Source organism: Coregonus lavaretus (assembly GCF_964263955.1).
Source record: "Coregonus lavaretus genome assembly, contig: HAP1_SCAFFOLD_600, whole genome shotgun sequence".
Classification (NCBI taxonomy): Eukaryota; Metazoa; Chordata; class Actinopteri; order Salmoniformes; family Salmonidae; genus Coregonus; species Coregonus lavaretus.
This window is the reverse complement of record NW_028159712.1, coordinates 210,413-266,031: the sequence shown is the minus strand read 5'-3', so window position 1 is coordinate 266,031 and position 55,619 is coordinate 210,413. Positions and strand designations below refer to the sequence as shown.

The window sequence follows — 55,619 nt, the reverse complement described above, 5'->3', positions numbered from 1 at the left end:
GACTACAAAAATACTTCTAGCGTTCTGGTGTTTAAACGTATGGCCAGAAGTCTCTCCTTAGAGGTGTGTTTGGTCATTGTTTTGGTAGTGGCCTTAAACTAAAATGGCTGTCAACTAATTAGAGATGTTTATTGTGGGCGGCATCGAGGGAGGGGGCACCTGCATAGACACATGCTGCCATGAACACACATGGAATAACCACAAGGGCTGAGCAGAGCAGCTATGGCCACTGACACGCCACACACACACACACACACACACACACACACACACACACACACACACACACACACACACACACACACACACACACACACACACACATAAACACATGCACATAAACACATGCACACACACATTAACACATGCACACACACATAAACACACGCACACACACATAAACACACACACATAAACACACACACACACACATAAACACACACACACACACATAAACACACGCACACACACATAAACACAGACACATAAACACACACACACACACATAAACACACAAACACACGCCCACACACATAAACACGTGCATATCGGCTGTTGTAGGGAAAAGTGTAAATACAAAAAGATCTTGGATGGTATCTAAATATCAGATGCTTCTGTTTATACATACCATGTAAAGTATGAAATACTCTCTCCCTCTCCCTCTCCCCCTCTCTCCCTCTCCCCCTCTCTCCCTCTCCCTCTCCCTCCTCTCTCCCTCTCCCCCTCTCCCCCTCTCTCCCTCTGCCTCCCTCTCCCTCTCCCCCTCTCTCCCTCTCCCTCTCCCCCTCTCTCCCTCTCCCTCTCCCTCTCTCTCCCTCTGCCTCCCTCTCCCTCTCCCCCTCTCTCCCTCTCCCTCTCTCTCCCTCTGCCTCCCTCTCCCTCTCCCCCTCTCTCCCTCTCCCTCTCTCTCTCGTCAGTGTTTCTCTGCTCTTTGAGGTCTTTTGGACTATTGATTACTTCAGAAGTTTGAATGTAAAATATTTTCTAAATGATTCCTGAAGCGTTGGGACCAAACTTTCCACACCTCTGTGTCTGTGATTCTGAGGAGGCATTCTACTAAACTAACCAGTATTGAACAGTTATACAGTAGTCGGTAACGTGCTAGAAAACTGTCCTGATTCAAGTAGTAAAATCAATCAATCTAACTAAAGTGAACTAGACACCCAGCCCCCTGTCTGAGACTGATGTCAGTCTTAGACAGGGGGTCAAAGTCATGCTTGCTTCCCGGTGTCAGAAGGGCTTGTATATGTTTTAGCACACTGTGTATCCCCTCTGGCCCTAGAGCTAGGAGGGCCAGAATGAGAATATTTACGAGATCCCGAGGAATTTAGCAAAAACGGATCCATTTCTGGCATAAGAATGTATGTGACTTTGTAGCAGGTTGGCATTTATTGTCATTAGTCTTGCTATGGAGGCAGCTCTGCAGAGTGGTCACTAGCTGGCATAGCCACAAGCAGGTTGACGTTTATTGTCATGTTTCTTGTCCTGGAGGCAGAACTGAGTGATTTCCTCTTAGGTATGCCAGCTGCAAAGTCAGGTTTAAAATCCAGAACAAGATTCATGACGAAAAACACTAACCTGCCAGCCACAAAGTCATAAAATCTGATTTCAAACCTAACCCTAACCTTAACCCTAACCTTAACAACACTGCTAACCCTAATGCATAACCCTAACATTAAATTATGACCAAAAAGCTATTTTTTGTTTTCATTAACTTTTACAATATTGCCAATTTTGACTGACCCTTCTAGCGGAAATCGCTCAGTTCTGCCTCCAGGGCAAGATTCATGACAATAAACGTAAGCCTGTGACATGGTTCCACTGCCCACTTACCCAGTGGCCAGTAGAGAGAACAGCTTCTCTCAGACATAGTGGTTCTGTACATAACAAGGGCATGCAATGACAGATCCTAAATTATGCCATTTACATATCAAAAAGGTAAAAAAAGGAAAAAATAGATTTACAAAAATAAATGTTTTTAAAATGATGATTATGTTATGGCATATACAGTACCAATATGGAGAAGAAAAAAGTGTTAGATTGAATGTGAGAGTGTATGTTACTATTCAAATGTCTAGTAATTCTATTACAAAAAAATCATTATACGTTATAAATACAAAAATACATTAAAAATATTATCGTGCCAAAGGGTGATGGCTTGGGAGGGAGGGTAGCTTGTTGGGAAATAAGTGGTTTCGTAAAAGTCAACTGTTTTTATTGTTTTGGATATTTTCTATATAAATATATTCCAGATTTTCAAACGTAAAGCAATACTACCCATACCCATTACATACACATACAGGACACATACATGACCCATACAGGACACACATCTGTACTGGGTGCAAGTCACGCTTTAGATGTTGTAGTCTGGAATCTGGAGTCTGACCTCAGTCTGTATCATAGCTATACACACCCCTCTCCCTTCTAAATAAAACCATCTAAGAAACCATTCATCCCAGAACAGTGCCATTGACCTATGACCTTTAAACAATGTTGAGATAGAGATAACTTTGTTGTGGCTATGGAGTGTAATTTACCTGTATTTATGATGAGATAGCACAGTAGTGTGAAGCAGCTTGTTCTGTGTGTGTGTGTGTGTGTGTGTGTGTGTGTGTGTGTGTGTGTGTGTGTGTGTGTGTGTGTGTGTGTGTGTGTGTGTGTGTGTGTGTGTGTGTGTGGTTAAGCCAGTGTATATCTATGTGATGACGGTATGTAGCAGCAGGTTGACTCAGCACTTTGACTCCATGTTGCCCCCCTGGGCTGCTCTGAGGTACTCTACCCTGCTGCCTTGGCAGAAACACAGGATCCACAGTAACGCCTCATATTCCATTCTATTGTTTATAGGGCTGTTTCCTATAAACAATACTACGATCAACCCTAGAAATGCTAAACTGATCTGAGAAAAACTGACCTGAGCTCATATTTGTGAAAGTAAAAAGGCACACACATCAGCTAGGGCTGGAGGTTTCCACAGTGAGACAGACAGAACACAGCTCTTCCTACAGGGCTGGAGGTTTCCACGGTGAGACAGACAGAACACAGCTCTTCCTACAGGGCTGGAGGTTTCCACAGTGAGACAGACAGAACACAGGTCCTCCTCCTACAGGGCTGGAGGTTTCCACGGTGAGACAGACAGAACACAGCTCGTCCTACAGGGCTGGAGGTTTCCACAGTGAGACAGACAGAACACAGCTCTTCCTACAGGGCTGGAGGTTTCCACAGTGAGACAGACAGAACACAGCTCGTCCTACAGGGCTGGAGGTTTCCACAGTGAGACAGACAGAACACAGCTCTTCCTACAGGGCTGGAGGTTTCCACGGTGAGACAGACAGAACACAGGTCCTCCTCCTACAGGGCTGGAGGTTTCCACGGTGAGACAGACAGAACACAGCTCGTCCTACAGGGCTGGAGGTTTCCACAGTGAGACAGACAGAACACAGCTCTTCCTACAGGGCTGGAGGTTTCCACAGTGAGACAGACAGAACACAGGTCCTCCTCCTACAGGGCTGGAGGTTTCCACAGTGAGACAGACAGAACACAGCTCTTCCTACAGGGCTGGAGGTTTCCACAGTGAGACAGACAGAACACAGCTCGTCCTACAGGGCTGGAGGTTTCCACAGTGAGACAGACAGAACACAGCTCTTCCTACAGGGCTGGAGGTTTCCACAGTGAGACAGACAGAACACAGGTCCTCCTCCTACAGGGCTGGAGGTTTCCACAGTGAGACAGACAGAACACAGCTTGTCCTACAGGGCTGGAGGTTTCCACAGTGAGACAGACAGAACACAGCTCTTCCTACAGGGCTGGAGGTTTCCACGGTGAGACAGACAGAACACAGGTCCTCCTCCTACGGGGCTGGAGGTTTCCACGGTGAGACAGACAGAACACAGGTCCTCCTCCTACAGGGCTGGAGGTTTCCACGGTGAGACAGACAGAACACAGCTCTTCCTACAGGGCTGGAGGTTTCCACGGTGAGACAGACAGAACACAGGTCCTCCTCCTACAGGGCTGGAGGTTTCCACGGTGAGACAGACAGAACACAGCTCGTCCTACAGGGCTGGAGGTTTCCACAGTGAGACAGACAGAACACAGCTCTTCCTACAGGGCTGGAGGTTTCCACAGTGAGACAGACAGAACACAGGTCCTCCTCCTACAGGGCTGGAGGTTTCCACAGTGAGACAGACAGAACACAGCTCTTCCTACAGGGCTGGAGGTTTCCACAGTGAGACAGACAGAACACAGCTCGTCCTACAGGGCTGGAGGTTTCCACAGTGAGACAGACAGAACACAGCTCTTCCTACAGGGCTGGAGGTTTCCACAGTGAGACAGACAGAACACAGGTCCTCCTCCTACAGGGCTGGAGGTTTCCACAGTGAGACAGACAGAACACAGCTTGTCCTACAGGGCTGGAGGTTTCCACAGTGAGACAGACAGAACACAGCTCTTCCTACAGGGCTGGAGGTTTCCACGGTGAGACAGACAGAACACAGGTCCTCCTCCTACGGGGCTGGAGGTTTCCACGGTGAGACAGACAGAACACAGGTCCTCCTCCTACAGGGCTGGAGGTTTCCACGGTGAGACAGACAGAACACAGCTCTTCCTACAGGGCTGGAGGTTTCCACGGTGAGACAGACAGAACACAGGTCCTCCTCCTACAGGGCTGGAGGTTTCCACGGTGAGACAGACAGAACACAGGTCCTCCTCCTACAGGGCTGGAGGTTTCCACGGTGAGACAGACAGAACACAGCTCGTCCTACAGGGCTGGAGGTTTCCACAGTGAGACAGACAGAACACAGCTTGTCCTACAGGGCTGGAGGTTTCCACGGTGAGACAGACAGAACACAGGTCCTCCTCCTACGGGGCTGGAGGTTTCCACGGTGAGACAGACAGAACACAGGTCCTCCTCCTACAGGGCTGGAGGTTTCCACGGTGAGACAGACAGAACACAGCTCGTCCTACAGGGCTGGAGGTTTCCACGGTGAGACAGACAGAACACAGCTCTTCCTACAGGGCTGGAGGTTTCCACGGTGAGACAGACAGAACACAGGTCCTCCTCCTACGGGGCTGGAGGTTTCCACGGTGAGACAGACAGAACACAGGTCCTCCTCCTACAGGGCTGGAGGTTTCCACGGTGAGACAGACAGAACACAGGTCCTCCTCCTACAGGGCTGGAGGTTTCCACAGTGAGACAGACAGAACACATGTCCTCCTCCTACAGGGCTGGAGGTTTCCACGGTGAGACAGACAGAACACAGGTCCTCCTCCTACAGGGCTGGAGGTTTCCACAGTGAGACAGACAGAACACAGCTCTTCCTACAGGGCTGGAGGTTTCCACGGTGAGACAGACAGAACACAGCTCTTCCTACAGGGCTGGAGGTTTCGACGGTGAGACAGACAGAACACAGGTCCTCGTCCTACAGGGCTGTGTCCTAACTTGTGATACTTGTGTCTTATTTGGACTTTTGCTCAAATCATCCGATGATTGGGAGCTTTGCATGACATATTGAGACTCTGGGAAGTTAGTATTCAGTCTGCTCTAGCTAAACACTGTTTAGATGAGTTTACCCAAACCATGTTTACTGTAAAACATAGAGAAACTGGAGGTTCATTCAAATATATGAGTTACAGAGAGCTGTTCTAGATGCTGGATATCTGAGAAATTGTCAACCCTATTTTTCTATGTATGTCGAAGCTGCTGAATTGAATGTTGATTTTGCATTAATTTTTTTCAGTACAGTGTCCATGTTTTGACATGTATATGATGTGGCTATGTGCTCAAGTTCACTCCATGGGCTGAAACTTGTGAACTAAATTGTATTTGAGCATGTTTTTTTTCTCTGTACGATAGCCTATTTAGAGAACAATCTTATCAGAGTCAACATCATTGTGCAATTTAAGCTACTTTTGGGACAAAATACTTGTTTAAGGTTTATGACATGGTACACTGTACTATTTATTCTTTAAATGAATACAAATCGAAGAATTTGAGAAACAATTTAAATTCCTAAATTCTTATACGTCTTTCTGCTCCCATAATCAAGACGAAGACGATGATTCTAATGAGATTCTATGTATGGGGAAAATACAGTCCTTTCATTGATGAGATTCTATTTTCATTAGAGATGTCAATAAGATGATGAATGTTGCCTAGAATTACAGTGATGTTTACATTCGTACTGCTCACTTGAGATTATCCAGTTTATGTTGTTGAATTACGTTGTGATGATTATTTAACAACCTTATCAGCATATGTTTGTGCTAGCTTTGTGATTTCATGAGAAATGGTGATGAACTATGTAGAATTCCAATAGATAAAGACAAGGCAGCTCAATAATTCATGTGTGTATATGGAATGCATGCGAGGGAATTGCTATCTGCAGTATTCCTAATTTGACAGCGCATTTTTTAAATGCAGCACTATGGTCTGTGCATTTCTACCCTGTCAAGATGTCACCCATAGTCGTTCACTGACAGAGAGCTAAGATGAGAGGAGAGATGCACACTGACACTGTCCACACTCCACAGACCGTTCTCATGGTTTCATTCATACCAACCAGAGCCATGTGCTTAGAGAGGTTTCTGCATTACGACGCATTGACATGACACTTCAACATTCTATGGCAGCCATGTTAGCTCCCCATTAACATTACATGGGGAACATTTAAATGTTGCTATGTAACTGTATGTCTAGAATTAGAACAATATTCAAAATTCTAAAAGTTGGCCCAACTTTCTAAATCTATGGCTCTGATACCAACCTCCTTCACTCAGTGCCAACTCTATAGAACTCTATAGAACTCTATAGCCAACTCTATAGAACCTCTACAGACCATGTTTACTGCTGATAACCAACCGTGTCTGTTGCTCTCCTAGCTTAGTGGGCTTTGGGTTCGGTTTCAGGTTTAGCTGCTTTCTCTGGCGTGAAGAAGCGTAGAATGTAACATGATGCTATCGATGTGATATTGGAGATGGTTTCTGTTGATATTTTATGAAATATTTAGTAGTTTCATTCAGCTTTGTAAAACGTGAGAATATATGGTAACAGCTGTTTAGAAACATGTTTACTTTTGGAGGAGTAGGAGTGTGGAGTCTAGCCTACAGAGCAGTGTTTCCCAAACTGTGCGTCGGGGCCCTCTGGTGGGTCGCAGCCAGTTACTCTTGGTCCCAGCTGGGCATAGGTGGGTCACAAAGGTTTGGGATCCACTGGCCTGTGGTATGTAAGGTAGGAAACGTGGTGAGTTTTTGCTTTCATTTTCTTGCCATTTCTGAATCATTGTGTAAACGTACTGCAGAATACCTTTTGAATCATTATTAAAAACCTGGAATGTACACCTACGCCTTTCATTGTAATGTCCTAATGCAAGACTCAACTGTTATTTCATAAGAAAAGGTATTTGGATTGGCTGAGATAGTAGGAGCTGTCGCCAATGATCAGCTCTCATATTTCAGCCACTCATTCAAACAGACTGATCTACAAACCCTCAGAATCAGTCACCATGACATCCCAGCCATTAAATGACTTTATTGGCCCACAATGAATCAGCCATAAATACATGAATTCAACTTAGGAGACACTATGGAAGGCAATGCCAATACTATGCTCTCTTCCTCTCTCCCTCCTCCCCCTTCCTCTCTCTTCCCTTCTCCTCCTCTCTCTCCTCCCTCATTCTTTAATCTCTCTCCCTCACTCTGTTTCTCTCTCTCCTCCCTCTTTCTCTCTCTCTCACACATGGAATCAGCATGAGGGAATTGTAGCAGGTGTTTAACTGGGCGGCAGGTTGCCTAACGGATAAGAGCGTTTGGCCAGTCGCTGGTTCAAATACCCGAGCCAACTAGGTGAGAAATCTGTTGATGGGCACTTAACCCTAATTGCTCCTGTAAATTGCTCTGGATAAGAGTGTCTGCTAAATTACCACCCCCACACAGAGAAATGCACACCTGGAAGCAAAGGTCATGACCTGAGGATCACATCCAGGTCAAACAGAGGGGGCTCTGACCTCTCTGGGGACAGACTGCCTGGGAACATCGCAGTACACTATAACAAAATAACATTATCTTATTTGTGGACATTACAGCAATGTGGACATTACAGCAATATTGGAGGACCTTAGGCTGGGATTCAATCCGATCACGCTTTGTCCGCAATGTACGCTTTAAAGGCAATTTTCACACATTCACAGTAAACGCTGCAAATAAATAACCTTTATTTATCCAAATCCGAGATCGGATTGAATCTTGTCCTTAATTTCCCACATGGCAATCAGAATAAACAACCCTTCATTTTACTGTTCTCATTGCTTGATTCTAGCTTTTGATTGATTCCAGCTATTGATTGATTCCAGCTATTGATTGTCTCCTGAGGATATTGTTGCTATGTACAGACAGTGGCATAGCGAATTCCAAGTCTAAACCACCTACAACATACTGCACATTATTCACATGTATCATATCTAAAAGTAGAGTGCTCTTATGTAAACAGCATGTATTGGAGGGTTTTGTGTTGTCAGATTGGGCTTATGTTGTAAATTGTATAGGCGAGATGTGTTGTAGCATGGGTTTGGGTCTGTATATGTGTGTGTGTGCATGTGTGTGTGTGTGTGTGTGTGTGTGTGTGTGTGTGTGTGTGTGTGTGTGTGTGTGTGCATGTGTGTGTGTGTGTATGTGCATGTGTGTGTGTGTCATATCTGCTTTGGGCACGCGTCATAAGGCTGGGTCTTATGCAGCAATCGATTTAATCTTATCTGGTTTCCATTTAGACTCACAATCAGACAGACATTTTGTGGAGCTGTGAGCAGCCAGAATTATCTGTTTCTGGGTTAAATCATGGCTACCGCCACCGACTGGCACATTTTGACAAATGACGTCGTAAATTAAATTGAAAGAGTTTTATGGAGGCAGGAGCCTAGTAGCCTTACAATGAACCGCAAGCAGGGGCACAATCTCACAATAACATAGATACATTCTCTATATATCTCTCACTCACATACACTGGGGAAAATATTTAAAACGATAACACAGAGGTAGGATCAGGTGTGTGTGTGTGTGTGTTTGTGTCTGTGTGTGGTATTAGGGTGATGGGTCTGTGGGTTTCATTGAAGCAGGAGTGAAACTAAAGTGAGTAGAGTTTTAATTTCCTCACCGTGCCAGACAGAGCGGTATCAAGATGACTCTCTTAAAGGGAACAGCAGCCCTCGTCAGTTAACATTCAGAACACCGCCCACCTCTCTCTCTCTCTCAATTCAATTCAAGGGGCTTTATTGGCATGGGAAATATATGTTAACATTGCCAAATCAAGTGAAATAGATAATAAACAAAAGTGAAATAAACAACATGTTAGTAAACATTACACGAAAGTTCCAAAAGAATAAAGACATTTCAAATGTCATATTATATCTATGTGTTGTAACGATGAGCAAATAGTTCAACTACAAAAGGGAAAATAAATAAATATGAGTTGTATTTATAATGGTGTTTGTTCTTCACTGCTTGCACTTTTCTTGTGGCAACAGGTCACAAATCCTGCTGCTGTGATTGCACACTGTGGTATTTCACCCAATAGATATGGGAGTTTATGAAAATTGGATTTCTTTTTTAATTATTTGTGGGTCTGTGTAATCTTGAGGGAAATATGTGTCTCTAATATGGTCATACATTTGGCAGGAGGTTTGGAAGTGCAGCTCAGTTTCTCCCTCATTTTGTGGGCAGTGTGCACATAGCCTGTCTTCTCTTGAGAGCCAGCTCTGCCTACAGTGGCCTTTCTCAATAGCAAGGTTATGCTCACTGAGTCTGTACATAGTCAAAGCTTTCCTTAAGTTTGGGTCAGTCACAGTGGTCAGGTATTCGGCCACTGTGTACTCTCTGTTTAGGGCCAAATAGCATTCTAGTTTGCGCATTTTTTTTGTTAATTCTTTCCAATGTGTGAAGTAATTATATTTTTGTTTTCTCATGATTTGTTTGGGTCTAATTGTGTTGCTGTCCTGGGGCTCTGTGGGGTCTGTTTGTGTTTGTGAACAGAGCCCCATGACCAGCTTGCTTAGGAGACTCTTCTCCAGGTTCATCTCTCTGTAGGTGATGGCTTTGTTATGGAAAGTTTGGGAATCGCTTCCTTTTAGGTGGTTGTAGAATTTAACAGCTTTTTTCTGGATTTTGATCATTAGCGGGTGTTGGCCTAATTCTCTCTCTCTCTCTGTAATTTATTTGTGAAATTTTTTATTTAGGTGGTAGATCAGCTTTAATATTGCGGCTAGATTGTGTCTTCCATCAACGTAATTGTCTGCATCATTTCCATGTAAAAATAGTAAAAAATAAAGAAAAACCCTTGAATGAGTAGGTGTGTCCAAACTTTTGACTGGTAGTGTGTATATATACACTGCTCAGCAAAATAAAGGGAACACTAAAATAACACATCCTAGATCTGAATGAATGAAATAATCTTATTAAATACTTTTTTCTTTACATAGTTGAATGTGCTGACAACAAAATCACGCAAAAATCATCAATGGAAATCAAATTTATCAACCCATGGAGGTCTGGATTTGGAGTCACCCTCAAAATTAAAGTGGAAAACCACACTACAGGCTGATCCAACTTTGATGTAATGTCCTTAAAACAAGTCAAAATGAGGCTCAGTAGTGTGTGTGGCCTCCACGTGCCTGTATAACCTCCCTACAACGCCTGGGCATGCTCCTGATGAGGTGGCGGATGGTCTCCTGAGGGATTTCCTCCCAGACCTGGACTAAAGCATCCGCCAACTCCTGGACAGTCTGTGGTGCAACGTGGCGTTGGTGGATGGAGCGAGACATGATGTCTCAGATGTGCTCAATTGGATTCAGGTCTGGGGAACGGGCGGGCCAGTCCATAGCATCAATGCCTTCCTCTTGCAGGAACTGCTGACACACTCCAGCCACTTGAGGTCTAGCATTGTCTTGCATTAGGAGGAACCCAGGGCCAACCGCACCAGCATATGGTCTCACAAGGGGTCTGAGGATCTCATCTCGGTACCTACTGGCAGTCAGGCTACCTCTGGCGAGCACATGGAGGGCTGTGTGGCCCCCCAAAGAAATGCCACCCCACACCATGACTGACCCACGCCAAACCGGTCATGCTGGAGGATGTTGCAGGCAGCAGAACGTTCTCCACGGCGTCTCCAGACTCTGTCACGTGCTCAGTGTGAACCTGCTTTCATCTGTGAAGAGCACAGGGCGCCAGTGGCGAATTTGCCAATCTTGGTGTTCTCTGGCAAATGCCAAACGTCCTGCACGGTGATGGGCTGTAAGCACAACCCCCACCTGTGGACGTCGGGCCCTCATACTACCCTCATGGAGTCTGTTTCTGACCGTTTGAGCAGACACATGCACATTTGTGGCCTGCTGGAGGTCATTTTGCAGGGCTCTGGCAGTGCTCCTCCTGCTCCTCCTTGCACAAAGGCGGAGGTAGCAGTCCTGCTGCTGGGTTGTTGCCCTCCTACGGCCTCCTCCACGTCTCCTGATGTACTGGCCTGTCTCCTGGTAGCGCCTCCATGCTCTGGACACTACGCTGACAGACACAGCAAACCTTCTTGCCACAGCTCGCATTGATGTGCCATCCTGGATGAGCTGCACTACCTGAGCCACTTGTGTGGGTTGTAGACTCCGTCTCATGCTACCACTAGAGTGAAAGCACCGCCAGCATTCAAAAGTGACCAAAACATCAGCCAGGAAGCATAGGAATTGAGAAGTGGTCTGTGGTCACCAACTGCAAAACCAGTCCTTTATTGGGGGTGTCTTGCTAATTGCCTATAATATCCACCTGTTGTCTATTCCATTTGCACAACAGCATGTGAAATGTATTGTCAATCAGTGTTGCTTCCTAAGTGGACAGTTTGATTTCACAGAAATGTGATTGACTTGGAGTTACATTGTGTTGTTTAAGTGTTCCCTTTATTTCTTTGAGCAGTGTATATATATATATATATATATATATATATATATATATATATATACACTACAAGTCAAAAGTTTGTACAAACCTACTCATTAAAGGGTTTTTCTTTATTTTTACTATTTTTTACATTGTAGAATAATAGTGAAGACATCAAAACTATGAAATAACACATATGGAATCATGTAGTAACCAAAACAGTGTTAAACAAATCAAAATATATTTTATATTTGACAGTCTTCAAATAGCCACCCTTTGCCTTGATGACAGCTTTGCACACTCTTGGCATTCTCTCAACCAGCATCATGAGGTAGTCACCTGGAATGCATTGCAATTAACAGGTGTGCCTTCTTAAAAGTTGATTTGTGGAATTTATTTCCTTCTTAATGCGTTTCAGCCAATCAGTTGTGTTGTCTCAAGGTGGGGGGGTATACAGAAGATCGTCCTATTTGGTAAAAGACCATGTCCATATTATGGCAAGAACAGCTCAAATAAGCAAAGAGAAACCACAGCCCATTATTACTTTAAGACATGAAGGTCAGTCAATACTGAACATTTCAAGAACTTTGAAAGTTTCTTCAAGTGCAGTCGCAAAATTAATCAAGCGCTATTATGATGACACTGGCTCTCATGAGGACCGCCACAGGAATGGAAGACCCAGAGTTACCTCTGCTTCAGAGGATAAGTTCATTAGAGTTACCAGCCTCAGAAATTTCATCCCAAATAAATGCTTCACAGAGTTCAAGTCACAGACACATCTCAACATCAACTGTTCAGAGGGGACTGTGTGAATACAGCCTACATGGTGGAATTGCTGCAAAGAAACCACTACTAAAGGTCACCAATAAGAAGAAAAGACCTGCTTGGGCCAAGAAACATGAGCAATGGACATTAGACTGATGGAAATTTGTCCTTTGGTCTGGAGTCCAAATTGGAGATTTTCGGTTCAAACCGCTGTGTGTTTGTGAGATGCGTTGTGGGTGAACGGATGATCTCTGCATGTGTAGTTCCCACCGTAAAGCATGGAGGAGGAGGTTTTGCGGTGTGGGGGTGCTTTGCTGGTGACACTGTCTGGGATTTATTTAGAATTCAAGGCACACTTAACCAGCATGGCTACCACAGCATTCTGCAGTGATACACCATCCCATCTGGTTTGTGCTTAGTGGGACTATCATTTGTTATTCAATAGGTCAATGACCCAACACACCTCCAGACTGTGAAAGGGATATTTACCAAGAAGGAGAGTGATGGAGTGCTGCATCAGATGACCTGGCCTCCACAATCCCGCGACCTCAACCCAATTGAGATGGTTTGGGATGAGTCGGACGGCAGAGTGAAGGAAAAAGAGCCAACCACTGCTCAGCATATGAGGGAACTCCTTCAAGACTGTTGGAAAAGCATTCCAGGTTAAGCTGGTTGAGAGAATGCCAAGAGTGTGTAAAGCTGTCATCAAGGCAAAGGGTGGTTATTTAAAGAATCTCAAATATAAAATATATTTTGATTTGTTTAACACTTTTTTGGTTACTACATGATTCCATATGCTATGATTCCATATGTGTTATTTCATATTTTTGATGTCTTCACTATTATTCTACAATGTAAAAAAGTATTCATCCCCCGTTGCATTACAACCTGTAATTTAAATGGATTTTTATTTGGATTTCATGTAATGGACATACACAAAATAGTCCAAATTGGTGAAGTGAAATGCAAAAAAATAACTTGTTTAAAAGAATTATAAAAAATAAATAACAGAAAAGTGTTGAGTGCATATGTATTCACCCACTTTGCTATGAAGCCCCTAAATAAGATATGGTGCAACCAATTACCTTCAGAAGTCACATAATTAGTTAAATAAAGTCCACCTGTGTGCAATCTAAGTGTCACATGATCTGTCACATGATTTCAGTATATATATATATATATACACCTGTTCTGAAAGGCCCCAGAGTCTGCAACACCACTAAGCAAGTGGCACCATGAAGACCAAGGAGCTCTCCAAACAGGTCAGGGACAAAGTTGTGGAGAAGTACAGATCAGGGTTGGGTTATAAAAAAATATCCGGAGCACCATTAAATCCGTTATAAAAAAATGGAAATAATATGGCACCACAACAAACCTGCCAAGAGAGGGCCGCCCACCAAACCTCATGGACCAGGCAAGGAGGGCATTAATCAGAGGCAACAAAGAGACCAAAGATAACCCTGAAGGAGCTGCAAAGCTCCACAGCGGAGATTGGAGTATCTGTCCATAGGACCACTTTAAGCCGTACACTCCACAGAGCTGGGCTTTATGGAAGAGTGGCCATTAAAAAGCTATTGCTTAAAGAAAAAAATAAGCAAACACGTTTGGTGTTCGCCAAAAGCCATGTGGGAGACTCCCCAAACATATGGAAGAAGGTACTCTGGTCAGATGAGACTAAAATTGAGCTTTTTGGCCATCAAGGAAAACGCTATGTCTGGCGCAAACCCAACACCTCTCATCACCCCGAGAACACCATCCCCACAGTGAAGCATGGTGGTGGCAGCATCATGCTGTGGGGATGTTTTTCCATCGGCAGGGACTGGGAAACTGGTCAGAATTGAAGGAATGATGGATGGCATTAAATACAGGGAAATTCTTGAGGGAAACCTGTTTCAGTCTTCCAGAGATTTGAGACTGGGACGGAGGTTCACCTTCCAGCAGGAAGCCCCTAAGCATACTGCTAAAGCAACACTTGAGTGGTTTAAGGGGAAATATTTAAATGTCTTGGAATGGCCTAGTCAAAGCTCAGACCTCAATCCAATTGAGAATCTGTGGTATGGCTTAAAGATTGCTGTACACCAGCGGAACCCATCCAACTTGAAGAAGCTGGAGCAGTTTTGCCTTGAAAAATTGGCAAAAATCCCAGTGTCTAGATGTGCCAAGCTTATAGAGACATACCCCAAGAGACTTGCAGCTGTAATTTCTGCAAAAGGTGGCTCTACAAAGTATTTACTTTGGGGGTGGTGAATAGTTATGCACGCTCAAGATTTCTGTTCTTTTGTCTTATTTCTTGTTTGTTTCACAATAAAAAATATTTTGCATCTTCAAAAGGGTTGGCATGTTGTCTAAATCAAATGATACAAACCCCCCAAAAATCCATTTTATTTCCAGGTTGTAAGGCAACAAAATAGGAAAAATGCCAAGGGGGGTGAATACTTTTGCAAGCCACTGTATATACAGTACCAGTATATATATAGCCTCCCTACTGTTATTTTAGTTTACTGCTGCTCTTTAATTATTATTATTACTTCTATTTTTTACTAATCTATTTCTTTACTTAACACTTATTTTTCTTAAAACTGCATTGTTGGTTAAGGGCTTATAAGTAATCATTTCACTGTAGGGTCTACACCTGTTGTATTCGGCACATGTGGCAAATAAAAATTGATTTGATTTGACCTGGCTTGCCGTTCCAAATAAAGTGGAATATTTTTTGATCATATAATTTCAAAAACAAGTTGTTAGGTGTAGGCAGGGTCATAAGTAAATAGGTCAACTGGGATATGACTAAAGAGTTAATCAGGGGAATTTTTCCATAAATAGACAGGTATTTTCCTTTCCATGGTAGCAAGATCTTATCTATTTTTGCTAACTTTCTATTAAAATGTATTGTAGTGAGATCATTTCTTTCTTTCGGGTATGAATACCGAGTATGCCCACTTCACCCTCAGACCATTTTATTCGTACACTACACGGTAATGTAAAAGTTGTATTTTTTTGCGATCCAATATGTAATATGGTGCACTTACCATAATTCGGTTGTAATCCAGAGAGGTTAGAACAATTATCTATGAGGCTGTGCAGGGATCCAAATTGCGGATTTAAAATAAAACATGAATTGTCAGCTTTGTTTTTAAGGCCTGGATTTCTAGGATTATTGTTTGATCTGATTTTAATATCTAACATTTCGATGGCCATAATAAATTAAAAATAAAAAATAAAATAAAATAATATATGCCAATTAGCAGATGCTTTTATCCAAAGCGACTTACAGTCGTGCGTGCATACATTTTTGTGTATGTGTGGTCCCGGGGATCGAACCCACTACCTTGGCGTTACAAGCGCCGTGCTCTACCAGCTGAGCTACAGAGGACCTATGCCAATAGTGGACAACCTTGTTTTACTCCTCTTGACAGTTTAATACTGTCTGAGAAGTAGCCATTATTTACTATTTTACACCTGGGGTTACTATACATAACTTTGACCCATTGTATAGTATAAGACATTCTCCAAAATTAAAATAGTCCAGGCATTTATATATAAATTCCAGTAATACTTTATCAAAGGTCTTTTCAAAATCAGCTATGAATACCAGGCCTGGTTTCACAGATTTTTCATAGTGTTCTAATGTTTCCAGTACTTGTCTTATATTATCTCCAATGTATCGTACATGTAAAAAAACCACTCTGATTAGGATTAATAATATCTGACAATACCTTTTTAATTCTATGCGCTATGCATTTTGCATCAAGACATTTTTTTTACAGCTGTTAATTTTAGATTATTAATAGAAGAAAAAAACGTACAATTAACTTTGGTTAGTGGAGATGGAGGAGACCGAAAAAAAATAATATAGATGCTTAAAGTACTTAGCTTCTTCTTTCAAAATATAGTTTGTTGACTCACTTTTAACAAGTTTCCGTAAATTATTTTTGGCATTCCTAAGCTGAAGATAAACACATAAACATTTTTATTCCCTCCAGTCCACTTCCTTTTTATTATACATTACACTTGATCTTCCTTGAATCATTTCCTACAGTTCTTTTTGTTTTTTCCACCAACTTATTCTGTGCCTCTATGGTACAGTTTTATTGCTATCTATCTGCACTGTTAGTCCCTCTATTTCCTTTGGTAAAATGAACTCTTTTGACCTAAATTGCTTTTGTTTTAAAGATGAGTGTCACGCCCTGGCTCTGGGGACACTTGTATGTTGAGCCAGGGTGTGAGTTTCCTTTGGGTATTCTAGTTTTTGTATATCTATGTTGGCCAGGGTGGCTCCCAATCAGAGACGGCTGTAGCTCGTTGTCTCTGATTGGGAGTCATACTTAGGTAGCCGTTAGGCATTCATTGGGTGTGGTTTCTTGTTCCGTGTTGGTTTGTGTATGTAACCAGGGACGTCACGTTTTCGTTTTGTTCGTGTGATCATTATATAAATAAATAAATAAATATGTTCGCATTCAACGCTGCGCCTTGGTCCTCTGTTCCCGACGATCGTGACAGAAGAAACCACCAAGACTGGACCAAGCAGCGTGTCCAGGAGCCATCGCCAGGGAGATCTCTAGCAGATCTCCTTCGCCTCCTCGACTGGGTCAAGCCGGGTGAGGAAGAGAAGGGCCGGACTTGGAAGCAGAAGGGCGAAAGTCTGGCGAGGGACTTGGAGACCTGGTCCACGGGTAGGAGAGACGGCCAGAAAATTTTTAGGGGGGGGCTCACGCCGTGGACGACGGGGCAGCAGGGGGCCGCGATGGAGCGGTTAGTAGAGGAGGCCGCCAGGTTACGGGGGCCACTGGTCACAAAAGGGGAGGAAAGTGTAGAGGCACGGCGAGAGGTACTGGGGTGTGTTACCAGTCCGGTCCGGCCCGTTCCTGATCCCCGCGTAGGGCCAGTGGTATGTGTCCCCAGTACGGTCCGGCCTGTTCCTGTCCCTCGCACCTAGCCTGTGGTGTGCGTCGCCAGCCCGGTTCGGCCTGTTCCTGCTCCCCGCACCAAGCCAATGGTACGCGTCGCCAGCCCGGCCCGGCCTGTTCCTGCTCCCCGCACCAAGCCAATGGTGCGTTTCGTCAGCCCAGCTCGGCCCGCTCCTGCTCCCCGCACCAAGTCAGTGGTGCGCTTCGTCAGCCCGGCTCGGCCCGTTCCTGCTCCCCGCACCAAGTCAGTGGTGCGCTTCGTCAGCCCGGCTCGGCCCGTTCCTGCTCCCCGCACCAAGTCAGTGGTGCGCTTCGTCAGCCCGGTCCGGCCCGCTCCTGCTCCCCGCACCAAGTCAGGGGTGCGTTTCGTCAGCCCGGCTCGGCCCGTTCCTGCTCCCCACACCAAGCCAGTGGTGTGCGTCGTCAGTCCGGCACAGCCCGTGCCTGTTCCACTGGTGCCTGGTTCAGCACCGGTCAGCTGCTTCACGCCGGACCTAGAGCAATCCGCTCCACCAGTGTGCAGTCCAGCTCCGGCCAGCGGGGCCAGACCGGACCAGGGGTACTTTGGGGGGTTGGAGAGGGAGTGGGGATCAGGCCCGGAGCCGGATCCGCCGCCAAGGTGGAGTGCCCACCCGGTCCCTCCCCTGTGGTGTTTGGTTGGCGCGGCCGGAGTCCGCGCCTTTAGGGGGGGGGTACTGTCACGCCCTGGCTCTGGGGACACTTGTATGTTGAGCCAGGGTGTGAGTTTCCTTTGGGTATTCTAGTTTTTGTATATCTATGTTGGCCAGGGTGGCTCCCAATCAGAGACGGCTGTAGCTCGTTGTCTCTGATTGGGAGTCATACTTAGGTAGCCGTTAGGCATTCATTGGGTGTGGTTTCTTGTTCCGTGTTGGTTTGTGTATGTAACCAGGGACGTCACGTTTTCGTTTTGTTCGTGTGATCATTATATAAATAAATAAATATGTTCGCATTCAACGCTGCGCCTTGGTCCTATGTTCCCGACGATCGTGACAATGAGTATTGAATTGCATGGCCTCTAAAGGTGTCGCATACAATAAGGGGATCTGCTGTACCTATGTTTGTTAGAAAAAGTCATTTATAAATAGTTTTGTCTTGGTTAAAAACAAGTTGTCATCCAATAGGCTTTGATAAAATGTCCAATACACTTGCCCACGTGGAAATTCTGTAAGAGTAATGTGTATGCCAATTATTTGATGGTCCAACCGCATTCTGTCCCCTATCAACACTTTTTAAACTTTTGGTTCCAGTGAGAATGACATAAGAAAGTACTCAAGACGACTAGCTTGATTGAGCCTCCGCCATGTACTGTATATCTCACTAGGTCAGGATATTTAAGCCTCCATATATCCACTAGTTTTAATATATCCATAATATTCTTGATTTCCTTAAGTGCATGAGGGTAATTATTTGTAATGGGATTTCCTTTACGGTCCATTGAGGTATTTAAAACCTTATAATCTCCCACCATAATAATCGAGTTGTGTATTGTTTGTAGGTTTGATGAATTATATATATTTTCAAAGAAGCGTGGATCATCATTATTTGGACTGTACACTTTTAGAAAAAAGGGTTCCAAAAGGGTTCTTCGGCTGTCCCCATAGGAGAACCCTTTCTGGTTCCAGGTGGCACCCTTTTGGGTTCCAGGTAGTAGAACCCTTTTAGGTTCCATGTAGAACCCTCTGTAGAAAGGTTCTACATGCAACTCAAAAGGGTTCTTCAAAGGGTTCTCCTATAGGACAGCCGAAGAACCCTTTAAGTTTCTAGATAGCACCTGTTTTTCTAAAAATGTATAGATTAATGAGCCAAATCTGTTTATGTTCCAATAACATATTTAAAAGGATCCATCTTGCTTTCCTTCTCCTGCTCTCTTTCTTCTTCCCCATCTTTGTTCTTTGCGCTCTCTCTACCCCCCCCCCCCCCACACACACACACACACTCATACACATAAACACACACACAGCAAAAATAACACACATGACTAATTCCTCTACTCTCCCCTCCATCAGATCAGTGCTTATTATGGTATGTTAAGCAGATGAGTCAGTCTCCTATGATGTAACCACAGTAATCACTGTGTCTGTCCCAGACTCAGACCCCATATTTTCAGTGTCCATCAGCTAAAATAAGCCTTTTAACGACTGGAGAGACACACACACAAACACAGACACACACACACACACATTCCCAAGTACACACACACAACCTTGCCAATGCAAGAGTAAAAGCTGTTGAGCGTTTAACGATGGCTATGTTTATGGCTTCATTATATTGATCAATAGCTGAGTGCATCAGACAATTCTGTTTTAATATTTGACAGTGTGTGTGTGTGTGGGAGGGTTTAGTTAGTGAGCACAGCAGAGTGTTGTCACAGTGTTGTCATCTAATAGCATTAAACACTGGTGGCCAGGCCAGACTGAGCTCTGAGATGTTGAGACATGCTTCTTCTCACTTGTGTGGATAATAGAAGTCTGGTACATACTGGCTGGTGTGTGTACAGTGACTTGCAAAAGTATTCACCCCCCCTTGGCATTTCCCCTATATTGTTGCCTTACAACCTGGAATTAAAATAGATTTTGGGGGGGGGGGTTTGTATCATTTGGTTTACACAACATGCCTACCACTTTGAAGATGCAAAATATTTTTTATTGTGAAACAAACAAGAAATAAGACATAAAAACAGAAAACTTGAGCGTGCATAACTATTCACCCCCCCAAAGTCAATACTTTGTAGAGCCACCTTTTGCAGAAATTCCAGCTGCAAGTCTCTTGGGGTATGTCTCTATAAGCTTGGCACATCTAGCCACTGGGATTTTTGCCAATTTTTCAAGGCAAAACTGCTCCAGCTCCTTCAAGTTGGATGGGTTCCGCTGGTGTACAGCAATCTTTAAGTCATACCACAGATTCTCAATTGGATTGAGGTCTGGGCTTTGACTAAGCCATTCCAAGACATTTAAATATTTCCCCTTAAACCACTCGAGTGTTGCTTTAGCAGTATGCTTAGAGTTATTGTCCTGCTGGAAGGTGAACCTCCGTCCCAGTCTCAAATCTCTGGAAGAGTGAAACAGGTTTCCCTCAAGAATTTCCCTGTATTTAGTGCCATCCATCATTCTTCAATTCTGACCAGTTTCCCAGTCCCTGCCGATGAAAAACATCCCCACAGCATGATGCTGCCACCACCATGCTTCACTGTGGGGATGGTGTTCTCGGGGTGATGAGAGGTGTTGGGTTTGCGCCAGACATAGCGTTTTCCTTGATGGCCAAAAAGCTCAATTTTAGTCTCATCTGACTGGAGTACCTTCTTCCATATGTTTGGGGAGTCTCCCACATGCCTTTTGGTGAACACCAAACGTGTTTGCTTATTTTTTTCTTTAAGCAATGACTTTTTTTCTGGCCACTCTTCTGTAAAGCCCAGCTCTGTGGAGTGTACGGCTTGAAGTGGTCCTATGGACAGATACTCCAATCTCCGCAGTGGAGCTTTGCAGCTTCTTCAGGGTTATCTTTGGTCTCTTTGTTGCCTCTATGATTAATGCCCTCCTTGCCTGGTCAGTGAGTTTTGGTGGGCGGCCCTCTCTTCCAGGTTTGTTGTGGTGCCATATTCTTTCCCTTTTTTAATAATGGATTTAATGGTGCTCCGTGGGATGTTCAAAGTTTCTGATATTTTTTTATAGCCCAAACTTCTCCACAACTTTGTCTCTGACCTGTTTGGAGAGCTCCTTGGTCTTCATGGTGCCTCTTGCTTGGTGGTGCCCCTTGCTTAGTGGTGTTGCAGACTCTGGGGCCTTTTAGAACAGGTGTATATATACTGAGATCATGTGACACTTAGATTGCACACAGTTGGAGTTTATTTAACTAATTATGTGACTTCTGAAGGTAATTGGTTGCACCAGATCTTATTTAGGCTCCCGAGTGGTTCAGCGGTCTAAGGCACTGCATCTCAGTGCTTGAGGCATCACTACAGACCCCCTGGTTTGATGCCAGGCTGTATCACAACCGGCCGTGATTGGGAGTCCCATAGGGTGGCACACAATTGGCCCAGCGTCGTCCGGGTTTGGCCGGGGTAGGTCGTCATTGTAAATAAGAATTTGTTCTTAACTGACTTGCCTAGTTAAATAAAGATAAAAAGAAATACAATAAAGGGGCTTCATAGCAAAGGGGGTGAATACATAAGCACGCACCACTTTTCCGTTATTTAGTTTTTACATTTTTTTGAAACAAGTTATTTTTTTCATTTCACTTCACCAATTTGGACTATTTTGTGTATGTCCATTACATGAACTCCAAATAAAAATCAATTTAAATTACAGGTTGTAATGCAACGGGGGATTAATACTTTTGCAAGGCACTGTTTTTATACAGTACCAGTCAAAGGCGGCAGGTAGCTTAGTGGTTAAGAGCGTTGTGCCAGTAACCGAAAGGTCGCTGGTTCTAATCCCCGAGCCCACTAGGTGAAAAATCTGTCGATGTGCCCTTGAGCAAGGCACTTAACCCTAATTGCTCCTGTAAGTCGCTCTGGATAAGAGCGTCTGCTAAATGACCAATTATTATTTATTATATCAAAGGTTTGGACACACCTACTCATTCAAGGGTTTTTCTTTATTTTTACATTGTAGAATAATAGTGAAGACATCAAAAATATGAAATAACACATATGGAATCATAACATATGAGACCAGTTTTCCGTTATTTATTTTTTTGAATTTTTTGAAACAAGTTATTTTTTTCATTTCACTTCACCAATTTTGACTATTTTGTGTATGTCCATTACATGAAATCCAAATAAAAATCCATTTAAATTACAGGTTTTAATGCAACAAAATAGCAAAAATGCCAAGGGGGATGAATACTTTTGCAAGGCACTGTATAACTGTGTGTAGGCCTAGGTGTGTGTGTGTGTGTGTGTGTGTGTGTGTGTGTGCAGATGAGGCCTAAAGCTTGTGCATCAATTTGTCACTAAGTGGTGGAGAATATGAGTGATGGGGTCTCATACTGTGGGTTGGTCTTTCCTGTGTGATTCAGATTAGAAGACAAACACCCAATTAAGATGTGTCAATGACTCCTCACTGTCTCAGAGGGGAGAGAGAGATTCTAATAATTTTTTGTTGATGTTGTTTTGTGTCTTATCACTTTTGTTTATCATTTATTTCACTTGTTTCCCATGCCAATAAAGCCCCTTTGAATTGAGAAGAGAGCGAGAGAGAGAGAGGGGTAGAGAGAGAGAGGGGGGGGGGGGACAGAGTGAGAACTAAAACAGCCTACTGTAACACAACAGTAATTATTATCTTCAGATATCTATGTAGGAAGTACTAAATAATATATGATCATAGCCTAATTTAGCCTCTGTAGAGCCCCACAGTGGAGGTGTCATAATACCCATAAACCCTAGCGGTCAAACAGGGAAATGGTTCCAATAGTTTTTCCACTATTCATTTTTTCCATAGGGAATTTTAGAAACACTTAAAATAAGAGCTGTGTTTCGTGTAGGCTTACCCTGGCGTGACGTTTTTATAATCATGTAAATCTCTGTCGGACAAGGTGACTTTTATCAATATATATTCGGCTCTATTTACTCTCAGATTCGAAAATGCTAATTAGAATCAACGTAGACATCGTGCAAGACTACAAATCCCTGCAAACTCCTGCACGTCATCTCTAGCTGACACATTTGCTAACAGGTATTGTGTCAATTTAAATATTGCACAAGACAGTTCACAGAATTGTCAATTTAAAGAAATGTTTCCAATTTATTCATTACACAATTTAGCTAACATTAAATAGTTAATCCAGAGATTCTTACCTTTGCCTCGATTCGGCAGTCTCGTCCAGATCATCATGGCATTTGTAGTTCTTTATGATAGCCACATTAGCAGCTAATTAGCCATACAATTTGTTTGGGTAAATACAGGCGACTATATTGATAAAAATCACCTTGTCCTAGAGAGATTCACACGGTTATCAAAATGTCCTGCCAGGGTAAGCCTACAAGAAACACAGCCCTTATTTTAAGTGTTTCTAAAATTCCCTATGGAAAAAATTAATGGTGGAGAAATTATTAGAACCATTTCCTTGTTTGACCGCTAGGTTTTATTGGTATTATGACCTATACTATGGTACTCTATACAGCCCTATCCTATTTAAAGCAAATTAGGCCTACATAGCCTAGGTAGGAAGCCTAGTGGTTAAGCACGTGTCGCCAGTAACTGAAGAGTTGCTGGTTTGAATCCCCGAACTGACTAGGTGAAAAATCTGTTGATGTGCCCTTGAGCAAGGCACTTAACCCCAGTGATCTGAAAGTCGTTTTTTGGGGTTATCTGTATATATTTTTGACAACTTTTACTTTTACTTCACTACATTCCTAAAGAAAATATTGTACTTTTACTCCATACATTTTCCCTGACAACCCAAAGTACTTGTTACATTTTGAATGCTTAGCAGGAAAGGAAAATTGTGAAATTCATGCACTTATCAAGAGAACACGTGGTCATCCCTACTGCCTATGGTCTGGCAGACTCACTAAACACAAATGCATCTTTTGTAAATAATGTCTGAGTGTTGGAGTGTGCCCCTGGCTATCCGTACATTTTCTAAACAAGAAAATGGTGCCGTCTGCTTTGCTTAATATAAGGAATTTGAAATGATTTATACTTTGACTTTTGATACTTAAGTATATTTGAGCAATTACATTTACTTTTGCTCCTTAAGTATATTTAAAACCAAATACTTTTAGACTTTTACTCAAGTAGTATTTTACTGGGTGACTTTCACTTTTACATGAGTAACTTTCTATTAAGGTATCTATACTTTTACTCAAGTATGACAATTGGGTACTTTTTCCACCACTGCTTAATCCTAATTGCTCTGGATAAGAGTGTCTGCTAAATGACTAAAAAGTTATGAACACTACTTCAATATTTTTTTAAAGGTTAATTGGAGGAACAGCACTGCAGTATCCTTTACACACACCTTTAAAAAAACATAAAAAAATGCAATTCATTTTCCAATAAAACACTGATCTTTCACTGATTAAATATTTCAAGATTTCAGCTACAAGTGAAGAACAGTGAAATTTGTGTTGTGTTCACAGCTGAAAGCCAATTGAATGTGATATGCCTTAACAAGGAACATCCCAAAGTGATTACCTACACTTGCTAAATGTGCCTTTCCAATTCGCTCCTCTCCTCCAGAGAGGAAGAGGCGAAGCGAGAGGATTTACTCCACGTGAGATAAGCTCTTTGTATGGAGATCTATGAGATAGTGTCAAGTTACGTGAGACTAATTTGATCAATTTAGTTTTGCCTGTTGTTCACACGCGTATCTGCCCTCTCATTGGATAGAATGGTCCCACCTGACCTCACTTGCCTTCGCTCATTGAGGACATGTATTTCAATTGTTAGATCGGTCACTCGGCTATCTTGCCAATATAATAGATCATCTTAGTCTCCGCTCATCTCTGGATATAAAAAGACCAGTGAGTCACGTGAGATACTGTAGTGGGTCATATGATCGAAGGGAACGCACAAGAGTGAAGAGGACACTACACAAACCGAAACCAGTCCAGCAGGTGCTTCGAAGTACGGGGAAATATAGCCTACCTTTTTCTACTTGGGGCGATACTTAGGCTATTGCTCCTGGTCACTCTAGTTATTATCGTAGACTCAAATCTCTGCGTAGTTCTGTAAACAGAAGCGTGGTGTGACGCGATGAAGGTGAGCGGTGTGTTGCTGTGTGTGTTGCTGCTCTGGGCGGAGGGCTCCCGGGCTGATACCCCGGCCAACTGCACCTATGAAGATCTGTTGGGCTCCTGGGTGTTCCAGGTATCGACGGGAGGGAAAGACAAAGGCATTAACTGCTCTCTGATGGGTAAGAAATGGAGTGACCCTAGCAGCGCGCAAACTTCTTGTTCCTAGAAACACGGAAGAACGAACCTACGTTTTAAGCAATCAAGCCGGCTATGTAACTTAATTGATTTTGATTGTTAACTTGACACAGTATCCAATTGCGTTTGTTTGTAGCCTATTGACTGCCTTTATTACTATCATTGATACAATGTTTGTTACAACTTATCCCGCTGCCCAATGTTACATCTCTATCCTGTTACTTTGCGATACAGAAGAACCCCAAAGTTGAATTGAGAATGAATTACCAAAATGTCTGCTGTTTGTTTGTGTTTTAAAAAGACACCGTTGATAAGTCGATAACGGTGCACCTGGAGAAGCTGTCTGTGGCGGTGGACGACCTGGGAAACACGGGCTTCTTCACCCTTATCTACAATCAGGGCTTCGAGGTGGTCCTCAACGACTACAAGTGGTTCGGCTTCTTCAAGGTAGTTTTAAGCTCTCGCTTATTCAAGTGTTTCATTCAGGGCTAAAGTTTATCCTATAATGATAACAAACTATGATCTGTCGAAGTCTAGAACCTTTTTGGCAGACGTGAAAATGCACTTGCCTTGCACACTAAGTTTCAGGCTCGTCAGACGCATGGCTGGTAACCTTCCCTGTAATTGCAGGGTTGCTGGGTGACGCTGTTAAAGCCAGATTACATCTCAATTACTACGTTATTGATACATTCAGGCTTGTGATTCAAAGGGTTCTTTTGTTTTGCATTCAGCCCATTTCTTTTCTTTTTCACATGACTGCCCGGTGATTGTATCAGGGGAAATGTTCAGTGTTCTCCCTCCTACATGATAGAGGTGACTTGCAGACATCAATTATACTTCCTTTATTGAAACCGTCTGGACTTGTCTTGGTACACAGTGACTCAATGTCACACCACACATGCTTTACTCTAAAAGCCCATTAGGTACTTGTTGCTGTTCACAAAGCCAAACTGTCTGCTCACTCTCTTATTGAAAGCCTTTATCAGGTTAATGGCCACATCCACTTGCATAAAACATCTGACTTGTTGCACTTCTGCTTTTAAAGAAGTGATATTTATTTTAATCTGGAACTCTGGCCGTAAAGATGAGGACATACAATATTTAATGTGATGTAATGTCTCCACACAACACACGGACGTGCACAAGCAGTGACTGAGTTTCTCCTCTGTTCCAGTACTCTAAGCAGGGCTCTGAGGTGACCAGCTACTGTGACCAGACTCTGCCAGGCTGGGTCCATGATGCTCTGGGGAACAACTGGGCCTGCTTCACTGCCAAGAGGGTCGTCCCATTACCCCCTCGCTCCGTACACACACACCACTACCCCCACAAGGACCTGTGAGTATCCTCATGGGTTTTATAGATGTTTTGAGACACTGTGAACAAGAATAATCATGGTTCCATTTTTACTGTTGCTCATATTGAAAAGCAAGCAGTCTGCTTGGCCTTTACTCTTTCTCTTTACATTGGCTGTCAGTCACTGCTCGTGTTTACTCACCCCTCGGGCTGTGTTTTACTCACCCCTCGGGCTGTGTTTTACTCACCCCTCGGGCTGTGTTTTACTCACCCCTCGGGCTGTGTTTTACTCACCCCTCGGGCTGTGTTTTACTCACCCCTCGGGCTGTGTTTTACTCACCCCTCGGGCTGTGTTTTACTCACCCCTCGGGCTGTGTTTTACTCACCCCTCGGGCTGTGTTTTACTCACCCCTCGGGCTGTGTTTTACTCACCCCTCGGGCTGTGTTTTACTCACCCCTCGGGCTGTGTTTTACTCACCCCTCGGGCTGTGTTTTACTCACCCCTCGGGCTGTGTTTTACTCACCCCTCGGGCTGTGTTTTACTCACCCCTCGGGCTGTGTTTTACTCACCCCTCGGGCTGTGTTTTACTCACCCCTCGGGCTGTGTTTTACTCACCCCTCGGGCTGTGTTTTACTCACCCCTCGGGCTGTGTTTTACTCACCCCTCGGGCTGTGTTTTACTCACCCCTCGGGCTGTGTTTTACTCACCCCTCGGGCTGTGTTTTACTCACCCCTCGGGCTGTGTTTTACTCACCCCTCGGGCTGTGTTTTACTCACCCCTCGGGCTGTGTTTTACTCACCCCTCGGGCTGTGTTTTACTCACCCCTCGGGCTGTGTTTTACTCACCCCTCGGGCTGTGTTTTACTCACCCCTCGGGCTGTGTTTTACTCACCCCTCGGGCTGTGTTTTACTCACCCCTCGGGCTGTGTTTTACTCACCCCTCGGGCTGTGTTTTACTCACCCCTCGGGCTGTGTTTTACTCACCCCTCGGGCTGTGTTTTACTCACCCCTCGGGCTGTGTTTTACTCACCCCTCGGGCTGTGTTTTACTCACCCCTCGGGCTGTGTTTTACTCACCCCTCGGGCTGTGTTTTACTCACCCCTCGGGCTGTGTTTTACTCACCAGACTGCTCCATAGGTCCTACAAACACAACCTGGACTTCATTGACTCCATCAACGCGGCCCAGAGCTCCTGGAAAGCCACATCCTACAGCGAACATGAGACCTACACTCTGCAGCAGCTAATGCACAGGTCTGGGGGACCAGCCTCACACATCCCCAGGTACAGTCACTAACTTGTGAAACTATGACTTGTTGACACATTAATTCCATAGTCATTGTGGGGGACTTCCCACTACAGCCCCAAGGATGAAGCAGGAGAAAATGAGTCATTCAGCTGTGAGATGTGACTTCTGAAAGAAAAGGGAGAGAAGTCATGACTGAGTCCTAGGGTAAAGGTTTGAGGGAGGAAGGCTAGTGCACACTTCAGGAGAGTATGGAATAGGATCACGTCAGTTGTGTTCAGTAGGTATGAAATAGGACTTTACAACAGAGGTACTACCTAAACGTGTCCAATAGGAACTCATTTTAGATTCATTGCAAAAAGTAAATCATGGAGGCCCTGATTCTCTATGCTCCTCCCCAGACGTGTTGGCCCCGCCCCTGTGACGGCAACGCTAGTCAAGATGGCATCCGGCCTACCTGAGCGCTGGGACTGGCGAGATGTCAACGGCGTCAACTACCTCAGTCCTGTCCGCAACCAGGGTAACACGCACACCGGGTCAAATACCTACTCTTTTTATCATGACTCTTGGCAGTGTGTCCTCTCCCAACCCCTGTGTATAATGTTCAGCCTGTCTGCTGTGGCTGAGTGGACTTTGGAGTTCTCTACACAGCATGCAGTACCATTGGCACTCCTGTTAAAGAATGTAGACTGCTAAATCAAAGGCCACAGTCCCTCTGGATTATAGAGTAGCAATGTTCCCATCTCAACCCCGCATACACAGCATGCTCCTATCTAGAGATCAAGCATAGTGAGTGGTTGGATAGCTGGCTGAGAGTGCCACTGCAGGGCTGGGATTTAGGCGCTCTGTTGAAGAGGGGATTTAATAGAGGCCTACTGCTGTGTGTATGGGAGAGAAAGTGGGGTCTTCTGCCCTGCCTTAGGGTTCATAACCAAAAAAACGATGGTTGCTGCCTGGGGCTAAAATAGGTTGACGATGATGCACTGACTGGGTGTCTGATTCTTACAGTGGTGGTTTTATAGCAGTGACGTTTTAGCTTGGTTGTGACAGTGCAGGGTTTGACTGGTACTCTGTCGGCTCCAGCTTCGTGTGGTAGCTGCTATTCCTTTTCCTCGATGGGAATGTTGGAAGCTCGCGTCAGGATCCAAACCAACAACACTGAGACTCCCATCTTCAGTCCACAGCAGGTTGTCTCCTGCTCCCAGTACTCCCAAGGTAATGCGTGCACACTGCATAATTGTATCTAAACTATGTGAGTATTTCTCCCATATCTCTAACCCTCTCACTGCTCTTCCTCCCTCTCAGGTTGTGACGGTGGTTTCCCCTACCTCATTGGGAAATACATCCAGGACTTTGGGGTTGTGGAAGAGTCATGTTATCCGTACGTTGGGAAGGATTCCCCTTGTGATGTTCCCGATGGCTGTCGCCGCCACTACGCCTCAGACTACAGCTACGTGGGAGGGTTCTATGGAGGTTGCAGTGAGTCTGCCATGATGCTGGAACTGGTCAAGAACGGACCCATAGGGGTGGCCTTTGAGGTGGGACACACACACGTTGGCTAGTTTGTCTATTGGATAGCTCTATGTAATGGCCAGTATTAGTTTGCCAAGTATTATTCCTCACTGTTTTCCTCCAGGTGTACCCTGACTTCATGCACTATAAGGAGGGTATCTACCACCACACGGGCCTCCATGACCCCTACAACCCATTTGAGCTGACCAACCATGCGGTGCTGCTGGTGGGCTATGGCCACTGTCACATGACCGGTCAGAAGTTCTGGGTGGTGAAGAACAGCTGGGGGACGGAATGGGGCGAGGGGGGCTTCTTCAGGATCCGCCGGGGATCAGACGAGTGTGCCATCGAGAGCATCGCGGTGGCAGCCAAGCCCATCCCCAAACTGTAACGGGTTAGAGGGCGAGGGGCAATCTTTCGTCTTCCCAATTGGAACCTAGCCTGATACTTTGGGCCAAAGTCTGAAATGGTTTCTGTATTGAAATGGAGTTATTGTGTAGCTGAGAAGCTTAATCAAATGGCTGGAACATTTTTATATAAATAATCAGTAACTGTGTAAAGCTTTGCTAATTGCTCACTAGACTGTCTGATCCTTGCCATGCCAACCAAAGATTCATTCTTGGGGATGATGCCTAAAGGGAACCTGCTTTAATCCCTAATGTAACTGGGATTTGTAGATTTTTAATTAGTTCTGTAGTTAGTCTGGTGATTGATAGGAGGGCAGAGGACCTCTGCACTTTCTGTAATGTCTCCCCTGTGCTTCCCTATCTTGCCCTGTATTCTCCATATGTCCTCTGCTATGTCACTACTAGTCCTCACATCACTCATCTGTCCTCTCATATCGCTGTGTGATGTAAGTCTCCTGGGAACATTCAAAGGGATTGCTGTCTCATCAGTGTAGAAAGGGATCCAATATGTCAGTGCCTTGACTTCTCTCTCCCTTCAGAAGTGGTTGCTTTTCATTACTGTCCTGTAGTTTTCCATTATGATCACATGCATGCAAAGATTTGCACTGGTTTTGTCTTTTGAAAGAAAATGAATAAAGTTGCTTTTTACAATTATTAGTGGTGTTTACTACTTTTCTGACATGGATAGGGTTTCAGCTATATGCACAGAGATCTTATATTATTGATCGAACAATGCATGTCTTGCAAATCACTTTTCTGGAGTTGTACAACTAACTCCGATATTTGGAGGGGGCAAACTGAAGGAGAGGCTTCAGTCTTCAGATGGGTGCAGTCTCTCACGCCTCTGACCACGCTCTGAGCCCCGCAAGTCACAAGGTCCCGATATTCACTTTTCTGCCCCACTTCTCTGGGCGTTCCTTCCGGATCGCTAGAGCACACCGCTCCTCATTCTCGTGCCCGATCTTCTCCCTCTCTCCCATCACGGCGTATTAATGCTCTACCCTAGCGCTCCGCGGTCGCCATGCAGAACTACAAGGAGCACCTCTATAAGATCCTGGTAATAGGGGACCTGGGGGTGGGGAAGACTAGCATCATCAAGCGCTATGTCCACCAGAACTTCAGCCCCAACTACCGGGCCACGATAGGAGTGGACTTCGCCCTAAAGGTCCTTAACTGGGACCAAGAGACGGTTCGGCTACAGTTATGGGATATAGCAGGTAGGAGACGCATTACGCGTGACACTGATCAAATGGGAACACTGGCAGGCCCATTTTGGTGTTGTGCTATTTGGCCACTTGAATAAATTACATGTCATTAATGTAAGCGTTGAGGGATTGTCAATTAAGTTCCAGCGTAAGACACGGGATGGCGAGACTGGGGAGGGAACTGTAGTGGTCTCAGGTCGGTGGTTCCGTTCACTACAGATATTAGGTTCTGGGGAGTGGTCATTGGACAAGAAAGTGTAACAAAAGGATTGGACTTAATTGTGTACTGACGCCCACATACAGTATCAGACAAAATGTGTTATCAGATGTTTCATAGGACAACGGTTCTGTTCGTGTGTAAACGTTGGGAACCGTGGGCAGTTAAGGCCTATACGCATAAGGTGTTCCTCGAACCTCAAGTGAGTGTCGGTTATTGGAGAAATTTCTCTAACGCAGTGAGCGCTCTCCTTCTCCAGTCCCATGCGCTCTGGCCGGTACAGCCGGGGCGCACGCCCGCATGTACAGTCATGTGTCTAGCACTCATGTGAGGGAGATTTGGGGCTCAGAATGGGCTTATTGTGAATGAGAGCCGACAGGCTTCTTCTGGGATCGGGAATGCCGTCTCCACCTTCTGACGTGCAGCCTACTGTATTCAGAATATATTAATGCGTTGCTTCATTGAGCTCAATTTAGAGGGATATTGTGAACTATGTTTTCTCATATCCATTTAAATGGTTGTACTCCTCATGAGACATCATTGCAACATCCCAGTGTTAAGTGTGGCCTCTGCTAAGAGGTCCTAACCTTTATGGCACACGGGTTTTGACTGTTTACCCTGCCACTACATGATCAGAACCATTCAAAGCTTTGGAGTGAAACAGGTCTAGCAGCTTTCTGTGCAGCAACAAAAAAGTTGAGTCAGGAGAACTCATGTAAAGTATGTTGAAGTGGTCAACTTAAATTGAGCTCCATATCAAAATAGGAGTGTGTCATGTGGATGGTTGCTCAGCTTAGCTGATACTGATAACTCGGACGAGTTTCTGCCTGGCCTGAACTAGCCTTGCTCCATTAATCATGCCCTGGTAGAATGTCACACCTAGGCCCGATCCCAAATGTACCTCTAGTCTAGATCCTACGTCCTATGCACTTGTGGAGATCTGAGAGTATTTGACAGGTTGAAGCTGCAGCATACTGCTTGTACTAATCAATCATGCATAGGCAGTGGTGGAAAAATGACCCAATTGTCTTACTTGAGTAAAAGTAAAGATACTTTAATAGAAAATGACTCAAGTGAAAGTAACCCAGTAAAACTATTTTGTTTTTAAACATATACTTAAAAAAGATACTTAAGTAGTAATTTCAAATTCCTTATATTAAGCAACCCAGACGGTACGCAATTTGTTTTTTACGGATATCCAGAGGCACACTCACAACACAAATAATTTACAAACAAATAATTTGTGTTTAGAGAGCGCAAGATCAGAGGGGGTAGGGATGACCAGGGATGTTCTCTTGATAAGTATTTGAATTGGACCATTTTCCTGACCTGCTAAGCATTCAAAATGTAACGAGTACTTTTGGGTGTCAGGGAAAATGTATGGAGTAAAAAGTACATTATTTTCTTTAGGAATGTACTAAAGCAGAAGTTTATTTTCATTAGTCCATTTTTGATATAGTCTCAAAATGTTTTGCATGTCAGTGATCGCATTTCAAGACATGTAACGTTCAAAATACAGAAATCTGGCCCCTATCATGTGATCGCTGACATGCAAAATGCATCATATGGGCCAGATTTCTGTATTTTGAAAGTTACATATCTTGAAAACTTGATTGCTGACATGCAAAACATTCTGGGACTATATCAACAATGGACTAATGAAACAAATACCAAAAGATAGTGTTTTGGGTGGAGTTTTCCTTTAAGTAGTACTTTAATGTATTTTTTATGAAGTACTTTACACCACTGGGTCTAGGCCCTATCAAAAACTATGGCTGTGTCCAGTAATGTCTGAACACACTGGTAAACCACTGATAGTCACTATAGAAGTGAGTGATAACGTCTGAACACACTGGTAAACAGCTTTGATAGTCACTATAGAAATGAGTGATAACGTCTGAACACACTGGTAAACAGCTTTGATAGTCACTATAGAAGTGAGTGATAACGTCTGAACACACTGGTAAACAGCTTTGATGGTGACCATAGAAGTCAGTGATGGGAGTCAGAGTAGCACATTCCACGTGAACTTATTACACTGTTGTTAGCAGAGGAATTTACACTGACCTCTCTCCCTCTCTCTCTCTCTCTCATTCTCTGGTGGTCTCTCTCTCTCTCTCTCTCTCTCTCTCTCTCTCTCTCTCTCTCTCTCTCTCTCTCTCTCTGGTGGTCTCCCTCTCTCTCTCTCTCTCTGGTGGTCTCCCTCTCTCTCTCTCTCTCTCTGGTGGTCTCCCTCTTTCTCTCTCCCCATTTTTTCTTTACCCCTCTCTCTCTGTCCTCCCTCTTTCTCTCTTCCCCCTCTCTCTCTCTTTCCCTCCCTCTCCCTTTCTGTCCCTCCCCTCTATAATGATAGTTGTCTGTGTGTGAAATCCCTCATCAGTCAGACTCATTTGTCTGTAATGGGAGTTGTGCTGTCTTTGGAAAGCCCATTACTACATTTGATCTGTGTGTGGCGTGTGATGTACCATGTCTGTCCACCTTGTCGTATTTTTCCAGGATTGGTTTATGAATGTGACCCTCCACGACTGTGACCAGGACTGTGTAGTGGACTCTTTGCCCTGAGGCAGTCTCAAGTAACCTTAATCTCAGTGGTGTTACCAGGGCTTGTGATATGGTATTAGAGTCAGGGGTGTGGCAACAAGACACTTTACTCCTGCTACTGCTATCAGTTACAGCTAACAATACTGTGTGTGTGTTTCAGGTCAGGAGCGGTTTGGGAACATGACGAGGGTGTACTACCGTGAGGCCATGGGGGCATTCATCGTGTTTGATGTGACGCGGCCTTCCTCCTTCGAAGCTGTCGCCAAGTGGAAGGAGGACCTGGACTCTAAACTCACGCTGGCCAATGGGAAAAATGTGGCCGCTGTGCTATTGGCTAATAAGTGTGACCAGGGGCGGGACGTGCTGACCAACAACGGGATCCAGATGGAGAAGTTCTGTCAGGAGAACGGCTTTGTGGGATGGTACGAGACTTCTGCCAAGGTGAGAACACGCATGCATTGCATGCGAGCGCACACACACACAAATAAGTACTTTAATGAGAACGTCTTATCACACCTCCATACACATTATTAACACAATGACACACACACACAGGCAGACTATGGAGTCATAGCACCTTGTACAGCTGTGGAATTTCACAGATGAATGAAAAGTGAGCACAGTCAGTTGGATCAAAGGCAGACGCACGCACACACACAACTCTCCTGTCCCGACACCCCGTATGCTAGTGGAGCTCAACATTCTGAGAGTCAGAAGAAGGTGAAAGGTCGTTACCATGGTTTACCAGATTTATGAGCTGCATTTCATTCCGAAAAGCTGTCCCTTTCTCCCTTTGTTCACTCCAGAAGTTAGTTCACCGTATACTTTCACCTATCCAGTCAGATTGATGAATGGGAGAGGGAGAAGCCAGAAGTAAGGGCACAACTCTTTGGAATGGAATGCAGCCTTCAGTCTCTAAACTCAAAGACAAGAGAGTGACGTAGAGAGTGAATTAGAAAGATGAAGAGAGTGAATTAGAGAGTAGAAAGTGATACAGAGTGATGTAGAGATACAGAGTGATGTAGAGGGTGATATAGAGAGGTGTAGAGGGTGATATAGAGAGGTGTAGAGGGTGATATAGAGAGGTGTAGAGTGTGATAGTGATGTAGAGAGGTGTAGAGTGTGATAGTGGTGTAGAGAGGTGTAGAGTGTGATAGTGGTGTAGAGAGGTGTAGAGTGTGATAGTGATGTAGAGAGGTGTAGAGTGTGATAGTGATATAGAGAGGTGTAGAGCGTGATAGTGGTGTAGAGAGGTGTAGAGTGTGATAGTGATGTAGAGAGGTGTAGAGTGTGATAGTGATGTAGAGAGGTGTAGAGTGTGATAGTGGTGTAGAGGGTGATAGTGGTGTAGAGAGGTGTAGAGTGTGATAGTGATGTAGAGAGGTGTAGAGTGTGATAGTGATGTAGAGAGGTGTAGAGTGTGATAGTGGTGTAGAGAGGTGTAGAGTGTGATAGTGATGTAGAGAGGTGTAGAGTGTGATAGTGATGTAGAGAGGTGTAGAGTGTGATAGTGATGTAGAGAGGTGTAGAGCGTGATAGTGGTGTAGAGTGTGATAGTGATGTAGAGAGGTGTAGAGTGTGATAGTGATGTAGAGAGGTGTAGAGTGTGATAGTGATGTAAAGAGGTGTAGAACGTGATAGTGATGTAGAGAGGTGTAGAGCGTGATAGTGATGTAGAGGGTGATAGTGATGTAGAGAGGTGTAGAGTGTGATAGTGATGTAGAGAGGTGTAGAGTGTGATAGTGATGTAGAGAGGTGTAGAGTGTGATAGTGATGTAGAGAGGTGTAGAGTGTGATAGTGATGTAGAGAGGTGTAGAGTGTGATAGTGGTGTAGAGTGTGATAGTGGTGTAGAGAGGTGTAGAGTGTGATAGTGGTGTAGAGAGGTGTAGAGTGTGATAGTGGTGTAGAGAGGTGTAGAGTGTGATAGTGATGTAGAGAGGTGTAGAGTGTGATAGTGATGTAGAGAGGTGTAGAGTGTGATAGTGATGTAGAGAGGTGTAGAGTGTGATAGTGATGTAGAGAGGTGTAGAGTGTGATAGTGATATAGAGAGGTGTAGAGTGTGATAGTGATATAGAGAGGTGTAGAGTGTGATAGAGGTGTAGAGTGTGATAGTGGTGTAGAGAGGTGTAGAGTGTGATAGTGATGTAGAGAGGTGTAGAGTGTGATAGTGATGTAGAGAGGTGTAGAGTGTGATAGTGATGTAGAGAGGTGTAGAGTGTGATAGTGGTGTAGAGAGGTGTAGAGTGTGATAGTGATGTAGAGGGTGATAGTGATGTAGAGAGGTGTAGAGTGTGATAGTGATGTAGAGAGGTGTAGAGTGTGATAGTGGTGTAGAGAGGTGTAGAGCGTGATAGTGGTGTAGAGGGTGATAGTGATGTAGAGAGGTGTAGAGTGTGATAGTGATGTAGAGAGGTGTAGAGTGTGATAGTGGTGTAGAGAGGTGTAGAGTGTGATAGTGATATATAGAGGTGTAGAGGGTGATAGTGATGTAGAGAGGTGTAGAGCGTGATAGTTATATAGAGAGGTGTAGAGTGTGATAGTGATGTAGAGAGGTGTAGAGCGTGATAGTGAAGTAGAGAGGTGTAGAGTGTGATAGTGATGTAGAGAGGTGTAGAGGGTGATAGTGATGTAGAGAGGTGTAGAGCGTGATAGTTATATAGAGAGGTGTAGAGTGTGATAGTGATGTAGAGAGGTGTAGAGCGTGATAGTGAAGTAGAGAGGTGTAGAGGGTGATAGTGGTGTAGAGAGGTGTAGAGCGTGATAGTGATGTAGAGAGGTGTAGAGTGTGATAGTGGTGTAGAGAGGTGTATAGCGTGATAGTTATATAGAGAGGTGTAAAGGGTGATAGTGATGTAGAGAGGTGTAGAGTGTGATAGTGATGTAGAGAGGTGTGATAGTGATGTAGAGAGGTGTAGAGTGTGATAGTGGTGTAGAGCATGATAGTGGTGTAGAGGGTGATAGTGGTGTAGAGAGGTGTAGAGTGTGATAGTGATGTAGAGAGGTGTAGAGGGTGATAGTGGTGTAGAGAGGTGTAGAGTGTGATAGTGGTGTAGAGGGTGATAGTGATGTAGAGAGGTGTAGAGCGTGATAGTGGTGTAGAGAGGTGTAGAGCGTGATAGTTATATAGAGAGGTGTAGAGTGTGATAGTGATGTAGAGAGGTGTAAAGGGTGATAGTGATGTAGAGAGGTGTAGAGTGTGATAGTGATGTAGAGAGGTGTGATAGTGATGTAGAGAGGTGTAGAGTGTGATAGTGGTGTAGAGCGTGATAGTGATGTAGAGAGGTGTAGAGTGTGATAGTGGTGTAGAGCGTGATAGTGATGTAGAGGGTGATAGTGATTTAGAGAGGTGTAGAGGGTGATAGTGATGTAGAGAGGTGTGATAGTGATGTAGAGAGGTGTAGAGTGTGATAGTGATGTAGAGAGGTGTAGAGTGTGATAGTGATGTAGAGGGTGATAGTGATTTAGAGAGGTGTAGAGGGTGATAGTGATGTAGAGAGGTGTGATAGTGATGTAGAGAGGTGTAGAGTGTGATAGTGATGTAGAGAGGTGTAGAGTGTGATAGTGATGTAGAGAGGTGTAGTGCGTGATAGTGGTGTAGAGAGGTGTAGAGCGTGATAGTGGTGTAGAGGGTGATAGTGATGTAGAGAGGTGTAGAGTGTGTTAGTGATGTAGAGAGGTGTAGAACGTGATAGTTATATAGAGAGGTGTAGAGTGTGATAGTGATGTAGAGAGGTGTAGAGCGTGATAGTGATGTAGAGAGGTGTAGAGCGTGATAGTGGTGTAGAGTGTGATAGTGATGTAGAGTGTGATAGTGGTGTAGAGAGGTGTAGAGTGTGATAGTGATGTAGAGAGGTGTAGAGCGTGGTAGTTATATAGAGAGGTGTAGAGTGTGATAGTGATGTAGAGAGCTGTAGAGTGTGATAGTGATGTAGAGAGGTGTAGAGTGTGATAGTGATGTAGAGAGGTGTAAAGGGTGATAGTGATGTAGAGAGGTGTAAAGGGTGATAGTGATGTAGAGAGGTGTAGAGCGTGATAGTGGTGTAGAGAGGTGTAGAGTGTGATAGTGATGTAGAGAGGTGTAGAGGGTGATAGTGGTGTAGAGAGGTGTAGAGTGTGATAGAGGTGTAGAGAGGTGTAGAGCGTGATAGTTATATAGAGAGGTGTAGAGTGTGATAGTGATGTAGAGAGGTGTAAAGGGTGATAGTGATGTAGAGAGGTGTAGAGCGTGATAGTGGTGTAGAGAGGTGTAGAGCGTGATAGTTATATAGAGAGGTGTACAGTGTGATAGTGATGTAGAGAGGTGTAAAGGGTGATAGTGATGTAGAGAGGTGTAGAGCGTGATAGTGGTGTAGAGAGGTGTAGAGTGTGATAGTGATGTAGAGAGGTGTAGAGTGTGATAGTGATGTAGAGAGGTGTAGAGTGTGATAGTGGTGTAGAGGGTGATAGTGATGTAGAGAGGTGTAGAGTGTGATAGTGGTGTAGAGCGTGATAGTGATGTAGAGAGGTGTAGAGTGTGATAGTGATGTAGAGAGGTGTAGAGTGTGATAGTGATGTAGAGAGGTGTAGAGTGTGATAGTGGTGTAGAGCGTGATAGTGATGTAGAGAGGTGTAGAGCGTGATAGTGATGTAGAGAGGTGTAGAGTGTGATAGTGGTGTAGAGGGTGATAGTGATGTAGAGAGGTGTAGAGCGTGATAGTGATGTAGAGAGGTGTAGAGTGTGATAGTGGTGTAGAGGGTGATAGTGATGTAGAGAGGTGTAGAGCGTGATAGTGGTGTAGAGAGGTGTAGAGTGTGATAATGATGTAGAGAGGTGTAGAGTGTGATAGTGGTGTAGAGGGTGATAGTGATGTAGAGAGGTGTAGAGCGTGATAGTGGTGTAGAGCGTGATAGTGGTGTAGAGAGGTGTAGAGCGTGATAGTGATGTAGAGGGTGATAGTGATGTAGAGAGGTGTAGAGGGTGATAGTGGTGTAGAGAGGTGTAGAGTGTGATAGTGATGTAGAGAGGTGTAGAGTGTGATAGTGATGTAGAGAGGTGTAGAGTGTGATAGTGGTGTAGAGAGGTGTAGAGGGTGATAGTGGTGTAGAGAGGTGTAGAGTGTGATAGTGATGTAGAGAGGTGTAGAGGGTGATAGTGGTGTAGAGAGGTGTAGAGTGTGATAGTGGTGTAGAGAGGTGTAGAGTGTGATAGTGGTGTAGAGGGTGATAGTGATGTAGAGAGGTGTAGAGCGTGATAGTGGTGTAGAGAGGTGTAGAGTGTGATAGTGATGTAGAGGGTGATAGTGATGTAGAGAGGTGTAGAGTGTGATAGTGATGTAGAGAGGTGTAGAGTGTGATAGTGATGTAGAGAGGTGTAGAGTGTGATAGTGGTGTAGAGGGTGATAGTGATGTAGAGAGGTGTAGAGCGTGATAGTGGTGTAGAGAGGTGTAGAGTGTGATAGTGATGTAGAGAGGTGTAGAGCGTGGTAGTTATATAGAGAGGTGTAGAGTGTGATAGTGATGTAGAGAGCTGTAGAGTGTGATAGTGATGTAGAGAGGTGTAGAGTGTGATAGTGATGTAGAGAGGTGTAAAGGGTGATAGTGATGTAGAGAGGTGTAAAGGGTGATAGTGATGTAGAGAGGTGTAGAGCGTGATAGTGGTGTAGAGAGGTGTAGAGTGTGATAGTGATGTAGAGAGGTGTAGAGGGTGATAGTGATGTAGAGAGGTGTAGAGTGTGATAGTGGTGTAGAGGGTGATAGTGATGTAGAGAGGTGTAGAGTGTGATAGTGGTGTAGAGCGTGATAGTGATGTAGAGAGGTGTAGAGTGTGATAGTGATGTAGAGAGGTGTAGAGTGTGATAGTGATGTAGAGAGGTGTAGAGTGTGATAGTGGTGTAGAGCGTGATAGTGATGTAGAGAGGTGTAGAGCGTGATAGTGATGTAGAGAGGTGTAGAGTGTGATAGTGGTGTAGAGGGTGATAGTGATGTAGAGAGGTGTAGAGCGTGATAGTGATGTAGAGAGGTGTAGAGTGTGATAGTGGTGTAGAGGGTGATAGTGATGTAGAGAGGTGTAGAGCGTGATAGTGGTGTAGAGCGTGATAGTGGTGTAGAGAGGTGTAGAGCGTGATAGTGATGTAGAGGGTGATAGTGATGTAGAGAGGTGTAGAGGGTGATAGTGGTGTAGAGAGGTGTAGAGTGTGATAGTGATGTAGAGAGGTGTAGAGTGTGATAGTGATGTAGAGAGGTGTAGAGTGTGATAGTGGTGTAGAGAGGTGTAGAGGGTGATAGTGGTGTAGAGAGGTGTAGAGTGTGATAGTGATGTAGAGAGGTGTAGAGGGTGATAGTGGTGTAGAGAGGTGTAGAGTGTGATAGTGGTGTAGAGAGGTGTAGAGTGTGATAGTGGTGTAGAGGGTGATAGTGATGTAGAGAGGTGTAGAGCGTGATAGTGGTGTAGAGAGGTGTAGAGTGTGATAGTGGTGTAGAGGGTGATAGTGATGTAGAGAGGTGTAGAGCGTGATAGTGGTGTAGAGAGGTGTAGAGTGTGATAGTGATGTAGAGGGTGATAGTGATGTAGAGAGGTGTAGAGTGTGATAGTGATGTAGAGAGGTGTAGAGTGTGATAGTGATGTAGAGAGGTGTAGAGTGTGATAGTGGTGTAGAGGGTGATAGTGATGTAGAGAGGTGTAGAGCGTGATAGTGGTGTAGAGAGGTGTAGAGTGTGATAGTGATGTAGAGAGGTGTAGAGTGTGATAGTGGTGTAGAGGGTGATAGTGATGTAGAGAGGTGTAGAGCGTGATAGTGGTGTAGAGCGTGATAGTGGTGTAGAGAGGTGTAGAGCGTGATAGTGATGTAGAGAGGTGTAGAGTGTGATAGTGATGTAGAGGGTGATAGTGATGTAGAGAGGTGTAGAGGGTGATAGTGGTGTAGAGAGTTGTAGAGTGTGATAGTGATGTAGAGAGGTGTAGAGTGTGATAGTGATGTAGAGAGGTGTAGAGTGTGATAGTGGTGTAGAGAGGTGTAGAGTGTGATAGTGGTGCAGAGAGGTGTAGAGGGTGATAGTGGTGTAGAGAGGTGTAGAGTGTGATAGTGATGTAGAGAGGTGTAGAGGGTGATAGTGGTGTAGAGAGGTGTAGAGTGTGATAGTGGTGTAGAGCGTGATAGTGAAGTAGAGAGGTGTAGAGTGTGATAGTGATGTAGAGAGGTGTAGAGTGTGATAGTGATGTAGAGAGGTGTAGAGTGTGATAGTGATGTAGAGAGGTGTAGAGTGTGATAGTGATGTAGAGAGTTGTAGAGTGTGATAGTGATGTAGAGAGGTGTAGAGTGTGATAGTGGTGTAGAGAGGTGTAGAGCGTGATAGTGGTGTAGAGAGGTGTAGAGGGTGATAGTGGTGTAGAGAGGTGTAGAGTGTGATAGTGATGTAGAGAGGTGTAGAGTGTGATAGTGATGTAGAGAGGTGTAGAGGGTGATAGTGGTGTAGAGGGTGATAGTGGTGTAGAGAGGTGTAGAGTGTGATAGAGGTGTAGAGTGTGATAGTGGTGTAGAGAGGTGTAGATTGTGATAGTGATGTAGAGAGGTGTAGAGCGTGATAGTGATGTAGAGAGGTGTAGAGTGTGATAGTGATGTAGAGAGGTGTAGAGTGTGATAGTGGTGTAGAGAGGTGTAGAGTGTGATAGTGGTGTAGAGAGGTGTAGAGTGTGATAGTGGTGTAGAGAGGTGTAGAGTGTGATAGTGGTGTAGAGAGGTGTAGAGTGTGATAGTGGTGTAGAGAGGTGTAGAGTGTGATAGTGATGTAGAGAGGTGTAGAGCGTGATAGTGATGTAGAGAGGTGTAGAGTGTGATAGTGATGTAGAGAGGTGTAGAGTGTGATAGTGATGTAGAGAGGTGTAGAGCGTGATAGTGATGTAGAGAGGTGTAGAGCGTGATAGTGATGTAGAGAGGTGTAGAGTGTGATAGTGGTGTAGAGTGTGATAGTGATGTAGAGAGGTGTAGAGCGTGATAGTGATATAGAGAGGTGTAGAGCGTGATAGTGGTGTAGAGAGGTGTAGAGGGTGATAGTGATGTAGAGAGGTGTAGAGGGTGATAGTGATGTAGAGAGGTGTAGAGGGTGATAGTGGTGTAGAGAGGTGTAGAGTGTGATAGTGATGTAGAGAGGTGTAGAGTGTGATAGTGGTGTAGAGGGTGATAGTGATGTAGAGAGGTGTAGAGCGTGATAGTGGTGTAGAGAGGTGTAGAGTGTGATAGTGGTGTAGAGGGTGATAGTGATGTAGAGAGGTGTAGAGCGTGATAGTGGTGTAGAGAGGTGTAGAGTGTGATAGTGATGTAGAGGGTGATAGTGATGTAGAGAGGTGTAGAGTGTGATAGTGATGTAGAGAGGTGTAGAGTGTGATAGTGATGTAGAGAGGTGTAGAGTGTGATAGTGGTGTAGAGGGTGATAGTGATGTAGAGAGGTGTAGAGCGTGATAGTGGTGTAGAGAGGTGTAGAGTGTGATAGTGATGTAGAGAGGTGTAGAGTGTGATAGTGGTGTAGAGGGTGATAGTGATGTAGAGAGGTGTAGAGCGTGATAGTGGTGTAGAGCGTGATAGTGGTGTAGAGAGGTGTAGAGCGTGATAGTGATGTAGAGAGGTGTAGAGTGTGATAGTGATGTAGAGGGTGATAGTGATGTAGAGAGGTGTAGAGGGTGATAGTGGTGTAGAGAGTTGTAGAGTGTGATAGTGATGTAGAGAGGTGTAGAGTGTGATAGTGATGTAGAGAGGTGTAGAGTGTGATAGTGGTGTAGAGAGGTGTAGAGTGTGATAGTGGTGCAGAGAGGTGTAGAGGGTGATAGTGGTGTAGAGAGGTGTAGAGTGTGATAGTGATGTAGAGAGGTGTAGAGGGTGATAGTGGTGTAGAGAGGTGTAGAGTGTGATAGTGGTGTAGAGCGTGATAGTGAAGTAGAGAGGTGTAGAGTGTGATAGTGATGTAGAGAGGTGTAGAGTGTGATAGTGATGTAGAGAGGTGTAGAGTGTGATAGTGATGTAGAGAGGTGTAGAGTGTGATAGTGATGTAGAGAGTTGTAGAGTGTGATAGTGATGTAGAGAGGTGTAGAGTGTGATAGTGGTGTTGAGAGGTGTAGAGCGTGATAGTGGTGTAGAGAGGTGTAGAGGGTGATAGTGGTGTAGAGAGGTGTAGAGTGTGATAGTGATGTAGAGAGGTGTAGAGTGTGATAGTGATGTAGAGAGGTGTAGAGGGTGATAGTGGTGTAGAGGGTGATAGTGGTGTAGAGAGGTGTAGAGTGTGATAGAGGTGTAGAGTGTGATAGTGGTGTAGAGAGGTGTAGATTGTGATAGTGATGTAGAGAGGTGTAGAGCGTGATAGTGATGTAGAGAGGTGTAGAGTGTGATAGTGATGTAGAGAGGTGTAGAGTGTGATAGTGGTGTAGAGAGGTGTAGAGTGTGATAGTGGTGTAGAGAGGTGTAGAGTGTGATAGTGGTGTAGAGAGGTGTAGAGTGTGATAGTGGTGTAGAGAGGTGTAGAGTGTGATAGTGGTGTAGAGAGGTGTAGAGTGTGATAGTGATGTAGAGAGGTGTAGAGCGTGATAGTGATGTAGAGAGGTGTAGAGTGTGATAGTGATGTAGAGAGGTGTAGAGTGTGATAGTGATGTAGAGAGGTGTAGAGCGTGATAGTGATGTAGAGAGGTGTAGAGCGTGATAGTGATGTAGAGAGGTGTAGAGTGTGATAGTGGTGTAGAGTGTGATAGTGATGTAGAGAGGTGTAGAGCGTGATAGTGATATAGAGAGGTGTAGAGCGTGATAGTGGTGTAGAGAGGTGTAGAGGGTGATAGTGATGTAGAGAGGTGTAGAGGGTGATAGTGATGTAGAGAGGTGTAGAGGGTGATAGTGGTGTAGAGAGGTGTAGAGTGTGATAGTGATGTAGAGAGGTGTAGAGTGTGATAGTGATGTAGAGAGGTGTAGAGGGTGATAGTGGTGTAGAGAGGTGTAGAGCGTGATAGTTGTGTAGAGCGTGATAGTGGTGTAGAGGGTGATAGTGGTGTAGAGAGGTGTAGACTGTGATAGTGATATAGAGAGGTGTAGAGCGTGATAGTGGTGTAGAGAGGTGTAGAGGGTGATAGTGATGTAGAGAGGTGTAGAGGGTGATAGTGATGTAGAGAGGTGTAGAGTGTGATAGTGGTGTAGAGTGTGATAGTGAAGTAGAGAGGTGTAGAGTGTGATAGTGATGTAGAGAGGTGTAGAGCGTGATAGTGTTGCAGAGTGTGATAGTGATTTAGAGAGGTGTAGAGGGTGATAGTGATTTAGAGAGGTGTAGAGTGTGATAGTGATGTAGAGAGGTGTAGAGTGTGATAGTGATGTAGAGGGTGATAGTGATGTAGAGAGGTGTAGAGCGTGATAGTGATGTAGAGAGGTGTAGAGTGTGATAGTGATGTAGAGAGGTGTAGAGCGTGATAGTGATGTAGAGAGGTGTAGAGTGTGATAGTGATGTAGAGAGGTGTAGAGTGTGATAGTGATGTAGAGAGGTGTAGAGTGTGATAGTGATGTAGAGAGGTGTAGAGTGTGATAGTGGTGTAGAGTGTGATAGTGATGTAGAGAGGTGTAGAGTGTGATAGTGATGTAGAGAGGTGTAGAGTGTGATAGTGATGTAGAGAGGTGTAGAGTGTGATAGTGTTGCAGAGTGTGATAGTGATGTAGAGAGGTGTAGAGTGTGATAGTGATTTAGAGAGGTGTAGAGCGTGATAGTGGTGTAGAGAGGTGTAGAGTGTGATAGTGGTGTAGAGGGTGATAGTGATGTAGAGAGGTGTAGAGCGTGATAGTTATATAGAGAGGTGTAGTGTGTGATAGTGGTGTAGAGTGTGATAGTGGTGTAGAGAGGTGTAGAGTGTGATAGTGGTGTAGAGAGGTGTAGAGTGTGATAGTGATTTAGAGAGGTGTAGAGGGTGATAGTGATTTAGAGAGGTGTAGAGGGTGATATAGCGCGTGATATAGAGTGATAGTGATGTGAGAGTGATAAAGAGCATGATATATAGTGTGATGTAGAGAACAGTAAGACAAGTCCTTGAGCCTTTCAGTGGTTTTAGTTGATGAGTTCTCATCAAGTCCATATCCCTGAAGGTTACATAACTACATTTTTCTCTTCACATCTTAGTGGAAAGGCAAAATGACGCAAATTACTTATTTTCTCAGAAAGAGCTTTGTGTCCTTTGAGATTTGTGTGTGTGTGTGGAGCTCATGCTGAAAGGGAAGATGTCTGTCATGTGCCTGCTATTAGATAAAGCCCCCCTCTGTTACATGAACCCATTCTAAATGAAAGTGTGTTTATTTGTCTGTATTGTTTGTGGTTATATAGGCCTATTACAAGAGTCTATGAATATGCTCTTGTTCTGATAATGGGTAATGTGAAAGATTATTAGAGGTCTCTCTCTCTTTCTCTGTGTGTGTGGTAATGTAAGAGGTTATTAGAGAGGAAGTCTGCTGCAGACTACACTGTCACATCCTGAAGAGCAAGCTGATAAAGGACCTCATGAATATTCCATATTCACCTAATTCATTCTGCTGCTCAGCTCACCCTATGATCTGAGGAAGTGTGTGTGTGAGAGCGTTGTGTGTCTCTTGCGAAGCAGCTGCTGGAGGCTTGAAATATTCTAAAATCAGACTGGAGACTTTATCCCTGTCTTAAAGTTCTTCATCTCATTAACTTCTCATTAGTGATCACTGACCCTGTCCTCTCCTCACATGAACCCATAGTTCACCTCAGCCCCGAAGGCTTCATTACAGAAACCACACCACCATATTAACGTACGTATATGTATTTATGTTTTAGTCTCATTATCAAACAGTTGCAATAGGTAGGAGATGCAGATGTCGCTGCAGATGAGCGTGTGTGTGTGTGTGTGTGTGTGTGTGTGTGTGTGTGTGTGTGTGTGTGTGAGTGAGTGAGTGAGTGCCCTTGACTGTCAACTTTTATTTCATAGCATCAAAACGTCACACTGGCACTACTGAAGAGCCAAACACTCACATCCACAAAACTACACTTGCATCCACAAAACTACACCCGCAGCCACAAAACTACACCCGTATCCACAAAACTACACCCACAGCCACAAAACTACACCCGCAGCCACAAAACTACACCCGCAGCCACAAAACTACACCCGCAGCCACAAAACTACACCCGCAGCCTATACTCCCGAGTGGCGCAGTGGTCTAAGGCACTGCATTGCAGTGCTAGTTGTGCCACTAGAGATCCTGGTTCGAATCCAGGCTCTGTCGTAGCCGGCCGCGACCGGGAGACCCATGGGGCGGCGCGCAATTGGCCCAGCGTCGTCCAGGGTAGGGGAGGGAATGGCCGGCAGGGATGTAGCTCAGTTGGTAGAGCATGGCGTTTGCAACGCCAGGGTTGTGGGTTCGTTTCCCACAGGGGGTATGAAAAAATAAAAAAATAATGTATGCACTAACTGTAAGTCGCTCTGGATAAGAGCGTCTGCTAAATGACTAAAATGTAAAATGTAAATGTAAAACTACACCCGCAGCCACAAAACTACACTTTTGTGGCTGCGAGTGTAGTTTTGTGGCTGTGGGTGTAGAAACACAACCAACATACTCACACGTACTGTACTGTATGCAGTGGTCTTGGAGTTGGACAGTAACTAATCAAATGTATTTTCTCCCCTTATGCCTTCCTTTTCTCTCTCTCTCTCTCTCTCTCTCTAGGAGAATATTAATATAGATGAAGCAGCTAACTGTCTGGTGAAGCATATCATCGCCAACGAGAATGATCTCCTCCAATCAGAAGTCCCAGACACCATCTCCCCGCAATTAAACTCTGGCAGGGGCGGGACCTGCTCTTCCTGTTTCAGATCATAGAACACCTCCACCACCATCACTACACATACCTCCACCAGGACCTCCACCACCGTCACTATACACACCTCCACCAGGACCTCCACCACCGTCACTACACACACCTCCACCAGGACCTCCACCACCGTCACTACACACACCTCCACCAGGACCTCCACCACCGTCACTACACACACCTCCACCAGGACCTCCACCACCGTCACTACACACACCTCCACCAGGACCTCCACCACCGTCACTACACACACCTCCACCAGGACCTCCACCACCGTCACTACACACACCTCCACCAGGACCTCCACCACCGTCACTACACACACCTCCACCAGGACCTCCACCACCGTCACTACACACACCTCCACCAGGACCTCCACCACCGTCACTACACACACCTCCACCAGGACCTCCACCACCGTCACTACACACACCTCCACCAGGACCTCCACCACCGTCACTACACACACCTCCACCAGGACCTCCACCACCGTCACTATACACACCTCCACCAGGACCTCCACCACCGTCACTACACACACCTCCACCAGGACCTCCACCACCGTCACTACACACACCTCCACCAGGACCTCCACCACCGTCACTACACACACCTCCACCAGGACCTCCACCACCGTCACTATACACACCTCCACCAGGACCTCCACCACCGTCACTATACACACCTCCACCAGGACCTCCACCACCGTCACTATACACACCTCCACCAGGACCTCCACCACCGTCACTATACACACCTCCACCAGGACCTCCACCACCGTCACTATACACACCTCCACCAGGACCTCCACCACCATCACTACACACACCTCATAGATGTGGACAGAATAAAAACATTCCATTCCACTGGCCTCCTGCATGTGTGTACTGTATGTGAGAAGTATTTTTCTGTTGTTGGGAAGAATCCAGGAAGAATGCAGGAGCTCCACCACTCCCTCCCCTTCCAAATCAAATTGTATTTGTCACGTACAGAGTTTACAGCAGGTATAAAAGGTGAAGTGAAACGCTAACGCGCTAGCTCTCTCAACACAGCAGTACAATATCAATATCAATAATAATCAAAAGTTTAAAAAAAAAAAAAAATAGCACGATATTAGAAGGTGATATGAAAGTAATACAACTGATATGTACATAATAGGAGGTACAGTAGAGATTATGAATGTGATACGTCAGCTAGGACTTTATTTACAAATATAGAGTTGATAGTGTCTTGGTCGTGCAGTTGAATAAATAGTATATAGAACAGCAGCATTGACTGTGTGTGTGTGTGTGTGTTTATGTATGGTTGTGTGTGTGTGTGTGTGTGTGTGTGTTTATGTATGGTTGTGTGTGTGTGTGTGGGTTGGATGTGTGGTGAGTCAGTGCAGATAGTCTCTAAGGTGAAAATAGTATCTTGTTAGTGTGCAGTGTGTGTGTCACAGGAGGTTAGTGGCAGCTTAATTGGGGAGGACGGGCTCATAGTAATGGATGGAACGGAATAAATGGAATGGTATTGAACACATCAAACACATGGTTTCCATGTGTTTGATATCGTTCCATTCACTCCATTCCAGCCATTCCAGCCGTCCTCCCCTCAGCAGCCTCCTGTGGTGTGTTTGTGTAAGTGTGTGTTTATTTGTGCCTGTGGGTTTTTATCAGAGACAATGTCGCCCTCAAGGCGACCCAGAGCCTTGTCTCCGTAACCATGGAGACAGAGCTAAAGACACACTCCAGGTTAGCTACTTCTGTTAAACGATTCATACCCATATATCCGTTCTTCTTTCTGTCTTTATCTCGCTCCATCACCTCTTCCCCTGCATCTCTCTGTTTCTCTCTCTGTTGTCTCTTCTTCCCTGACTACAACTCCCACGTTTCACACATTTAACCAATCACATTTAGAAGGATTTACCCCAGTCCTCTCTCTGTCCACTCCAGTATTTCACACAACAGTGGACTTCACACACATTCTCTACCTAATATTGTTGTAATAATCTGTGTTCAATTCCTTATGGCACTGGTGTTATGTTAATGATATATTATGTTCTGAGTGTATTACAGATGATTGAGATGTTAATATATCCATGGACAGTTGCTGTTGCTTTTATAATGTAGAATGTGTCTTGTTTTTATTCAATATGGTGTTTAAATTAACTGCAACACTTCATCATGTGACCACCTCAGCATCAAGTTTTTTTTGTATTTATCAATTTCTAATGAATGTTGTATTGTCGTCATTCTGTAATATGTTTGAATATAAGATCATATAGTTGGGCTGTGTGTGTGTGTGTGACAGAGAGAGAAACAAAGAGAGGTAACAGGATTAAGCAGTATGCGTTGTAAACCCTGCTGTGTGAGTGGTTTAATCAGTGCTCCAAACATTCCCCAGCCGCTGGGATCATTGTTATTGGATTCAGGAAAACCGGATTCCCTCCCTGTGGCGGCACTCCGGAGGAGACTGAATGCAAGCTCACATCTCAAAAAACATTACAAATCCCAACATTACCATCCACTACAATGCATCCAAGTGTATATCCCAGCCTCGCCTTTCCCCACCACCCTCTTCTCTTCCCCTGTTCTCTTCTCTTCCCTTACGGGCGCCAGGTAGCCTAGCGGTTGAGAACGTTGGGCCAGTAACCGACAGGTCTCTGGTTTGAATCCCCGAGCCTGCAAGGTTGAATAAAAAATCTGCCATTCTGCCCTTGAGCAAGGCAGTTAACCCCCAACAGAAACTGTTTCCCGGGCGCCGATGAGGGGGACGTCGATTAAGGCAGCCTCCCCCGCACCTCTGATTCAGAGGGGTTGGTTAAATGGGGAAGACACATTTCGGTTGAATGCATTCAGTTGTGCAACTGACTAGGCATCCTCATCTCTCTCACCACACGTCGTTGTTGCAATGACCTGAATGTCCCCCCAGTTCCCCTACAGACATCCAAATTAGCTATTGGTGCATCAAGCTTTTCAATATTCACTCCTCTGATTAGAAATTACATTATGGAGACATTCAAATTCCCCCATTCTTTCTCTCTCTCTCTCTCTCTCTCTCTCTCTCTCTCTCTCTCTCTCTCTCTCTCTCTCTCTCTCTCTCTCTCTCTCTCTCTCTCTCTCTCTCTCTATCTCACTCTCTCTCACTCTCTCTCTCTCTCTCACTCACTCACTCACTCACTCAAATTGCATGGTTCCAGAGTTGAAATGTGCGCCATTTAACATTTTTGATTCCCTCACCCCAGAGAGAGGCGTCTTTGTCTGATTTCGCAGAACCTCTCTCAGATATGAGACGGCAATAGTGAGACCACACACACCTATGCAAGCTCGCAAACGCTGAAGGTCTACCCGCTAATTTGTAGTAATCGATTGTGAATTGTAGCGCTGATATGTGAGAGAGACACAAGAAAAGGTCAACCAGTGAAGAACAAACACCATTGTAAATACAACCCATATTTATGTTTATTTATTTTCCCTTTGTACTTTAACTATTTGCACATCGCTACAACACTGTATATAAAAAATAGACATAATGACATTTGAAATGTCTTTATTCTTTTGGAACTTGTGTGAGTGTAATGTTTACTATTGTTTATTTCACTTTTGTTTATCTATTTCACTTGCTTTGGCAATGTAAACATATGTTTCCCATGCCAATAAAAACTGTGGGAAACGTGTAGGTTCTCCCCGTTCCTCCTTCTGTCTGCTCTCTCTCCCCTTTCCTCTGCTTTATACAGCCTTCAGAACTGCTCTCTCACGTCTCGTCCCTCTTTCCAGCCTCCCGTCCATAACTATCTTCCCTCTACTTTGTGTAACAATGTGACTTTATCTCAGCCCAGACCTGAGCAGTCTGTCAGTAATTGGGGGAGGAGGGAAGCGAGCGATTCTTCTGCTCTCTACTTTCAAAGAACCTTTCCCTCTAACCTCCTCTTTCTCTCCGACTCCCATGTGACTTCTAAAAGAAGGAGCGAGAGAGAAAGAGAGGGAGTGAGTGAGCGATCTAAAGAAGTTATGATCACGGGGGTCCTTCTGTCTCAGGGAGATGGAGTAAATCAGCTTGACTTCAACACACAAACACAGGAGCAAGCTATGTCGGACAACCGCTTGGTTACTGAGCTAGTTGTACCCATCAATAAGACTCACTTAACAGCAGATGTGTTTGATTCTGAGTCGAGAAGGCATACTCTAACTGTGAATAAAACACAAAATAAAATGGAATCAATAGCCAGGCCCAGGGGAAGGCTGTGAATGAAATAGTGCCCAGTGTTGTGTAGTCTGATCAATATCTGTGTGAGTAGTAGCTACTACCTATCTCAAATATAGAGCACGTTTTCAAAGGAGATCCCAGAATATCAACTTCCCATTTAAAAGCAGTGTGATGAGTCATCATCCAGACTGGGAGCAGGACTGAAGAGGTACTCAGAATATGAATCACTCTGAGGCAGAGCCAGGGCCATGGGCACTCAACACTCCCAACCCGTTCCTTCACATCTGCACACACAGTAAGGGGCTGGATGAGGGGGCTAGGATGTTTGGTGCTAGGGGAATAGGGGCTAGGGTGCTAGGGGGAATAGGGTGCTAGGGGAAGGGGCTAGGGTGCTAGGGGAAGGTGCTAAAGCTAGAATCCTTAGTTACCTCATCCATTTTTGGACTTATACATTAATAATATACACTGAGCATACACAACATTAGCTTTTTCCATGACATAGACTGACCAGGTGAATCCAGGTGAAAGCTATGATCCCTTATTGATGTCACTTGTTAAATCCACTTCAAATCAGTGTAGATGAAGGGGAGGAGACAGGTTAAAGAAGGATCTTAAAGCCTTGAGACAATTGAGACATGGATTGTGTATGTGTACCATTCAGAGGGTGAATGGGCAAGACAAACGATTTTAAGTGCCTTTGAAACGGGGTAGGTACCAGGCGCACAGGTTTGTGTCAAGAACCTGCAAACGCTGCTGAGTTTTTCACGCTCAAACAGTTTCAAGAATGGTCCACCATCCAAAGGACATCCCAACCAACTTGACACAACTGTGGGAAGCATTGGATGGTCAACAATGCCCCAGCAATCCCTGTTGAACGCTTTTGACACCTTGTAGAGTCCATGCCCCGATGATTTGAGGCTGTTCTGAAGGGCAAAATGGGGGGGCTGCAACTCAATATTAGGAAGCTGTTCCTCACGTTTGTTATACGCAGTGTATACATTTTATTCATTTAGCAGACGCTCTTATCCAGAGCGACTTACAGGAGCAATTAGGGTTAAGTGCCTTGCTTAAGGGCACATCGACAGATTTTTCACCTAGTCGGCTCGGGGATTAGAACCAGCGACCTTTCGGTTACTGGCACAACGCTCTTACCCACTAAGCTAACTGTTTTACTCTATCAGAACCAAAAACATAAGCTTTATTTCCTCCAATGTTTTGTTAAACAACCTAAAGGGCTAGGGGGAAAGGGGGTTCTTTATGAACCAGGCCTACTCTGAAAATGCCCTTAGGATAGTAGTCTTGGCTCAGGATGCAGCCGCAGAACAGCTCTCAGAAATGTGTGTGTGTCTGTATATACTTTTGAGAGAGAGAGAGAGAGAGAGAAGAGAGAGAGAGAGAGAGAGAGAGAGAGAGAGAGAGAGAGAGAGAGAGAGAGAGAGAGAGAGATGAGAGAGAGAGAGAGAGAGAGAGAGAGAGAGAGAGAGAGAGAGTGTGTGTGTGTGTGTTTATGATGGGATGTCTGTTGGCTCAAATGGCCATGGCAGAGAGGAGGGAACGGAGAGTATCAGTCAGCAACACCCTTCCCCTCTGAGCCAACGGACTCTCCTCTAGCATCACACACTCACACACACACAACACAACACAGTCATGTGCTTGACAGTATGATATATGTGAGTGAATGTGTCCTACCCGTGCCCTTAGTTTTACTGGTAATTGGAAATTGGCTGAGTGCCAGTATGTGTGCCCCCAACGCCATCTCAAATTCAAATAAAATAAAATTGTATTTGTCACATGCGCCGAATACAACAGGTGTAAACCTTACAGTGAAACACTTACTTACAAGCACTTAACCAACAAATGCAGTTTTAAGAAAAATAAGTGTTAAAATAAAAAATATTTAAAGAGCAGTAAAATAACAGTAGCGAGGCTATATACAGGGAGGTACCAGTACAGAGTCAATGTGCGGGGGCACAGGTTAGTCGAGGTAATTTAGGTAATATGTACATGTAGGTAGAGTTAACAGTGACTAGCAGCGCCATCTTGATACTGCTGACAGAGGGCAGGTCTACGGCCTGCTCTCCAAACTAACTCCTCCCACTCTCTCACATGCCTGATCCCAATATGGTGGGAACTGGACTCACGTAGAAGACCAGTGGAGTCATCTCCATATTACTGGTAGTAGAAGGCCAGCTGGAGCCATCTCCATATTACTGGTAGTAGAAAGGCCAGCTAAAGCCATCTCCATAATTACCTGGTAGTAGAAGGCCAGCTGGAGCCATCTCCATATTATTGGTAGTAGAAGGCCAGCTGGAGCCATCTCCATATTACTGGTAGTAGAAGGCCAGCTGGAGCCATCTCCATATTACTGGTAGTAGAAGGCCAGCTGGAGCCCATCTCCATATTATTGGTGGTAGAAGCCAGCTGGAGCCATCTCCATATTACTGGTAGTAGAAGGCCAGCTAAAGCCATCTCCATATTACTGGTAGTAAAAGGCCAGCTGGAGCCATCTCCATATTACTGGTAGTAGAAGGCCAGCTGGAGCCATCTCCATATTACTGGTAGTAGAAGGCCAGCTGGAGCCATCTCCATATTATTGGTAGTAGAAGGCCAGCTGGAGCCATCTCCATATTACTGGTAGTAGAAGGCCAGCTGGAGCCATCTCTATATTACTGGTAGTAGAAGGCCAGCTGGAGCCATCTCCATATTATTGGTAGTAGAAGAACAGCTGGAGCCATCTCCATATTACTGGTAGTAGAAGGCCAGCTGGAGTCATCTCCATATTATTGGTAGTAGAAGGCCAGCTAAAGCCATCTCCATATTACTGGTAGTAGAAGGCCAGCTGGAGCCATCTCCATATTACTGGTAGTAGAAGGCCAGCTGGAGCCATCTCCATATTACTGGTAGTAGAAGGCCAGCTGGAGCATCTCCATATTATTGGTAGTAGAAGGCCAGCTGGAGCCATCTCCATATTACTGGTAGTAGAAGGCCAGCTAAAGCCATCTCCATATTACTGGTAGTAGAAGGCCAGCTGGAGCCATCTCCATATTACTGGTAGTGAAAGGCCAGCTGGAGCCATCTCCATATTACTGGTAGTAGAAGGCCAGCTAAAGCCATCTCCATATTACTGGTAGTAGAAGGCCAGCTGGAGCCATCTCATATTACTGGTAGGTAGAAGGCCAGCTGGAGCCATCTCCATATTACTGGTAGTAGAAGGCCAGCTTAAAGCCATCTCCATATTACTGGTAGTAGAAGGCCAGCTGGAGCCATCTCCATATTACTGGTAGTAGAAGGCCAGCTAAAGCCATCTCCATATTACTGGTAGTAGAAGGCCAGCTAAAGCCATCTCCATATTACTGGTAGTAGAAGGCCAGCTGGAGCCATCTCCATATTACTGGTAGTAGAAGGCCAGCTAAAGCCATCTCCATATTACTGGTAGTAGAAGGCCAGCTGGAGCCATCTCCATATTACTGGTAGTAGAAGGCCAGCTAAAGCCATCTCCATATTATTGGTAGTAGAAGGCCAGCTGGAGCCATCTCCATTTTACTGGTAGTAGAAGGCCAGCTGGAGCCATCTCCATATTATTGGTAGTAGAAGGCCAGCTGGAGCCATCTCCATATTACTGGTAGTAGAAGGCCAGCTAAAGCCATCTCCATATTACTGGTAGTAGAAGGCCAGCTGGAGCCATCTCCATATTATTGGTAGTAGAAGGCCAGCTAAGAGCCATCTCCATATTACTGGTAGTAGAAGGCCAGCTGGAGCCATCTCCATATTACTGGTAGTAGAAGGCCAGCTGGAGCCATCTCCATATTACTGGTAGTAGAAGGCCAGCTGAGCCATCTCCATATTACTGGTAGTAGAAGGCCAGCTGGAGCCATCTCCATATTATTGGTAGTAGAAGGCCAGTTGGAGCCATCCCCATATTACTGTTGGTAGAAGACCAGTTGGAGCCATCCCCATATTACTGTTGGTAGAAGACCAGTTGGAGCCATCCCCATATCATTGGTAACAGAACACCAGGTGGTGCAATCCCCATATGACTGGTAGTAGAAGACCAGGTGGCGCCATCCCTACATTACTGGTAGGTATCCATCTGTAGCTCTTCCTGTGCTCCTTATCAGGGTGGAGTGGTGGAAGAGAAGACAGGAGGATGTCCTTATCAGGCATGGGGTGGTGGAGGAGAAGACAGGAGGAGGTCCTTATCAGGGTGGGGTGGTGGAAGAGAAGACAGGAGGAGGTCCTTATCAGGGTGGGGTGGTGGAAGAGAAGACAGGAGGAGGTCCTTATCAGGGTGGGGGGTAGGTGGAAGAGAAGACAGGAGGAGGTCTTTATCAGGGTGGGGTGGTGGAAGAGAAGACAGGAGGAGGTCCTTATCAGGGTGGGGTAGGTGGAGAGAAGACAGGAGGAGGTCCTATCAGGGTGGGGTAGTGGAAGGAGAAGACAGGAGGAGGTCCTTATCAGGGTGGGGTGGTGGAAGAGAAGACAGGAGGAGGTCCTTATCAGGTGTGGGGTGGTGGAAGAGAAGACAGGAGGAGGTCCTTATCAGGTGTGGGGGTAGTGGAGGAGAAGACAGGAGGAGGTCCTTATCAGGTGTGGGGTGGTGGAAGAGAAGACAGGAGGATTATCAGGGTGGGGTGGTGGAAGAGAAGACAGGAGGAGGTCCTTATCAGGGTGGGGTAGTGGAAGAGAAGACAGGAGGAGGTCCTTATCAGGGTGGGGTGGTG

The 55,619-nt window shown here is 44.9% G+C and overlaps 2 protein-coding genes across 3 annotated transcripts; both read left to right on the top strand.

Moving 5' to 3' along the window:
- Positions 1–25,078: 25,078 nt before the first annotated feature.
- LOC311122542 (dipeptidyl peptidase 1-like) lies at positions 25,079–30,576 on the top strand. Of its 2 annotated transcripts, none has more exons than XM_084196885.1 (8): positions 25,079–25,451; positions 25,769–25,914; positions 26,642–26,802; positions 27,886–28,041; positions 28,405–28,523; positions 29,087–29,218; positions 29,309–29,541; positions 29,640–30,576. In XM_084196885.1, the coding sequence occupies exons 1-8, from the start codon at positions 25,292–25,294 to the stop codon at positions 29,904–29,906; spliced, it is 1,374 nt and encodes a 457-aa protein (XP_084053011.1). In that variant the 5' UTR covers positions 25,079–25,291; the 3' UTR covers positions 29,907–30,576. The 2 variants fall into 2 exon arrangements, with proteins under 2 accessions (XP_084053011.1, XP_084053012.1); XM_084196886.1 differs by having other exon boundaries at positions 25,110–25,451; positions 27,898–28,041.
- Positions 30,577–30,943: 367 nt separating this feature from the next.
- LOC311122535 (ras-related protein Rab-38-like) lies at positions 30,944–46,718 on the top strand (the record flags this gene model as incomplete). The annotated part of the gene is made up of 3 exons (XM_084196880.1): positions 30,944–31,139; positions 34,046–34,326; positions 46,566–46,718. The coding sequence occupies 3 exons, from the start codon at positions 30,944–30,946 to the stop codon at positions 46,716–46,718; spliced, it is 630 nt and encodes a 209-aa protein (XP_084053006.1).
- Between the last annotated feature and the right edge of the window lie 8,901 nt (positions 46,719–55,619).

Excerpts from the sequence above, each read along its gene's own strand:
- LOC311122542 (XM_084196885.1), top strand. The coding sequence starts at position 25,292 with ATGAAGGTGAGCGGTGTGTTGCTGTGTGTGTTGCTGCTCTGGGCGGAG. Across the intron at positions 25,452-25,768 it reads CATTAACTGCTCTCTGATGG|ACACCGTTGATAAGTCGATA; the intron begins GTAAGAAATGGA and ends TGTTTTAAAAAG. Across the intron at positions 26,803-27,885 it reads CACTACCCCCACAAGGACCT|ACTGCTCCATAGGTCCTACA; the intron begins GTGAGTATCCTC and ends TTTACTCACCAG.